Source organism: Rhincodon typus, chromosome 3 (assembly GCF_021869965.1).
Source record: "Rhincodon typus isolate 14 chromosome 3, sRhiTyp1.1, whole genome shotgun sequence".
Taxonomy (NCBI): domain Eukaryota; kingdom Metazoa; phylum Chordata; class Chondrichthyes; order Orectolobiformes; family Rhincodontidae; genus Rhincodon; species Rhincodon typus.
The window spans coordinates 51,325,851-51,397,939 of NC_063334.1; the positions used below are offsets into that span (position 1 = coordinate 51,325,851).

The 72,089-nt window shown below is 40.4% G+C and overlaps 1 protein-coding gene across 3 annotated transcripts; it reads left to right on the top strand.

The window, feature by feature from the left end:
- The first annotated feature begins 6,313 nt into the window (after positions 1–6,313).
- On the top strand, positions 6,314–36,517 carry tdgf1 (teratocarcinoma-derived growth factor 1). Of its 3 annotated transcripts, none has more exons than XM_048595084.1 (7): positions 6,314–6,403; positions 6,518–6,598; positions 6,666–6,715; positions 6,830–7,000; positions 7,799–7,913; positions 8,009–8,121; positions 12,647–13,338. In XM_048595084.1, exons 2-7 carry the CDS (start codon positions 6,567–6,569, stop codon positions 12,751–12,753), a joined length of 588 nt encoding a protein of 195 aa, XP_048451041.1. In that variant the 5' UTR covers positions 6,314–6,403; positions 6,518–6,566; the 3' UTR covers positions 12,754–13,338. The 3 variants fall into 3 exon arrangements, 2 of the variants coding, with proteins under 2 accessions (XP_048451041.1, XP_048451040.1); XR_007261767.1 differs by lacking the exons at positions 6,314–6,403; positions 12,647–13,338 and adding exons at positions 29,826–29,974; positions 36,343–36,517 and having other exon boundaries at positions 6,457–6,598; XM_048595083.1 differs by lacking the exon at positions 6,314–6,403 and having other exon boundaries at positions 6,457–6,598.
- The last annotated feature ends 35,572 nt before the right edge of the window (positions 36,518–72,089 follow it).

Genomic DNA, 72,089 nt, shown 5'->3' on the forward strand with positions numbered 1-72,089 from the left:
ACCTTGCATGGTCACCTCATATGCCAGGGGAAGGTGGGCAAGGTCAGATACATGTAGACGGGTTGGGTGGGGATCTGGATTGGTTGGAGAGATATGAAGCATATTGTGTTTATAGAAAGGATTACCAAGGAGACAATGTAGATGTTTCGGGATTCAGCAACACATTGAGGTGGAGGTTGCAGGCTGCTGACCGAAGAGTACTCGGTGTCGCCTTCTGCCATGATGCAAATTGAAAGTGCACAATGGGGAGAAAAAATGACTGCAATCACAGTCAGAATGGATTGGGCAATTATCACGACCTGTGAGGGAATAGACTGTAGCATCAACTGTTGATAGGGTTTCTAAAGAGAAAGAACATAAATGCAGATCAATGTGCTGTACAGGACACAGATCCGGGTGGACTCTATTTCCTGGACATCCAGATGCATTATCCCCTCCGTGCATTGCATGTCTCTACCACAGACATTGCTGAATAACACATTGGCAGGTGGAGCTTTGGACAAAAAGTCAGCAAAAGAACAGGAATGTTGTAGGAGGAGTGCCATAGGTGTCAGCATGACCCAATGGCATGTGTTCACCTTGTTTCCCCTTACTTGCAGGTGATATTTCAGGCTCTCAGCATAGACCTCCACCACAGAACTTCATCTGTGGCCATGATGCAATGCCTGATGCTGTCACTGATCCATTCAGGTCTAAACAGAGAGATGAACAACCAGATAGAAGCAGTGCCATTTATACAAATATACAAAGTCAATGTCACCAAGATGATTATACATATCACAGAATCGTAGAATCTCTACAGTGTGCGAACAGGCCCTTTGGCCCAACAAATCCACACTGACCCTCAGAGCATCCCACCCAGACTCATCACCCTATAACCCACCTAATCTACACACCCCTGAACAATATGGGCAATTTATCACGGCCAATCCACCTAGCCTGCACATTTTCGGACTGTGGGAGGAAACCGAAGCACCAGTGGAAATCCACGCAGACACTGGGAGAATGTGCAAACTCCACAGAGATAGTTGCCCCAAGGTGGAATCGAACCTGGGTCCCTGGCGCTGTGAGGCAGCAGTGCTAATCACTGAGCCACCATGCTGCCCTTATCTTCATCCTCTTCCTCCCACTACATATTAGTGTACTCCCTGGTTCAACAGCTGGGTGGAGGGAACCTACATGTGAGCAGAGACCATTGACTCTGGAGGTTTGGTTGAGTGACCCCAGGGCAGTTTTGACTGGACAGATTAGACATGCCAAGGGCCTTCTTGCCAGAGGCAAGCTGACCCTCCTTAGTGTGAACTTCCAGGTGCTGCAGGAGGGCAGGCATCGTGGGAGTGAAGGGCCTGGCCACTTCTGGAGTGCAGTAAGAGGAAATCTGAGGAGGCTGATTGTAGCTCCTCTGGTTGACTGTCTCGTATCACCACCCTGTCTCCTTCTGAGGAAGGGACATTCGCAGTATGTATCAGAATCCCCTCTCCCCCTGTTGCCATGCCTTCACTCCTAGGGACAAAAGGCTAATGTGATGTAGAGCAACCTGAGGATGGTAGACCTGGCTCTCTATGGCAACTGCCAACCTATCCATAGAAGCAACTAGACAATTGTGTGACTCGCTGCACCACTGCAGTTTCTGGACAATGAAGGTTACTGTGTTCCACATACCTGTCTGCTGCTCCTGCTCAGTGCATGTGGATGAGGTCCCTGATTGACAACAGCATAAGATCTTCTCCTACCTGGGACTGACGGGGTGCCTGGTCTGCAGCAATCCTCCAAGTGCCAGCAGCTCGGGACATTTCTTCCTTGGTCAGCTGTGGAGCTGTCACTTTGAAGTGCCTACCAGATTGTGTTTCCATACTTTCTAAGTCTGACATTTGCAATTAGGTGTCAGTATTGCGACTGGTGGGGAATGCAAGAGACAACCATAGAATCATAATATATACAGTGTGTAATCAGGCCATTTGGCCTTTCAACACCACACTGACCCTCCAAAGAGCATCCCGCCCAGATACACACTCCCCCCCTCCCCTACCCCTGTAACACTGCATTTCCCATGACTAATCCACCTAGATTGTACATCACTAGACACTTTGGACAATCTAGCACGGCCAATCCACCTGAACTGTATATCTTTGGATTGTGGGAGGAAACCAGACCACCCGGAGGAAACCCATACAGACACAGGGAGAATGCACAAACTCCACATAGACAGTCACCTGAAGCTGGAATTGATCCCTGGTGCTGTGAGGCAGCAGTACTAACTGCTGAGCCTTGCCAATGCTTTCTCTGAGGCCTTGTATTCTTGTCCTCAGAGGTCAACAAGGGGCCTTCTGGGGTAACTGGCTGTTTCATCATAGAGGTGGTGGACATGTTGGTAGTAGCTGCAAAACAAAAGAGAGAAAACGCCATAGGCAGCGGCTGGAAATGGTTTGCAATGGATGAAACTGTCAATGGGTCAAAGTGAGTAGCAGTGCAATGAAGAGTGTCACTTACTTGGTTGATGGGACATGGCTTTCCCTGCATTTCTGCAGCAGCAGTCCCTGCTGTTCCTCTGTGGCCAGGGTTCTTTTCTCCTATGTGGTGAGGATCATAATATCAGGCACCCTCCACTGGTATGGGCTCTCACAACCCTCTTACGGAAAAACAGAGGGATTGAATGAGATGAAAGTGAGTGGCTTGGCTGTCAATGCTGGTGGAGGTGGATGAAAGGTGGTGAAGTGTCCCAGGATAGTAAGTAGGCAGTGCAGAGATCATGCAGGATTAGTGGTATGGGATGTTGGGGTTAGGAAACCACAATGAATGAAAAATGTTGCAGACAACAGTGAAAGTAACACAGCACGAGGCTTGGTGGGAAGTAGATGCAGTAGCAGAGATAGAGTAAGTGTGAGATAGCAGAGAAGAGAGTCTGGTACTTACCCAGGCAGAGCAGGGAGGATCATTGACCTTTTGTACGGCAAAACTAGCCATTGCTCTGGACCATGCATATGGTACTGACCTGAGTAACTTTCAGACTGTTGGAAATTGGAATCCCCTTTAAAACTGTGTTCACTTACTATTCTATATTTAACATTTATTGTGTATCATGAGACCTCATTTAAATGTGTTCCAGTAGAAACTGGCCTTCCCCAAGCACAAATAAAATATTTATTGGGTACAACACTACCTATTGTGAGTTCAGTACTTCTAAAAACGAAAAGTTTTTGTTCTTAGAAATAAAAACAAACTTTCGAATGGACAATGGTGTCATCAGTAACTGCCTTATTATCATTGGCCAAAAGGATTCAGACAACTTATTGACATAATGTAAGCTAACAGGCCCCATAATAAGTTATATCAACAGGGATAGGTGGGGAGAGGGAGTGAGAGGGTCCAAGAGAGCAAGCCACCATCCAATTTGGGAGAAGACCAACAAGTCACCTACATCAACCCAAGGGAAAGACAAAGACAAAGATTCTACTTCAAAACCACAACCTCAGCTCCAGTGTTCTACAAAACAGCTTTGGGGTTGGTGAAGTGCTCTCATCTGTCATGGATGTATACTTTATCCTAACCTGTTGCATCAATTAAGCATCAGAAAATTGCTACAAATTGTCAACTGCCTAAAACTGATCACAAACTTCCCAAAATCGACAAGACCAAGTTGCCAAGGTCAGTGTCAAAGACTCATACAGCACAGAAACAGACCCTTTGGCCCAATCAGTCCATGCCAAACGTAAGTCCAAACTAAACTAGTCACACTTGCCTGCTCCTGGCCCATATCCCTTCAAACCTTTCCTATTATGTACTTATCCAGATATCTTTTAAATGTTGTAATTGTGCCCATATCCATCACTTGCTCAGGAAGTTCATTCTACACACGAACCATTCTCTGCCCCCATTGTCTTTTTTAAATCTCTCTCCTCTCACCTTAGAAATGTGCCCCCTTGTCTTGAAATCCCCAATTCTAGGAAAAGACACCTACCATTAACCCTACGATTTTATAAATTACTATGAGGTCACCTCTCAACATCCTAAGCTGCACTGAAAAAAGTATCAGCCTGTCCAGCCTTTCTCTATAACTCAAACCTTCCATACCTGGCAACATCCTGGTAAATCTCTTATGAACCCTCTCCAGCTTAATAATATCCTTCCGATAACTAGGCAACCAGAACTGGACAAAGTACTCCAGACGAGACCTCGCCAATATCCTGCATAACCTCAACATGACTTCCCAACTCCTGTACTCAAAAAACTGAGCAATGAACGCAAGCGTGCTAAACGCCTTTTTGATCACCCCATCAAATGTGACACATATGTCATGGCCTACTCCACCAGATCTCCAGGAAAAGGACAGCCCTCCTTCACGCCACTCCACAACCATAATGCCCAGGTACCTGTTGGAGAATCCTGATGTCACCCTCCCTTTTTCTAACATGATCACAATCTGTCCATGAGTGAGCAAGGCAGCTTTGAAATGCCTGTGATTGTTTGGGTACAAAGTGTGCTTTTAAAGATGGTGTGGTCACAAGTGAAGTAGTCTTTCTGCAGATATCCGCTGTGTGGAATGATGTTCAAAGAACAGCATGGTAAACTGGAACGGAATCGGACATGATTGAGGCCATTGGGCTGGGGTAGATGGTTAGAAGGCAAGTTTGACAAGATACAGCAAGAGAATTTGCTTGGCCCTATGAAGGGAATCCCTTCAAAAAACTCAGTGCAACTCAGAGTGAAAAAAATGTCAGATTCAGACCATAATGACAATCAGTTTGTCATATGGAAAACTGTGAAGTGAGATTTGCAAATAAGACAAAATAAAGTAAAAGTTGAGAAATTATTCACTGTTACTGCTGAAGAAATACATTTGAGAAATTTTATAAGATTTAGTTACAAAGATGAAATCCTAGAAGGGGGTTCTGAGGTTAATTATTTTTCCAGAAAAATAAATTGTGTACATAGGTGAATACAGAAGTGATTTGTTCATCTTAGTTAGCAATTATCACATTTTCCGAGTTTATGTCAGAGTTTGTTTGTACGTGTCTGTATCTATTAGCAATCATGTAAATTAGAGATAAAACTGGAAAGCCAGCTGCTTCCCAACCCTCTCTCCCAGGTTTTGATCACACCCCAGGTTCCCAGAAAAGTAACATACATCTTTAATGATGGGATTGGGGAATAGGATGTGTAATGCATAAAACAAAAATATTATTTAATTTATTGAGCTTTGCCTGGTTTTTCTTTTATTAATTAGTTACTCTCCAAGAAGTGTCCACTTTTGAAAGAGTTGTTTTAGTTGAGTTGATGACATTCAAACAACCCAGGGTCTCCTTGAAGATAGACATGAATGTGGAGGTGCCAGTATTGGACCAGGCAGACAAGGTCAAAAATCACCCGACACCACGTTAGTGTCCAACAGGTTTATTTGAAAATACAAGCTTTCACAGTCTCGCTCCTTCAGGTGCCAGGTTCCTAAAAAAGGAGTGAGACTTTGAATGCTTGTGTTTTTAAATAAACCTGTTAGACACTAACCTGGTATAACAAGGCGTAGAGCTGGATGAACACAGCAGGACAAGCAGCATCAGAGGAGCAGGAAAGCTGACTTTTCGGGTCTAGACCCTTCTTCAGAAAAGACACTAACCTGGTGTTGTGATTTTTTTTTACCATGAAGCTAGATAAATAAAAGAAGTGACAGAAAATCCACCACTTCCATAGAACAATAAATCTGAGCTTGTTATTGGTCAAATATTGGAAATCACTCAGTTTTAGCTGCACTTCCCCAACCCCCATTTTCAAGTTAATTTTGAACAGATGTCCAAATCCACTGAATTCTAATGATTGATAAAGGCTATTATTTTACATGTCAAGACAACAACATTAAACTAAAATTTAAAAGTTTTGTAAATAACTGATGAAATTATCCCCATGAGAAAGGGATTAAGAACATAAAAGACAAACTAAGTACAGACAATTAATAACACTTCCCAACACTTGATTTAACTTCGCACAGGAAAGTTGCAAACATTCAACTGGAAATGAACGTACCAATGCCTACGCTGTAGTGACATTTTGAAATACTTGAGCCAGTAAAAAAATGCAAACTTTGCTGTCTTCTTTATGTGCTGAACAAATATTTGCACGGATTGCTCTCTAAACAGAAAACTCTACGAACCTTTTGCATTTGTAAATGAACGAAACATATCATGATCATAAAGTGCCAAATTTAGGTTTCAATTAAAACTTGGGGTCTGTGAACATTTGGATAAGAAAGGGGAAACTATCTGGTAAATGAAAGCCTGAATTACTTTTTGCAACTAAAAAGGAAGGAATCTCACGCTGAGAGTATACATGATTATCAGTGAATTGGTTCTCATCTATTGTCCCTAAAATAGTCTACCAAATATGGGATTGTGCTCTTAATTTGATGCAGAAGGTTAGTATTCAAAATTCGCTGTTGTGAAGGTGGAGGTGAGAAGTACCTGATAATTGTTAATGGTTTCGTGTTAACGAATGTCTAGAGCTCACATTCTTCTTCTTCTCCCGCCAGATTTCACAATTGGAAATAGGAGCATTGTCATTATACGTTGTGATTTTTAATGGAAGTAATGCCATTTTCAACAGTTAATAGGTAAATCTAGGTATTTCTTCAAAACATTAAACAGTGTTGGATTTGTACTAATAATTTTTTTTTGTAGGTTTTTTCTTTTACTGCTTTTTCCTTTCCAGGCTGTCACGTTTGCGAATGGTAAGTTTGTGTACCTTTTGAAGTGAAGTTCTATTAAGTTAGCCCTGCATAATGGTTGGAAATAGATTCCTACTAAGTTTCAGACGAGTATCCTTTTGTACTGTCTGTTTTCAGATTGTGGAGGTGATTCGAACTGTTATCGACAGACTTCAGAGTCCAGTCTGGAGAGACGACTCAGCCAAAGTCCTAAGTCGTTAACTGAATTTAACAAACTCAACAGTAAGCGCCAAGAACCAAATTCCTCGGCCACTGTGAACATCGTTCAGTTCGTTGGACTGACAGATAGTAAGTTATATGCCACGGTCATAGAAGCGAATTTTAAGTCAGCTATGCCGTCCACCATTAAAACTCTGAACAGAACGCCATCCATAATAAAAACCGAAAGAACTGCGGATGCTGTAAATCGGGAACAAAAATAAAGTTGCTAGGAAAGGTCAGCAGGGCTGGCAGCATCTCTGAAGGAAAAAACAAGAGTTAACGTTTCGGGTCCGGTGACCCTTCCTCAGAACGTCATCCATTGCGAGTATGGTGTCCTAGTAAGACTCCTCGAAAAAGAACCTCCTTTTATCGTTTTTTTAAAAAAACAATTTTCTATCCAATTTTGTAACGTATTTTTAATGTCAACCATATAGTGAATCTATTTAACTTGCATTCATTAATGCAAAATGTAATATACAAGAAATCTAGATTCTGTACCGAGATCTTGAATTATTGTTAGACAAACCCGACCAGAATGTGTTTGGGACAGTTTACCATAAGGACTACTCCTCAAGTACTTAATTGCCCAGACAAAATGGCATTGTGCAAATTTACATGAGTTTAGCTTATTTGTGCGTGAATGCAATACGAATTCTTATGGTTGCGAGGAGCAGTGGACTGTTTAATGACTTATGTTAAGAGACTTTCAAAAGTGTCCTTCATAATTTTAAACTTATCTAGAAGATTTTCTCAAATGTCTGCTTGATTGTGTACTAGATGTTTTACAAATGACTTAAGTATTCAGTATATCATGTGTAAAACAAGTTTAATGACGCTTATTGCAATTGTTGACTTTTTTGCATTTAATTGGTGTTGCTTCCCCAGGCAAAACACTGAACAGGAGTTGTTGCAAGAACGGTGGAACATGCATCCTAGGCAGCTTCTGCGCTTGTCCAGTCCACTTTGTCGGTAGATACTGTGAGCTGGATGAACGCCTCAAGTAAAATCAAATTTTTTAACGTGTTTCTCTTTCAAATTTGTTGTAGTCTATTAATTGGATTTTAAATTGTTGGTCGTACTTCTGTTCCTCGGCAGGGGATGCGGCAAATTTCGCGATGGCCAATGGGTTTTAAAGCATTGTACCTGGTGTAGATGTAGCTATGGCAGTCTACGCTGTGTCGAAGTATTCGGGAAGGTTGAGAATTGTGGTAAGTATTTAATACTGTGGGGCGGATACTGCAAGTAGTATCTCTCCTTGAATCAAATACAAAGTACATCCTTAACTTTGCACAACCGTGCGTGAAGAACAAATGTTCGGAAATAATTTGCTAGCACCTATATTCACTTCCTTCATTTTCTCTCCCATCGTTCTGAAACTGTTCGTTTCGTTCCCCGTAACTCCAGTATTAGCTGCTCTCAGGTTCCCGTTCAAGTGGAAATTGTTCTTTTAAATGCTTGACAGCAGGCGTTTCTAGAATATTCATTAAATACTGTATAAATCCGTTGCTTAAACTTGCATTTTCAGCAGGGAACATTGAATGGCAATTTAAGAGTTAAAAATCATGACCAAACTTTTTTTTCCATCTGCCCGCAATCCATGGTCGCAGCAGAAACTATTGTAACCCTACCATTCCCAACCGAGGTCGGAAAAGTCAGTACAAAAGAAATCAAACCTTTATAGCCTTTGTGTATCTTGTCATGTGGCTCCTCATAGGCTAGAGTTACTACTCGTGAAGTTTCCTAAGTTTTTTTTGCATTGCTTCAGAAAGGGTTTAGTGTTCTAAATTATCTTTATAATCTTGAATTGAATTCGCTTTATTGCCATGTACTCATTTGAGTACAATGAAAAGTTTAACTCGCCACTTGGTACTTTTGAACCCAAAATGGCACTTGGGTACAATCCTTCCCTAAAGAATAGAGAAATGAAGAGAAAACTACGTTACAGCTATACAGTATAACCATAGGTTTAAAAAAAAGCCATTAAAAGACAAATAATCTCTCTCTGAAGCCTCTTTGCAGCATATCAGCACAGGGAGCCTCCATTGTCCTATGACTACCATTCGCCAGCATCCCTACTTCCACTTGCTGGTGTCTTCTGTGACCCCGACCCCGCTTCAGAGGCCAGGCCTATGAGGCTTAAAAAAAAATGGGCAGAGCAGATTCGCTCTGGCTAGAGTGTCCTACTCTGCCATCTTACTGGAAGGCCGGTTGAAGTGCAACTGTGTCTCTGAACTTCCATTTTTAAAACTACATTGGTCTGACATTAGTCAACCTATCAATACACATTTTAATCCCTTGTACATCTCCAACTGTCAGCATTTCGCTCAATACTGTTTACATATAAGTGGTTCTTCATAACAAAGGATGCCAACTACAAGCATCTCTATGCCCTACATAGAGATCAAACATAGCAATATTTTGAATTCCCTAATGGGAGTTCTAGGTAGCAGTGGGCTACTTTTGTAGCCACAGGGCCATAGTAATTGGGCTTAAGACATTATTGCCTTTTAATAACTGGAGTTTATGCATGAATGATGACATGTTTAGCCTTTGCAATATTGTCTTCTTCATAGTTGAAAAGCTTATTTGAAATGTGTATGAAGAAAATAGTTGGATGAGATAATGGCATCCTTTGAGTGCCTGTGGAGTCGTCATTCTGCAAAGCTTTCAAGCTGCATTTATATAACACCTTTTTTGGCCAATTTATAAATGGTGCTATGAACTAATGTGTAAATCTAACATTCAAGTGCTTCATGTCATTATTATGTAGCTGATGTTACTGGACAAATCAGACTCTAGATTGAATTTTCATTTTTCTGTTTTTAATGAGGCAGCATTTCACCAACAATACAGAGTTTGAACTTGTGTTAAAACCAATGAAAATCAAAATAGAATGCTGACTTAAAGCAATGAAAACCTGATTAAAATGCAATTCCATTAATCCCAAAAGTACTCTTGCAGTACACTCAGCTGTGAATTCCCTTTGCTATCTCACCAGGTTTGAGTTAACAGGAAATTTGTACAACTGAGCTTAGATTTTTTTTTTAAACTTACCTTGGCTTCAAATAACCCCTTCAGGTCTTTAACCAAGCACTTCTGGTCCTTCTGCTTTTTAAAGGTAAACTTCTTTATGCTGGAGTAATTGCTGTTTTGCTCTCTCACATAGTGATTCTATCCCTTTCTCTCAAGCAACTGTTTAAACATCTAACCTCTGCAAATTTCAACTGACCCCAAAGGGGTTTCTTAAAGCTATGGATGTTTCTCCTAATTAAAACAATTTCCAGAACATTGTAAACTGCTATTGCATTGCATTCAGTACTTAAGCTCATCCAGTGGAGAGAAAATATTTATACACCGAGAACACCCTCTTCTAACCAATTACATTGGCTGCAGAAATAATTAACTTGTTAGAGCCCTTCAGACACAAACCAAAACCCAAATGACACTAGCTCAAAATCCAAACTCTAACACACACGTTGCATCGTAATGTAATTTAATGCTGCATTCACATTTTATCGCACTTGTTCCTTGTTTCAGCAATAGTAGGTGAAAGATACTATGACTACTGTTGGAAGCCACAGAAGTTTTTTTTTAGGGGTTGCCAACCAGCAAATCTAAACCATGTAAAATAAGGAAATGCTATGGTAACTTCTGAATATTAAAGTATGATATAAATGCCAGTTGCTGTTTTTGGCCTTGTAATATTAAATCAGTTTGGAAATTTAAAAATTTAAAGAAGCAAATTATGATGGTCAAATTCACGATTGTTCTGTCATCTACTCTAGGATAAACATGATCATCTCTGGACTAGGAGGACAAAATAATTGAAACTTTGCAAAGCCATTCAGATCTATTAGCCCAGTTCAATGTTTAATAACACTATGATTGATCTATGTCCTAAACAAAACCTGTCTTAGCCCAATATCTTCACCTTAAAAAAAACCAACAATCTCCATACAACTCGACTGAGTTGGCATCCATTACTGTTTGCAAAAGATTTCCAAGTTCAATTGTTTTCTAAACTTCATGTTTTTAGACTTTACATTCATCTTGTATTCCCCCAATTAGATAATTGTCTTGCGTGTATTCATTCAGTATTTTGAAGAAAAAACTTGCATTATCCCTGCTATCCCACTTTTTTTCCTAATACTAATGCTTTTTAAAAATTGATGCACCTTGCTACTTTCTCTCCTCACTCCTGGAGCTGTTAATATTCCTCTTATTTGTTGAATTGTTCCTGCAAAGGGCAAACCTTAAATGACCACTTGAGTGACAAGAAAAAGCAAATAGACCATAAAGCTTGAACATTGGTTGTAATGGAAAATTGGATTCAGTTATATCCTGAGTTTAAATAACATACATTGTTAGAGTTCTCATTTACAAATAGCTTTATGTAACTCAGGCTTGCTGTTAATCACGTTCTCCAACCAAACTAGTCTCCTCCACCTCTCCCAAACTGAGAAGGGTTGGGAAGTAAGTAGTGAGGCAGCAAGCAACCAAGGGTGGCAGCAGGTTCAAGTTACAGGGTTGGAAGTATGCTGAATGGGAGAGGTCAAAGGCAATAGTGTTGATCAGATCATGTAACCAAACATCACCTCTAACACAATGAAATTGTTTTTGTGTTTAGTATGCACAATGCAATTTGAAGTAAGGACTGAGTAGGGAGGTAAAGTTGCAGTTTGTGTGGAGCCTAACTTCTCAAACATTGCTGAGACAGCATTTGTATGAAAAATCAGGGGGTAATGGATGGATTCTTTGAACTTGGTAATGATCTGTAAGAGTAGTTGCTGAAAGTGATTCTCTGGCTATAAATGGTTCCATTTGTATCTTTCTTTCAAATAAGTGCAGTCCCACACAGGTGGGTGATGGAGAAAGGTAATGTATTCCCTTGTTAAAAGGCTGGAAATACTTTCATGATATATAGTTTACAAACTCCTCTTTAAAGGAGCACTTACTATCCTAAGACAAAACCAACCAGGATTCAAAATTGGAATTGCTGAAAAGATGAGAAGTCCTTGTCCTTGTCCTCCTCCTTGAGGGAGGTTGAAGTTGGGGCAATTATTTGCAAGAACTCAGGTGGGGGGGTGGGGAATAGTGGTGAAGACTAAGTTTGTTTTGAATATGGGTGATTGTGTTGAAGGGGAGGCAGATAGCACCTGAACTAACCACTGACATTACTGGGTGATTATCGGTGGGGGGGTGGGGCAAGGAAAAGGCAACAAATGGATGTTTTCATAAATATCTCAGTATCTGCAAAGTTAATATCTTGGGTCAACATTGCACCATGCAGTAGTTAAATGAAGATTTCTGGCATCAGTATTTTTGCTTTTAAATTAGGAGAAAGACTTTGTGCAGTGATTTTTTTTGTTCTGATTTGTGTGTCATCTGTCAATACCAAACTGAAGCAATCATTAGATTTGGTAACTTTTGGACCCTCCCGCAATGAAATCTTTGGGATAGTTTCATAAGTACATCATACTGTTTTACAGGAAATATCCCTTCTGAGTCTTCTGTTGAGAGTTGCCTGATGGCTACTACTTGTTCCATGGTGACTTGACCTTTCTTAAAAAAAAAAAGAAAAATTCTAGTTAACATGGTTTACTTGGGCAAACTTTCTTTGCTGGTGTATGTCAGACACCACCACCTCTGCCCCCCACCCCTCTGGCCTATGTTGGGACTTCCTCTATCATGTGAGAACAAAATAAGTGACAACAACTTTTTTCCCCACTCTAGATCCAGAGCAGGATGATGGATTCCCTGCTGCTAGCTCCAGCCTGAAACTAGCAAGACCGTTGCTGTTGTCTGTGTGCCTTGCTGTAGTATTTGCATTGATTCCATAAATATTTTATTCTGTATAAATTTTAATGGACATAATGAAGGGGTCCTTGGAGAGAGATGCTGCTTTTATATAGTTTTTTTTTCTTTATGGGTATTAACCATCTCTGCCTGATGCAAATGATTTTCTTTTCATAGGAAAGCCAAGGTGGTGAGTTTGGCAAGTTAGTCAGCTACAGGGCAATCGCAGCCAAGTCACCACAGTCTGAATTTAATTCTTCCCTCCTTCCCTGGTCCTTGCATAGCTTACATGTTGTATGATCATCAATAAAATGTTAGTCACAGTCCAGATTCCTAATCTAAAGTATTTCAAGTCAAACAATGCCTGACTTCTGTATATAAAGCTGCTTTCATGTAGTATTCCTAACTGTTATTTTAAAAAATGGATTTTGGTCAAGATTTAACATGAACCAATGGCGATAGTATGTAACCATAAGATGCTTCAAATGTTTTGTACACTGGAAAATTATGTTTTTACTTTACTGCTGTAAAGACTACTAACTTGTAAATCTTTGAAAACTAGTTTTAATTATATCATGCTACACTTTGCTGTAATAAAATGCCTAATAATACACTGGGCAGTGAAATCAGATTGGCTGTCATTCTTTTTCATTTACTTAAAATGAAAGTGTTCTATTTTCTGGAAATGTTGAACTGTCCTATTTGAACCAGAAGAGGGGGTAGTACTATATTTGTGTTTCAATTCTGTGTACTGCTACTGCCATCTAGTGGAAGTTTTAATCTTCCTTTTAATTCAGTCAAATGATCCCACCCTAATAGCATTACACAGAACATGCAGCCCTCTGCTCCAGCTCCAACTCCAACCTCACTACAAAACCCGTGGACAAGGGTGGTGCAGTTGTAGTGTGGCGCACTGACCTCTACAGCGCTGAGGCCAGGCGCCAGCTCTCTGACACTACCTCCTACCTCCTGCTTGATCATGACCCCTGCTCCCGACCACCAAAACGTCATCTCCCAGACCATCCACAATCCCATCACTTCAGGTGACCTCCTACCCACAGCCTCCAACCTTCATCGTTCCCCAACCCTGCACCATCCGTTTCTATCTCCTTCCCAAAATCCACAAACCTGACTGCTCTGGTCAACCCATTTGTCTCCATCTGCTCCTGCCCCACCGAACTTATCTCCACTTATCTTGATCCCATTTTCTTCCTGCCTGGTCCAGGAATTCCCCACCTATGTCCATGACACCACCCGCCCCCTCCACCACCTCCAAACTTCCAATTCTCTGGTCCCCAACACCTCATCTTCACCATGGACATCTAGTTCCTATATACTTCCATTCTCTATGGAGATGGCCTAAAGGCCCTCCGCTTGTTGTCCCGCAGGCCTGACCATTTCCCCTCCACTGACACCCTTGTCAGCTTAGCTGAACTTGTCCTTCCCCCTTAACAACTTCTCCTTCACTTCCTCCCACTTCCTACAGACAAAGAGGGTGGCCATAGGTACCTGCATGGGGCCCAAGCTATGCCTGCCTCTTTTGTAGGATACATGGAACAATCCCTCTTCCGTAGCTACACTGGCCCTATCCCCCACCTCTTCCTCTGTTACGGCGATAACTGTATCGGCGCCACCTCGTGCTCCCATGAGGAGCTCGAACAGTTCATCCACTTCACTTACACCTTCCACCCCAACCTTAAGTTCACCTGGACCATCTCCAATACCCCTCTATCCTTTCTGGACCTCTGTTTCCAACTCTGGCAACCACCTGGAAACTTGTATCCATTTCAAGCCTACCAACTCCCACAGCTACCTAGAATACACCTCTCACCCACCTTCCTGCAAAAATGCTATCCCCTATTCCCAATTCCTTCGCCTCTGCCGCATCTGCTCCTGAGATGAGGCATTCCACTGGACATCCAAGATGTCCTCCATTTTTCAAGGACCACAACTTCCCCTCCACAGTGACCGAAAACGCCCTTGACTGCATCTTTCTCATTTCCCACAACTCATTCCTCACACCACCTCCCCGCAATAACAACAAAACAGAATTTTACCCTGCCCGCCGTTCCCCCCCCCCCCCCCCCCCCGCCCCCCCCCCACCCGCCAGTGCTACACCTCCCCCCTCACCCCCATCCCATGCCCCAAGAAAACCTTCCACATTTGCAGATTACAGGTGAACATCTGTTTAATGTGGTATACTGTATCTGCTGATCCTGATGTGGCCTCCTCTACATCGGGGAAACCAAGCGGAGGCTTGGAGACCGCTTTGTGGAATACCTACGCTCGGTTCATGACAAACGACTGCACCTTCCAGTTGCGAACCACTTCAACCTCCCCCCTCCCACTCCTTGGATGACATGTCCATCCTGGGCAGCCTCCAGTGCCACAACAATGCCACCCAAAGGTTGTAGGAACAGCACCTCATATTTTGCTTGGGAACCCTGCAGCCCAATGGTATCAATGGACTTCACAAGCATCAAAATCTCCCTGCCCCAGACCGTATCCTAAAACATGCCCAGCTCATCCCCGCCTCCCTTACTTATCCGTCCTTTCTCCCACCTCAACCCCCGCCCCCACCTCCTACCTACCAGTCTCATCCCTGCCTCCTTGACCTGTCTGTCTTCCCTTGACTGACCAACCCCCACCTACACTCACCTTTACTGGCTCCATCCCTGCCTCCTTGACCTGTCCGTCTCTTCACCTATCTGCTCCTTCATCTATCTTCCATTCGTGTCTCCCCCTCTATTTATTTCAGAATCCCCTTCCCCCTTCCCCATTTCTGAAGAAGGGTCCAGACCCGAAACGTCAGCTTTCCTGCTCCTCTGCTGCTTGGCCTGCTGTGTTCATCCAGCTCTACACCTTGTTATCTCAGATTCTCCAGCATCAGCAATTCCTACTATCTCAGCATTAATCATTTGTTGTTTTTCCTAAGTGCTGGCAGCATCTGTGCAGAGAAACAGTTAACGTTTTATGTCACAACTGTTTGATCATAATTCTCTCTCTTTTCTAGTATATGTGCAGTTTTGTATTTGAAACAAAGGCAGAATTCTTTGCCCCAGATGCTGATGCAGCGGAAGAGGCAATGGCCTGGTGGTATTATTGCTGGACTGCTAATCTGGGGACCCAAGTTCAAATCCCGCCATGGCAGATGGTGGAATTTGAATTGAATAAAATATCTGGAATTGAAAATCTAATGATGACCATGAGCCCCTTGTTGATTTTGTCAAGAAAAACCCATCTGGTTCACTAATGTCCTTTAGGGAAGGAAACTACCATCCTTGCCTGGTCTGGTCTACATGTGACTCTAGGCCCACAGCAATGTGGTTGACTCAAAACTGCCCTCTGGGCAATTAGGGATGTGCAATAAATGCTGCCTGGTCAGTGACATCTCATCCTGTGAATGAATAAAGAAGAAAAAATTTGCTAGACATGGATTCAGTAGGCAACGTGTGCATTGAGAGACTTTTTAATTTTAATATTAATGTTTTAAGTTTAATTTACTATTTCTTTCCGCAGTGTTTAGGTCAACTATAGCAAGATTTATGTAAGTTGAAGCCTCAGCATCCACTGAAAAACAGCAAATAGAGTAGGTTATTTGGGCCCCACTGAATATGCTCTCAATTGCCACTACATTGGCTGATTGTCTGTCTATTCCTGCTGTGTCCCCATAAGCCCTTGACACTGTGAAAAAATCTATTTCTTTCTGTAATACATTCAATGACTCCTCCTACCACAGAAGGCTGTGAAGGAAAAGATTCTACAGGTTCATGGCCTCAGGTGAAGAAATTTCACCAGCCCTCAGTCTGAAATGACTCTGTGCATCGTGAGATTACAATCCTTTTGTTTTCTCTCCCATACAGGCAAACATCATCCCTGTATTATTGGTGGTTCAATGGTTAGCACTGCTACCTCAGTGCCAAGGACCTAGATTCAATTCCAGCCTTAGGCGACTGTCCATGGAGTTTGCAAATTTTCACCATGTCAGCATAGGTTTCCTCCCCAGGTGGTCTAGTTTCATCTCGGTCTAAAGATGTGTGGGTTAGATGGATTGGCCATGCTAAATTGCCCCTTACTGTCCAGGGCAGTGCAGGTTGGGTGGATTAGCCATTGCAAATGCAGGGTTACAGGGATGGGGCCTGAGTCTGAGTGAATGCTCTTCAGAGTCGGTGGGGATTTGTTAGGCTGTATGGCCTGTTTCCACACTCAAGATTCTATGATTTGAATTTTATTTTTCAATGAGATCCTTTGTTGTACTGCTCCCAGTGATCTAATCTTTTGTATGACAAATCTACCATTCTAGAAATCAGTTTGGTAAGCACTTGCTGCTGTGCCTTGAGCAGAAAGATCTTGGGTAATGACAATTTGCATGTATTCCAGTATAATAAGTGGAGAAACTCAGCAGGTCTGGCAGCATCTGTAGAAATAGAGAGCTAATGTTTTAAGTCTGTTCTTCAGAACAATTCTCCAGGTGTGGTTTTTCCAAGTCCCTGGACTGCTGCAGTAAGCCATCCTTGCTGCTGTAGGCAAACCTTCTTGCCATGAAGGCCAACATAACCATTTACCTTTAACTTCTTGTTGCACCTGCTTACTCAAGTCCTCTTATGTCAGCATTTCCCAATCTATCACTATTTAAATGATCTGCCACTATTTTTACTTTAAGAGGACAATTTTCACAATTATTGTTTACACTGCAATTGCTACCTAATTTGTGTAAAGACTTCTTGGAAGTGTGTTATGATCCTACTTGCCACTTCATTTTAAAGTAAGGTAACACCACCATAGTGAACTTCTGGGACTCTCTTTAAAGAAAGATGACTGAGTTTAGCCTGAAAGTTGATTTGTGAGGTTGAGAAGGTGGAAGCTTCATTATGACCTCAACCAGTAAGAGAAACGAACCCCTGCTTTTGGCATCTCTTTACATTACAAACCATCTGTCTAGCTAGCTGAGCTAACAGACTACTCCATTTCTTGAGTGTTGTCAGTAAACTTGAATACTGCATTTTGTTCCTTCATCTGACTTGTATTATTGTGACTAGCTGGATCTTAAAACACCAATCTCCATAAGTTCACTCATCAAGCCATTATTTTCCTTGCTACTATAATTTAAAAATGGCAGTATTTATATTTGGAGGGTATCAATCTGCAGGGATTCTGAGTCTACAGAATTTTGGATAGTGACAACCAATGCATCCACTGTTTCCACGTAGGCCAAGAACAGGAATCGCAAGTCCCTGAATTTGGTTATTGGACCCTGCGTCCATGGCTATCTTTAGTGCCCTGAAATTTAGATTATTGGGCCCTGGGAACATATCAACTTTCAGAGCCTTTTGAATTTTTCCAGCTCTTTTTCACCAATATTAATTTCCTTGTATTCCTAATTCCTCCATCCCATTACACCATTGCTTCCCTAGCATTTGTGGGCTGTTTTTCCATCTTATCTGAAAATGAAACTGCAGGTTTAAACACTGCCAATTATTATGGTAAAGTTCTCCATTTTACTATCATCTGACAAATTTGGGGCAGTGTGGAGTAGGACTCGAGCACATGCTATATTCAGACAGTTTACTTCCATCAAATTTAAGTATGGGTAGAATTCTGCAACTGCAGAACCTGGCTATAAATGCATTTTGGTGGCTGAGATTTCTATGCTCTCAGGTCACATGCTATGATAGTAATAGCATGCGTGTCTTGCAGTCAATATACCTTTTAAGAGGCAAACTTGGGACACAACTAAAACAAACATTTATTAATGCCTGTTTTATAACGTTTTAACCTATAGAATTTTCAGGGGCACAGTTCCTTAACTTTATCTGAAGTTGGCTCATGGAAATAAAGTCAAAGTCCCACACGAACCTAACAGAATTGAGGCAAATTGCTGACACATATAGGAAATTGATTGAGTAGCAGGAAACCATTGGAATAATGGATAAGTGGTGTCTTGCAAGGATCTTTTGGGACCTCAATTATTGACAATATTCATCAATTGTTTAGAGGTATAAAAAGTCAAACCTCTACAACTATACAATTGTAGATTGTGTTGACAACAGGTTATTGAGAGATTAGGTAAATGGGCAAAGCTATGGCAGATGAATTTCAATATAAGTAAGTGTGAGGTTATCCATTTCGGACTGAGAAAAGATTGATCAGCTTTTTTTTAGGCACTAAATTAAATAAAGGATGCCTGATGAGATTTGGGGATTAAGGTACATAATTTTTAAAAATGCAACAAACAGGTGCAGAGAATAATCAAGCAGGCTGATGGAATACTGGCCTTCAAACCTAAAAGGTTAAAGTATAGGAATGCAGAAGTTACGCTGCAGTTATACAAAAGCCCTAATTAGATGCCAGGTAGTACTGTGAGCAAATTGGGGCACCACACCTTTTAGGAAGAGACAACAAGGTGCAGGGCTGGCTTTTAGGAAGGATGTTTTGGCCCAGGAAGGAGTTCAACACAAGCTTATAAGCGTGATATCTGGGTGTCAGGGATTAAGTTGAAGAGAGATCAGATAAATTGGGCTGTCACTTTCTAGAATTTAAAGGTTAAGGGGTAATCTAATTGCATTTTAAGGATATTGACAGGGCAGATAAACTGTTTCCGCTGGTTGGAAGTTTCTAGAACCATAGTTTAAGAACTGGGGCCAGGCCATTCGGGAGATGTTAGAAAGCACTACTTCTTGCAAGTAGTGGAGGTTTGGAACACCCCCTCAAATGACAGTTGATGCTAATTCAATTGTTCAATTTAAAATTTGATTAGACAAATTTTTGTTGAACAAGGGATATGAGCCCAAAGCAAGCCTATGGACTTAGGCCACAGATCAGCCATGATCTTATTGAATGGTGGAGCAGGCTTAAAGGGCTGAGTGATCTACTCATTCTTGTGTTCCTAGATTCAAATCACTAGTTGTTTTGTTGGGGCCTTTTGCACAGTTTAGGCATATGGAACATATTGTAGTCTCTCACAGGAGTTGATGCCTGAGGGTGAATGTGGTTGGCTATAAACTGCAATTGGGCAAGACTGCACAATGCTGAAATTTATTCATATAGTTAAATAAAATATTATAAATACTTATGTAGGCAGATCTGTGAATAGTTTAAAAGGTTAATGTTTCAGGTCAATGACCTTTTCAGATTAGGTGAAGGACTAGCCATATAAATAGTCATGAGCTAGTTTGAGGCCTGGTAGTAAGGGTTTGCCTCAGGGTCCACCATAGGTGGGGGAGTTGAGTTTGGGGACAGTGAATGTTTGGTGGTTAGGGATCATGGCAGGTAAAAGTGGAAGAGCGATTGGTTCTGGAAACTGTGGGGGCAGGACAGCAGTGGTCAGGGTTATAGCTGGGTCTAATAGTGGTGGCAGTGTGGGTTGCGGGTTCAAGTCTAGTGGAGGGGTGGAATCAGATGTCAGGTCCCAGTCTGGGATGTGTATAAGTTGTCTGGAAGGCAGTGTAGGTAGGTGTGAGACAAAACTATAGAACTGATCCCAAACTACTACATGGTATGAAAGAAACTTTTGGAGGAGTCCAGGTTTAGAGGAATTACATGTGGGGGGAAAATGCAACTTTCTGGCTAATTCTTTCAGTGTTTATTACGATGGGAATTTAAGTCTACCCCTATTACCTATAGGCCAGTCAGCATTAAATCTAGTGGGGAAACTATTGGAGACTATTATCAAGGACAAAACGGAGGGAGCATCTTTATCAAAGGATACAACAATTCAAGAAGCTGACTCACTATTGCTATCTCAAGAGAAATTATGAATGATTCTGATCCTATTAATATTTTAATCTAAATGCCCATTGTCAGACTGTGGAAATGTATCCCCTCTGTGAACACTTTTGGATTAGCATTATTGGTGGCTCAGGTAGATATTCACCACCCTGTGTAATCACTGTTAGATACTCAGCCTCTGAATAATCACTTGTCGAAATCGAGACAGCACATCACTGTTGGTCTATTATTTCCCGTAGTTATTCTGAGACAGACATATTTAGGTCATTGCATTCATCTTTTATAACCCTGGTGTGTTAGTTTCCCTATCTCCTCGGAATTTAAAAATGTGTGGCCCAGGTCTCCCCATTAAATATGGGAGCCTGATTTCTAGCGCTGATCAGACTATTAAAAACCCACTTGCCTTTTTTTTGAGAGATCTTCCCTCTAATTTATTGTAAGAATTCTCTTTGGGAGTGAAGAGTAGGGTAGAAAGTAAACATTTACACATCCAGAACTTCTCATTATCTTTGTGATTGGATGAATGTGCAGCTCTTACGTGGGCTGGATCATTTGGTTGTTTCTTTTAAAATAACAAATTGACCATTTAAGTAGATTTAAAATCTAAAAATACATTTAATTAAATGTAATAAAAGGTTCCTAATGTATGAATAGGAGCTCTGTTGGATTGAGATTATAATAAATTTAACTTATTTTCATTACCTCATGGCACTTGAGGTATACCCAGAGTGGATACGGGATGTGACTATGCAGGTAGAATAGGGATAGAGAAAGAAGGGAGGGGTATGGGGGATGGGGTAAAAGTTGAGGACTAGATGGCTAAGCAGTTCATGTAGTTTGGTTGAAGTTCTCAAACCATCTCACCAACTTTCCCTGGTACTTAGCCACCACCCTGCCTGCTACAATCTATCTCTTGAAACAGTTCAGCCATGCCTCTACCACCATGTTTTGGCGGGGGGTGGAATCATGTGGGAGGGGATTTCCAGACATGAGCTTCTAGCTTTCATTTCAAAACTTTGACTCATTACATGAACTTTATAAAACACTCAATTTAAATTCCCAATCCTTTAAAAGATGAGAAAACTAAACTGTGACTGTTAGTTATATAAAATAAACAGCTGCTGGCATGGTTATTACATGGTAACAAAGTAGTTTATTAGCCAGTTGATATCAAGCAAAAGACTTATCAACTGTATCACATTTCAGAAGAAACATTGGTTAACCTTGCATCTCTTAGAGATCTAAGTTACATGATCGTTAACAATAGAGATAAGACTAACAGACTCAAACCACTACAACATCCCATTAGAAGTGATGGTGTCTCAGAGGAGATAATTACTGTATAGCTCTACCTACTATAATATATAAAGGCTTCAGAGTTGACACTAACTGCCTTACGCAATGGGTATCTCCTGACCACAAGTGTCTGGGTTTCATGAAATCAAACTGAATAAGACTCGAGCCAGCCAAGCTGAAATTAATATTTTACTTAAAAGCAATGAAACCAGTCAACCTTACCCCCTCATGGCCCAGAGGTGCAAAAAGGCCTTCTGCTGGAGTTTAGTTATGTAGACAGGAAGCTCAACTCGAGAACTTTGCAACTTGGCAGACCCATCTCCTTGGTAGAAGTGACTTTTGCATCCTAGTTTTGCCTCCAATTTAGAAAGACCTCTGGACTCAGCAGACTTTGTGAAAAATGGCACTTAGCAAATTAATGTAAACTAATGACAGAGAAATTAGCACTGTACTTTTATATCTTGTTAACAGAAATCATTATCTGAAGAGGTTTAAAGAAAAAGGTAATTCATGCCAGTTTTACTCCGGTATAAAAGTTTAAATAACCTCGGTAAGTAAATGCAAATTGTATAATGTCAGAAGATATGGTCTAGGGAGGCCACAGGATTAACTTGGTTTAAGTTGTGCAAGCCGAAAAGGAGGCAGTGCCAAAGTGGGGTACTGTCACTTCTCTATCATCCAGAGTGCCAGGCCAATGCTCTGGAGACAGGGGCTTGAACCTTGACACAGTAGCTGGTGAAATTTGAATTTTAAAAAGGCCTGGATATTTTTTAAAAAGTAGTGTAATGATAACCATATAACCCCTTTTGATTGTCATAAAAATCTATCTGGCTCGCTAATGCTCTTAAGGAATAAAATCAATCCTTACCCGGTCTGGCCAACATGCAAGTCCAGATCCTCAGAATTATGGTTGACTCTTAATTGTCCTCTGAAATGACCTAGCAAGCCACTCAGTTGTGTCAAAGCTGCTGCAAAGTCCAAACCAAGGAATGAAATCAAACAGATCATCTGACATCCAAAATGACAACAGCAAACCCAGCCCTAGTGACACTGCAGAGTCGTACTTACTAACATAAAAGGGTTTGTGCCCAAATTGGGAGAATTTTCCCACAAGCCAGTCAAGCAACAGCCTGCCATTATGTAAAATATGATTCTGTGACCATAACTACATCAAGAAGCCACCATTGTTAGATAATGTTCTGTCCCTCCGGCGGGACAGAGGCATATCAATCAGAGCGAAATGGTCTGTAATATCAGCCATGCGGTTTAGCAGTCTCTAAAACAATCAGGAAGATAGCAGAAAAAAGGTCTTGACATCGTAGAAGTACAGAAGAGAAAAGCACAACAAACAGAAGGTTTTTAAGGTGTCAAAAGGTTGAATGCATGTTAAAGAGTAAGTGAACTAGTAATTGAGTGTGTTAGCAGTTTGATTAAGGATCTCATGAAGTTACATGAACAAAAGAAGGTAGCACTGAGTGCAGTCATTTTCCAGAAAGAAACCAAGTATAGCCGTGCCAACTGAAATGAAACTGGATGGACAAGCTGGCATCGGCCTAGGAACCAGAAATGCCAATCAACCCTACAAAGTGCTCTTTAGTAACATCCAGGCCTAGCACCAAAATTAGGAGAGTTGTCTCACAGACTAGTCGGGCAAGAGTCTGACGTAGTCATACTCTTGGAATCATGCCTTACAGACAATGTCCCAGATACCACCATCACCATCCCTGTAACAAACCTGTTCAACCACAGGACAGATCCAGCAAAGGTAGAGGCACAGTGGTTCAGGATGGTATTGCCCTGGGAGTCCTCAACACTGGACTGAGATCCCATCATGTCTCATGGCACTGGGTTAAACATAGGCAAGGAAACCTCCTGCTGATTACCCCTTATTGTCCTTCCTTCGCTGATGAATCAGTACTCCTTGATGCTGAACACCATTTGGAGGCAGCACTGAGGTTGCAAGGGTGCAAAATATAATTTAGGTGGGGGATTTCAGTGTCCACCACCACCAAGAGTGGCTTGGCAATAGCATTACTGTTTGAGCTGGTTGCATCCTAAAGGACATAGCTGTGATCCTGGGTCTGCAAAGGTGATGAGGGATCCAACAACAGAGAAAAACATACTTGATCTCATCCTCATCAATCATGCAGATGCATCTGTTCATGACAGTATTGGTAAGAATGACCATCACACAGCCCTTGTGGAGATGAAGTCCTGCCTTCATGTTGAGAATATCCCCCATCATGTGTGTGGCATTAACACCATGCTAAATGATACAGACTTCAAACAGATCTAGCAACTCAGGACTGGGCGTCATGAGGCACGGTGGGGCATCAACAGCAGCAGAATTCTACTTCAGCACAATCTGCAACCTCATGGCCTGGCATATCCCCCATTTAATCATTACTGTCAAGCCAGGGGATCAACCCTGGTTCAATGGAGAGAGCAGGAGGGCATGCCAGGAACAGTCCTGAGGATACCTAAAATGAAGTGTCAACTTGGTGAAGCTACCAAACAGGACTACTAGCATTCTAAACGGCAAACCCACAACCAGTGGATTAGATTGAAACTCTGCAGTGCTGCCACATGCAGTTGTGAATGATGGTGGACATTTAAACAACTCACGGGAGGAGGAGGCTCCACAAATATTCCCTTTGTCAATGATGGAAGGTCCCAACACATCAGTGAAAAAGAAAAGGCTGAAGCATTTGCAGAAATCTTCAGCCAAAAGTGCTGAGTCGATGATCCATGTCAGCTTCTTCCGATGGTCCCCAGCATCAAGGAGCTCCAACAAAACTGGAATCATTTGGTATCGGATGCAAATTCTGCTGATTGGAATCATGCGGTAGCAAGATGGTTATGGTAGTTGGAGGTCAGTCATCTTAGCTTGAGGATATCTTTTGCAGGAGAGCCTCAGGATAGTGTTCTAGGCCCAACCATCTTCAGATGCTTCATCAACAACCTTCTCTCTATCAGAAATGGGAATAGTTATTGATGATTGTACAATGTTCAGTACCATTTGCAACTCCACAAACACTGAAGCAGCATATGTTAATGTGTAGTAAGACCTGGACAATATTCAGGCTTCTGCTGATAAGTGACAAGCAAGTACTAGGCTATAGCCGTCTCAAATAGGAGAGAATCTAATCATCTCTGCTTGATCTTTAGTGGCACTACCAACACTGAATCCTCCATTGTCAACAACCTGAGGATTACCATTGACCAGAAACTGAACTAGTCCAGCCATATAAATACTGTGGCTATAAGACCAGGTCAGAGACTGAATGTTCTACAGAGGGTAATTCACCTCTTAACACCCCAATTCCTTTCCACCATCAAAGGGCACAAGTCAGGATGTGATGCAATACTCTCTACTTGCCTGGATGGGTGCAGCTCCAGCAACCTTCAAGAAGTTAGACAGAATCTAGGGCAAAGCAGCCCACTTGATTGACACACTATGCACCACCTTCCATACTTAGCTCCCTCACTACCGGATGTATTCCAGCAACTCACCAAGAATCCTCCAGCTGCACCTTCTAAACGCATGACCTACACTATCTTATAGGACAGGAGCAGCAGATACATGGGAACATAACCACCTGCAAGTTCTCCTCCAGTCACAAACAATCCTGACTTGGAATTATGTCGCTATTCCTTGATAGTCACTAGAAGAAAATTCTGGCACAATCCTGCCACATTGGTAGTTCATGCATCCACATCTGAAGGACTGTGGTACTTCAAGAAGGTAGCTTACCATCACTTTCTCACAGGTAATTTGGTATGGGCAATAAATGTTGGCCTAACCAACAATGTCCACAGCCCAGGAATAAGTTTTAGGAAGTAATGATCATGTAATTGAATGCCCCGGTGACCAAAACTAGGAAAGGGAAAACTCAGCAAGATTAATCACTCCAAATTGCTGAAAACTAACTATTCTAGAAGATACATTTTCTATGGATAATAAATCCTTACCAAGCTGTACAACTCGCTCATTGTCTCGGCAGTTACAAGAACTTTGCCCTCAGCCACTTACCACTTGATCCTCCAAACATATGTCCAGTGTGAGCCACTGTGCTTAAAATTGAAATACAAATTAATGCATGAATATTCATATTTTACACAAATAAAAATCATTTTTAAGTGCTTTAAAATCTAATTTTAGGTCTTTTCTTTATAAGATGTTAAAATTGAAAACTGGTTTTGAATCAGATTTCCTTGGTGTGTTTCATTTCACTTGCATGATGGTGACAGAAATATAAGATCTTAAGTGCTAGCTACAAATCAACTGGAGCATTTGAATCTACAACATTATTTGACACATACAAGGATGCTATTGCAATACTTTAATGAGTAACCCTATGACATTTAACAGTTAAATGCTGAAGTTTTATTTGAATTTGTAATGAGTCAAGAATCAAATTTATTTTCTCTGCCAGTTTCCAGCTAATATACTACATCATGAATTGTTGTACTGGCTATTTCACACTTACAGTTCCAGTTAGGCCAAAAGAAAGTTGAGCAAGTCCCATGAATGCTGCACGAAAGTGAATGATGTGCTTTTCAAAGAAATATCTATTTCATCTGTGCCAAGTTATGATTGGCTTGCAAGAGTCCCATGACACCTGCCAGCAACTATTCCTACACCATGGGCGATGTTTCTGGAACTTGCAGCCTATAATGTCATCACACATACTATGCTTCAAAATGCATGGAATGATGGAAGCCTTCTGATCCAAGATCTGCATTCAAAATAGACTTGTCACCAGCTCCCATATAAACAAGGCAGATACCCAACAGAAAGAAATGTTGCTTGTATAAGTTCCCCACTACTCACTCTGCTTACATCTCTTGGCAGATCGATATCACTAGTTTGAGGAATAACCATTTTGTTACAGGGAAAAGGAATTCACTTCTGGTAAGTGAATTGTGTTTGAAAATGTTATTGTATTTTCCAATGGTGTTAAAACAACCCCCCGATGGCTGAGTTGCTCTACAGATCTCTTTACTTTGCTTTGAAAACTTGCTTTTGTCCTTAAATATTTGGAGGGGTTCACAGTAAATTACAATTATTTCCAACAATTTAAATTGACTAAGCTTGTATGATGTGAGGAAATCTTTGAATAACGTGCTGAAATTAAGTGTGTGCTTTACATATGACTGCCAAATATTCTCAGCTGGAAGTCTATCCTGATTTAAACCAATCTTTCATTATATTGAATCCGTCAAAATTCTAGGAATGATGTACATTAAATCATGTAGCAATCCAAACTGAGAGTTGTAAATACATGAAATAATTCAGCAAAATGTGTTCCAAATGATATATTTGTATCAATCTTACAAAATGTGAAAAGTTTTGAAGCACTATAACTTCTAAATGTTTTAACTGAATGAAGTTTAAGTTATAGTATTTATTTTAATTTGTGTCATGATAAGTAGCAGTAATTATAATTACTGGATCTGTAAATGAATATAGTTTTTCGAATACAGAATTGTTCATAGTAACAAATAAAATCAATCTAACATTGGCACTATACTTGCAAAGAATGTATTAATTGAACTCAAATTGCAACTCATTTTTACATCATTTATAATTTATATATCAGTTAGCTAAGGCAGTGAGCCACATAAACTGCTAGGGAGTCAATTTTAGTCATTGATCTATGCTGTTTTAGTCAATGTTGGCTATGGTAGTAGCCAGTATGTTGGCGTTGTCCTCATTGTTTCTTCACTATCCACAGGCAAAGAAATCAATGTCCCTATTTCTGATTGGTATCCAGCTACTGTGGATACATGTGAAACACAAGGGTAAATTAAGATTGGGTTGACTGTGATGTACCTTCTGCTAATGGTGCTGCATTTTTAAAAAGGAGGGAACCTGAAGGATAGATGTAAAATAGTGGAGAAAGAATGACATTTCAAGTAAATCTTTGATATCTAGGGTAATTTTATTAATTTTCAAGAATGGATCATGCAAGAAGAAAGAATAGGTCAGATGGTTAAGAAGTTGGAAAAAGTATTAACTATTCGAAGTCTGGGAATCTTTCCATGGGCAACATAGAGATTTTCACAAATGCCAGCAACTCACCTGGAGGTTGGGATAAGGAGGTTACATAAAAGTAGTTAATGGAAAGTGGAATTAGATAGTGAATCTACAAATGAAGAATCAGAATGTTCATTTTGCAAATCTCATTAAAGTAAAAAAAAGTATTTTGTGGTCTTCTCTTTCTGCATTTTCTGCCATTTTATGACTAATCACTGTGTAAATTGATGATAAAAGGTTAAGCAACATAAACACTGAAAAATCCAAAAGGAAACTAGACCTGTCGGCTTGACATCAATAGTGAGAAAAGTGATGGAGACCATAGTGTGGGATCAGGTAAATATACAGAGAGAAAAATAAGTTAATACCAGACAGTCAACAAGGTTTGGTCAAGGGCAGTTCATGTCTGACAAATTTGAGTTTTTTGATGAGGTGACACAGGCAGTGAATGAGGATCGTGCTGTGGATGTTGAAGTTGTCCTCATTGATTTCTTTGCCTGTGGATAGTGAAGAAACAATGTCTTTTCTGAAAGCATTTGATACAGCGCCACATGGCAAGTTGGTTAGCAAATTAGAAATGTTTTGGATTGATGGGTCCTTGGCAGCATGGATTAGAAGTTGGCTAAAAGAAAGAAAACAGAGGGTAAGGATAGAGGGGCACTTCTCAGATTGTAGACAAGTTGAATGTGGTGTTCCCCACTTGGTGTTGGGGCCCTTGCTTTTTCTGATTTATATAAATGATTTGGAAATGGGTTTTGGGGGAATAATTTCTAAATTTTCAGATGATAGTGAGCTAAGGAGAAGAGTTAATTGTGAGAATGGTGCTGAGTGACTTCAGAGGGTCATTGATAAGTTGGCCAAATGGGCAAACACTTGGCAAATGAATTTCAATGCAAAGAAATGTGAGGTAAAGCATTTTGGCAGAAGAAACATGGAGAGACAATACAGGGTCAATGGCATAACTTTGAGGGAAGTACAGGAGCAGAGGGACTTCAGGGTTTACGTATGTGATTCTTTGAAGATGGCCAGGCAAGCTGAAACAGAGGTTAAGACTTATTGAATCCTTCGGTTTATAAGTAGAGGCATAGAGTATAAAAACAAAGAAGTGATGCTACACCCCTAAAATCATTGGTCAGACCACATGTGGAGCATTGTACTCAGTTCTGGACACCTAATTTAAAGAAGGATGTTGAAGCTCTGGAGAGAGTTCAAAGAAGCTTTAACAGAATTGGTACCAGGTATGAAGGATTTTAAATACAAGGAAAGATTCGATATTAGGCTTATTCTCCTTGCAGCTGAGAAGATTAAGAAGTGACATTATTGAGGTGTTCAAAATTATGAACTCATTTGATGACGTAAAGAAGGGATATTCTACTTCCACTAGTTGGTATGTCAGTAACTCGGGGTCACAATTTCAAGGTTGTTAGCAAGAGAACCAGGAGTGGGATGAGATGAAACTTCTTAACTCAGAGAGATGTTAGGATTTTGAAGAGAGTGGTGGAGGTGGATTCCATAGGAGGTTTCACAAGAGAGCTGGATATATAGAAATGAAATTGATGAAATTAGAGGGCTATGGAAATAGGCCTGGAGAGTGGTAGCTCTTTTGGGAACTGGTACCGACACAATGGGTTGAATGGCCTCCTTCTGTACTGTAAAATTCTATGATTCTATGAAAAGTACCATGTGAATACAGCAAAGGTAAACCAAAAAGCAAAACAAATATCAGTTTCATTATCGTTTGCAGAACCAGGGATCATACACATTAAAAAGACCAAGAAATTTTAAAAAGGCAAATATAAAAGAAAAGCTTTTGTTATAGTGAAAGATACTATTCTAATACTGGAATTTAAGAAAATTTTAAGTTGCTTCTGATTTCACTTAAAGTAATGTTGAGTCACTTGGTGTAAAAAGTGAATCATTTCCAGGACATAATTCCTTAAAGTGTTAAAAATTAGGATCAAAATGTTTGTTGAACTTGAGAAAATCCACTCGTACTGCTGTAAATTATGTTGTAACCATGAGCTCCTGTCATTGTGTCGTTATTTCTTCTAGGAAATGGACGGTTTGTCTCATTTATCTAATCGAGAGAGAGTAGCTGGCTCCAAATATGATCTGAAAGCTATCTGGGAGAAGAGAATTGAAAAGCAGACGGAGTGGATGGAGCAGGAAAAGATGAGGTTGAATAAGAGTGCTCTTAATAGGTGTGTTCTATGATTATTTTGCAACTAAATTGAAATTCAAGACAGCTTAGGGTCGAGGTCAAGAAGATGTGTCGCATCATATCAGTGAAAGGGTTTTTTGTTTCTCTGATTTACATGTTATTATTTAGAGGTTATATATTGACATGATATAATGAAAATAAACAACAAACAGGGTAACTGGATTTGAATAAAGTGCAATGGATGGATAATTTCTGCATTCTTCTACTCACACCCTAGTTGCAATTTTGGCAGAGGAGTTGCAGTAACCCTGAAAAATGATGAAAACAGCATTTCTAAAGCTGATTTATCTCTGATTTACTTCCTTGTTATACAGTTGTTTTTCCCTTAAATAATGATTGTTTAGTTACTAAATTGAACGATTACTGTTTGGACCGATTCTTTCTACTGCAAACAAGCAAGATTACAGTGCAGGAGAGGAAAGTCTGGCCATTATTAGAAATGCAGTAGTTGCATTGGGATAGGTTGGGGTGAAAATGGATCAAATCGGTTTATATGCCTATAAGCAAGCCTGTTTAATTACTTGTGCATCGGGAACAAAAATAGAAATCTTCAAGGCCTAATGAAATACATCCTTAATTCTAAATATGAAAGAGGTACAGAGATAGTGGATATGTTAGCTTTAATTTTCCAAAATTTGCTGGATTCTGGAATGATCCCATCAGAGTGGAAGTTAGAAAATGTAATACCACTATTCAGGAAAGGATAGGGAGAGAAAACACAGAACTACAGGCCATTCAGTCAGTGGGTAAGTACAGGAATCTACTATTCAGGAAATATTGGCAATACATGTTGAAAAGCACAGGTCAGCATTATTTTACAAAAGGGAGGCGCTATTTAACAAATTTATTGGTGTTTTTAAGAATGTAGCAAGTAGAGTACATAAGGGGAACATATGTAGTATACTTGAATTTCTATAGGGCATTCAATAAGCTGTTGCTGAAAGATTAACACGATATTTACAGACTATGTTAATGATTTAGAGAGTAATTTAACTAAATTTGCTGATGATACAAAGCTAGGTGACAATTCAAGTTGTAAGATGAACACAGAGTACAAAAAGATATGCACAAGTAGCAGATGCAATACAATGTGGAGAAGTATGAGAATTGATTGTAAAAAGGAATATTTTTTAAAAGACATGAAACCAGTAACTGTTGATGATCACAGAGACTTGGCTGTACTAGTAAAAGGAGGACAAAATATCTGCATGCAGATCCAAAAACAATTAGGAAAGCAAATGACATGTTGTCCTTTATTTCCAGGGGACTGGAGTACAAGAATAATGAGGACTTGCTATAATGTTATGGGATGTTACTAAGACCAGACCTGTAATACTGTGAGCTGTTTTGAACCTCGTATCTAAGGCAGGATGTATGTTCCTGAAAGGCAGTGAATTTTCACTAGATAGGACCATTCTTTGAGCCCAGGGACCTAAGATAAGAGGCTGAGTAAATTGTGTCTATATTCTGTGATGTTTAGAAGAATGAAAGATGATCTTATTGTAACATTCAAGATGATGAAGATTTGATAGGGTAGATGCTGAGACGTTGTCGCCCCTGGCTGAGGAATCTAGATCAAGAGGATAGAGTCTCAGTTAAAAGTCAATAATCATTTAGGACTGAGGTGAGGGAAATGTATTCACTCAAGGGATTGTGAACTTTTGGAATTTTCTGTTCCAGAGGATTGTAGACCCACTATCATTGAACATAGTTAATGTTGAGATAGATTGATTTTTGGTGTTTTCAGGCTTGAAGGGAGGTGGGGAATGGACAGGAAATTGAAATTGAAACCCAAGAGTAGGCTTAAAGAATGAAGTGGTCTACTCCTGCCTCTATTTCTTATGTTCTGATACTTTTTAGCGTAACCACAGGCCATCTTGTGGAGAGGCTCCCCTTCACCTCCACTCTGGGGGAGAAGCAAGATTTTCTATCTTAATTTTTAAAAGATTGCAGAGAGGGAGCTCCTTTTACAGCCTGCTGCTCCTTCTTGAAGGCTCCTGATTGATCCTCCAGCTTCAAAACCTCTTTATTTGTTCTTAATTGTATGGCAAGTGGCAATCAAGTCATTACTTGAATATTTTTCCTGTTAATCGGGGACGTGATTGAATCCACAGCCACCCCTGTGACACCAGCAGTATAATCTTCTAGGGGTCTGAGTGATGTGGGCTATGGCAAAATTTGTGGCAGAATCGGACAAGAAGTCCAGCAAGGCCTGTCTAGACATCAGCAGCATCTTGCTCTATCTATTATGCTTTTGACAAGCTGCATGGCAAACTTCTCGCTAGATGGTAGTAAGCTGCCAATAAAGGAGGATTATTGATTACTAAAGCATGTTAACAACACATTTCACTTTGTTAATATTCAACTTCCTAACTTTACAAACTCAGCAAACAAACTAGACATCAAGAAAACTCAAAGTGGAAGTCTGCGCTGGTACCTGGCCGATTCAATTTGTTGCTTGCTCCAAAAGACCTCCAAGTTGTGTATGATCAAACAGCACCTGAGGGCACAATCATCAGGTTCCTGCTGCACACATCCATAGATAGTGGCACAGGTGTCTGCCAATCCCTCACAACCATCATGGCACCTCTATGATACACTGACAGGTCGCTTAGGAAGCACAGACTCACACTGCAGGGAAATAGCTCACCATCAGATGGGATCTGCATACACAGTGGGCCAGTCAGTTATGTCTAGGAATTGCTCATTGATGTCAGAAGTCTGGGACGAGTACAGTTTAGGGGATCTGTCTGATGATCATTAATGTGGGTGGAAGTGGGGCCTGCACGGGTAATGAAGAGATTACTGCCAAATGGGATGGGAGTGTGGGGGTGAATACAGTGGCATCTGTAGAACGGGGGTCAAAGACAGTCACAGGTTATATTGATGCCGTGCAGAACATGGTAGGCTACAGGGAGGGATTGGGAATGTTTGGTGGCAGTGATTACCACTGTGGCCTCCATAGAGGAGGGCACAGAGGAACAGGGTTGACATCACAAAGATGTAATGCTGGGATTCAGGGTTACAGTTGGAGGCAAAGTTCAATGCAATGGTTCTTCACAGGAGTGTGAATAGGTGGACATTGGCTTTAAGGTAGTGCAGGGTAAAGGAGTTTGTGAAGGCTTTAGGGTATTGTTGGGATGGGGGGAGCAAACCTAATGACCAGGCATTCCCTGCCATCACTTTCTGGTCTTTAGATGGGAATTGCCATTAAAAATGCCTCGGTCAATGCCAAAGTGAGTGGAGTCAGTGTTAGTTTGATGGGTGAAAGTACAGGATCCATTTTGCTCGATGTGAGGACATTGAAGAAACAAATATATGAAGCAGCCATTTACAAAGTGTAGCCAGTTGCAATCATTTCATTGCCCGTTCGCTATGCATGCAGAGTGCAGGTGCTTAGGGGTCAGATGCTGGTAAAAGGCAATTTGCAACATACCATTGGCACTTGCAATTTGGACAGTGGCACCTCAGTAATGTCAAAAGTTAGCAGCAAAGACAGTACGAAAGACCAATGCTGGCTGAAGGCAAACCATTACTCTTATAACTTTCAAGTGCTCTGTAGGAGGCACATATCATCATTTCATGACCTGTCACGTAAATGTAATGATGTTCTGCATTGAATACGCTAACAAACATAGCAACATTAAAAATAGGAGAAGTAGGCCATTCGGCACTTCGAGCCTGCTCTGTCATTTGTTATGAATGGCCATCTTGCCTGATCATCCAACTCAGTAGCATGTTCCTGCTTTACCCATATCCTTGGTTGAGGAATTGTAGGTGAAAGTGAAGATGACAGATTCTTTGAGCTTCAGTGTGACTGGCTCCTTCCAGGAAGTGATGGGTGACCTGTGTGGGATCTTTCAGTTGTGCACACCCAACGCATCAGAACCGTGATTGATGTCATCTATGCAAGGCCACACTGGTTCAAGTTGTTCCCTCAGGATGGGATCATTGTTGTATCCCCAGCAATAAGATTCTGGGAAGGGTGTCATTGACTGCATACATATGGCAGTAAGAGGGCCATATCAGAACACTATGGAATTCATCAACATGAAAGGGATCCATTCCATTAATTTGCAGGTGTGATCACCATTACCATTTTGTGGAGATGCGTGCCCGCTACCCTGGCAGCTTCCACGACTTACTTGTTGGCACCTGGTCTGTCTGTGGGTCCAAGTGCTGTACGAGATTGGTCATTGAGGGACAAGACCAACCATGGCTAATGACACTGTTGCACAACTCCTGACTGATGCAGAGCACAGATACAATGCTGCTCATGCTTTGATCAGAGCTGTGGTGGAGCAGATGATAGGCCTGCTGAAGGTACAGTTCCACTGCTTGTATTTCCAGAATGTGTGTGCTACTTCATCCTGGTGTGCTGTGCTCTGCACAGTTGGAGCAGGCAACAAGGCTATGTGACAGATGCCAAAGAACTGAAGGAACAGGACCGTCTTCCAAGGAAGGGGATGAGGATATTGGGGAGGATGAGGAAGCTCCCCTTTTCCATGACGGAGCTCAGTTATATCAGATGCTACAAGCTAGAAAGGATCTGATTGACACCTGGTTCCAGAAGATAACAACTGGGTGAAGCAGGCAATAGCAGAATGTGAAATTGGTCATGTTGCTGAAATCTGGTTTGCACTGTCAGGGCAAACTTCAGCCTCCACTGGTTTCGTTTGCACTCATTGTTCCTGTCATATATAAAATGTCATGTTTGAATTTATTTGTGTTTCTGAAGCAGTGCCACTGGATCTGAAACATTAACTCTGCTTTCTCTCCACAGATGCTGCCAGACCTGCTGAGTTTCTGTTCATGTTTCAGATTTCCAGCATTTGCTCTCCCTCATTTTCTTTTCATACTTGTATTTGTTTGATTGCTTACCTATGTGTGATGTTCCCTTACTGGACAAAGACAAGCTGTAGATCTTCAGTGAGCACTGGGGACAGGCAGTGTTGACTAAAAGGGTGTTCAAAAGGGATGGAGTGATCACACAGTGGGGTGAAACAGTGAGGTTGTATGTGCCATGAGCAGCGTGGCTTTGGGGTTGCTGTACCATGTCTTTGTTGGTCTGTGGCAATTGCCAACACTTATCTGCATGCACAATGGCCTTTCAAAGAAGGCATGGGTGCAAAGGCTGCTGGTCTTTTAGCAGAAAACCGCTCAGTAGCAAGTTATTCTAGGAATTGTGCATGATAAGATGGGGCAAGATCAGATGTGACAGACACCACAGGAGCAGGGTAGGTTGTTAATGAGGAGAGTTTGGTAAGATACAATGAGAAAGCACACTAGGCTTTGTGGCAGAAATCCCTCCAGAAAACTCACTGCAACTCACACTTAATCAAAAAAAGTAAGGATCAGCGTCGAGTTTCTGACCTAGAAGTAGTTTGTTTTCTGCTCCTGGTGGGGTTGGAGGTGGAAGTAAATTGGGGAGTGGTTTATTGTGGGTGTAGAAAATGAACTCCAAATAATGTTTGTGCCCAATACCAAGGATTCTTCTGATTTTCAGTAATTAATATATACTATGTTAGGTTGTGTCTTGGTTTAATGACAGCCTTTTAAAACCATAAACTATATTTATATCCAACATTTTGTTTGCACTTAGATTAAAAGCACTATTTATGCCTGTTGATGATTAGATCTGCTGAACAGGCATGTGGCTCAAAGTGAAACCAAATGCTAATTGCTTTCAATCCAACAGTAACTGAAGTGGTATGAAATAAAATTTGATAAGAGTTATTGTGATTTGTATGGCTTTCTTGGATATTTGCTTCTGAATTAGCGTGGTTCGCTTATACAATGAGTATCTAAACAAATGAACCAGAAAGATTCCTGTTTGAAGTAATGCTGACTTAAGTGCTCTGGGCACCCCAGTTAATTTTGGTAGCCTGGGTTAGAAGCTGCAATTGCTCAGGAAGGTATCAGCAGCTGAAGGTGAAGGACTAAGAGCAAAGTAAGCAAGAGAAAAAACATTATCTAGAGAGCATCTAACTCTACAGACTTGAAACATTTTGGTAATATCTTTTAAACTATGATAAATACAGGAAACGTAAATGAAGAATAAATAATTCCAACTTTATTTGATATCATACAATGGATGGTGTCAGATCAGTTGCCTGTTATATGGCTTGGCTGATTCTTCTTTCTATCCAGTATAAATTAAAATTGGAGAGGTTTGTAATGATAACCTAACCATTACCGTATACTTAAGTCTGAACAAAAGCTAATTATTTTAATTGTTAGGTTTAACACTGATCAAGAGAAACAATAAGCCTCTTTAAACAACTGCAAAACAATCAAGAATATATACATAAAACATACTGAACAAGGTATAATGTGTTCCACTTGCAGACTCATCAAAGAATGGAACCAAAGACTTGAAAGCAAAAAAAAGCTGATGCAAACCTATCATGAAGATGACAAAAAGAAACCTGTGGTATCAATTGAAAGTCCTTTTCAGCAAGTACCGTCTAGTGCTTAACTACTGAAGATGTGTCTAGGCCAACTTTGGACAGTGAAAATGCTGATATTATTTAAAGGACACAGAAAATAAAATTAGTTAGACATGACTACCCACGGCTTCTTGAATTCATACTTATGCATGGTCTTACTACTTGAAAAAAATAACCTTATCAAACTCACTTGTTCTAATAATTTGTTCAATTTATGATGAAATATTAACAAGTATTTTTTGTTGCTTTATTTATTCAATGCATTCATATATCAAACACTTATTACTGTTGTTTCATAAATCTTAGTGACAGAACTCATGAACCATGTTAAACGGCTGGGGCTGCAACTGTGAAAAGATATTTATCAGAACAAAAATATGCTCCTTAAAATGTAATATAATACTAATATAAAATAATATAGTGAAACATATACATTTTTTTCCCATCCCTGGTATAGCATAAGCAATGGCATGAAAGGAAGGAAAATATGGTGAAATTCTAAAAAAAGGCAGAATATCAACTTCAAGAATATTTTTCTGATTTTCCCCTTAAGCCTTAAATGGCAACTTCAGAATCTTACCATTGAGTGGCAACTACGTTACTTCCATGAATTCACATCTTATCAAAGGTCCAAATCACTTTATTCATAAACCACTTCCAATTCCATTCTCCTTCCCTGAGAAGCTAGAGATGGAAATTCCCAATGTATAAATTGGAACTGTTACCTGCTGAATGCAGTTCATCAAATGCTTACTTGGCCAACATCCAACTGCTTCTTTACAACAAGGTTCATGTGCACTCCATAGCCACCATCCTCCTAGACCCTTTGTTCGTGCAAGTCATAATCAAAAATTCACCAGCCTAACCACATCATTGTGCCTGTTCTCACACTAACTCTTATACAACTTTAGCTGTGCAGCAGTTTGAAGCTCAGGAACACTAATGATCTGCACTCTTTTGACAAATTGCTTTGTGCACATGAACATATACACATCTCATGCAACTTAGTTTTCTTTCTTAGCACTAACTCACTTTCTTGAAGCCTAACAACCTCTGTCTACTTCACATTGCTTTCTTAGCGCACACTGAGTAACCTCAGTACTGATTTACAAGCTGTCAGCCTCTATTGGGGTCACATTGTTCACGTAATGCACATGGTTTTTAATGCTCAGTTACAGGCTGTCAGCCTCTGTTGCTTGGAGTGCAGAAAGAGAAAGGCAACTTGTCACAGTTGGGGGCACTGATTAATCAAGGGAGTAGACATATCGCTCTATACCACCATGTTACATCAATGCCGAACCTTCAGTTTATGCCAGCAGTTTGGGTAGCAAGCAGCCTGCCTGAGCTTTAAGAAAATGGCTATCTTTGAAAGACAAAGAGGAGCAATCCTTGATAACAAGGTGCAGAGCTGGATGAACACAGCAGGCCGAGCAGCATCAGAGGAGCAGGAAAGCTGACGTTTCGGGCCTAGACCCTTCTTCAGAAATGGGGAGCAATCGTTTGAGTGAAGGGGGACTATGGTCAGTCAAGAAATATTGCCACAGTCAGCCAAATATAAAGGTACAAAAGTGCACTAACATTCTTCCTGCAATGCCAGGCATCCCTTTTCACCTTGGACAGAGCACTGAGCCAAACTGCAATTTGTCTGCAATAGGGTTAGCCTGCTAGTCTGGCGTCCTGTGGTGCTCAGCTTGAAAAGTACTATCTTCCTGGCTGTCAAGATGCCTAGGTCCATGCCAGTGAAATGAGGATTGAGCTTTCCTCTCCTTTGGGCCATGTCCTGAATGTAGAGGCTTAAGCACCACATTATGAGGGTCATTCCTGACTAGCATCATCTGAAGTGGTGTGCAGCTCAATTTTAAATATTGCACAAGCAGAGTGAATGACATAAGGTCCCGGCCATGGTGAGCATTTATGCCTCTCTGGCTACATAAAGACCTCAGAGAGATGCCCAAGAGTATGACTGATAATTAATGAGGTGAGAAGAGGATGGATGCATGAACAATGAATCTCACTTGACAAAATAATTGAAGGTGGGAAAACACCTTCCGTAACATACAATGATTTTAACAGAAGTGCCTTTTAATCATCAAGTTGCATTTCAGTAATAGACTTATTTATTGGTGTGACATTAAATATAACTTGAAAACAGCAGATTTTCTAAATGATCACCTGACTGAGGAGAATTGACTGTAAGGTCACTGTATTGTATGCAGAGAACATGGATGTAGAAAGAATATGAAAGAGAATGTTGTCAGGTGTGGGTGGTAGAAAAAGAACGTTGAGGGTTTGAAAGTGTCCTGTGTATTACTAAGCATGACAATTCACATTAGATAACTAGGAATCAAAGCAGGAGGAGAGAAAAATTGGAAATGTAGATTTATTTTAATGCGCTTCACCTCTTCAAACTGAAATTTCAAGAATTATTGAAAGCTTTGCGGGGACACCAAGCATAATTGGCATAACCATTCATAAATAATTGCGCATTTTGTGATTTGGTTTCCATTTGTATTTGGATTGATTGAGCTCAGTGAAGGAAAATTGAATGTTTTAAGTACAAGTTACCCATTGCAACAAAAGTCAGTTTGATTCCTTGAGCGCTGACAGCCAGTTGTCAAACCTAAGCCTGGTTATTAAGTATTGCCAAGCTTTTTGACTTGGGCGTGCAGCCAAATTTAAATCTGTCCTCGTCCAACATCCCAACATATGCACTTTCCAAAACAGGCCACTGAAGTGTGATGAGGAATGGGAATCCTAGCAGAGTTTTCTCTTCCCTAGCCCAAGGACACTGAAGGCAGTTATAGAATTTCATACAGGAAATTGGATGTATTTCATTTTGTAGGGGGGTATCTGAGATTGATGGACAATTGTATTTTGTTCTTAATAAAGACAGGAGGTGCAATGTAAACCTGACTTGAAACAAATACTACTTTCGCTGATTTCAATCCATGTTGTCACAATCAAGTGCATATGGCAAAACAAAAACACTTCAGCAAATCATGGTTATTACATAGCTTGATAACAGCAAGAGCAGTAGGTTATGATAATTTGAAAGCATTTCTGAGCCATTGCCTGTTAGCTTTTTGCAATATTCCTCAGCTGAACAAATTTTTTTTAAACTTATGCTCTCATTGCTAATTTCTACCTGCTTTTACTAACATAAATCTCTTATAAAGCTGCCTATAACTTCTTCTAGCTTTTTGAATTAACCCTTTCAGAGACTATTAAAATATCAGACAGTAAATACTTAATCTTAGTAGTACCATACTCCGGACTAAGATTTGATTGGAAATGTGTCTTTCAAAAAAAAACAAAGTTTATATACCAACAACAATTTTTATATACCAACAACCTTGCCCAGATGTTATAGTGACCCAAATTTAATCCCTGGTCTCTTCTGGGTTGTGCCACAATTTGCATCAACTTTCTGAACTAAGGAGACAAAAAACTGTACAAGATTCAAGCAGATTGACATTATGTAATAACACCATTGAGCTTGGCCATTCTTCATCCACCATTCAATAACCAATTAAAATTAATTGCTCAAGCACACAAACACATGACCACTTGGGTAAGGATCTGGAATACAGTACCATTAGAACTATATGTGCACATTCAATGAAATGAATGTTAACAAAAACAAAAAAAAAAGAAATTAACTGCAGATGTTTGAATTGTGATGTAGAATCTGAATTCTGAAAATTATGGGATTACATATCTATGTGGTAATACAGTCTATTACAGGGCTGATGTCTGCCATCTTTCCAAATCTAAAATTACAAAAGTTCTGGTAAAAACAATAGTCTCAGACATAATCTTTCTGGCACAGAATCACAGAATTGTTACAGGGCAGAAGGAGGTCATTCAGTTCATCATGTTTGTGCCATTTCTCCAAATGAGCATCTCACTGTACTTACTTTTTTAATCTGGCAAAGCAAAAATAACTTGCATTGCATTTTAACATGTACATTAATATTGATATTTAAGTGTCATGTCTATGAAAACTGCCTTTTAAATGTCATGGAGTAAAATAAAAATGGTTCAATTCAACGAAATTTGTTGTTATTGCTTATTGGTAAACAATGATTATTTCGATATATCAGTAGAATAAGCAACCTATGATGGAGTGTTATTAATATATTGAAATACAAAACAAAGCTACAGCAACATGTTTCCAAAGGTAATGGCTTCCTTTGAAGAGAAAGGATAGAGTTCTCTCTTTAAAGATAAATAACATAGATCATGGCATATAAGTCAACACCATATAAGGTGTATAGAATGGCCCCATTTATTTAAAGGCAAATATCCTGTTTAGGCCTATGCTCACCCCATAAGTGTCCCCCTTTAAAATATACAGTACTGATAGTAGTAGTCAGCTTCAAATTTTCACCTCAGAAATCTATGTTTTGTTTACCTTTTATATCAACCCATGGAATCAAAGAGGTGGATATAGGGCATGTTGCAAAGAAGATATGCTTGCTCATAGCAAACCACACACGATGATCAATGAACAAAAGTGGATCATCAGGGAAAATGAATAAAGGTCAAAGCTGGTTTCAACTAAAAATCATAATTCTTGCTAATTCTTCAAATATTGTTATGAGGAAATTTGGTGTTAGTGAAAAATTGGTAAAAGAATGGAAGAAGAAATCCTCCCTAAACAGGATGCCCAAGTCAAAATGCACCATTAAAATTAGGACCAGCGACTGGTCTGATATTGAGAAACATATATCGAATGAGTCCTCAAATTTCATCAGGATGAATACATTGTTACCAGAATTGCAATACACACTTAAATGGACTAAATCAAATCTTCAGTCCAACAAACTTTTCTGAGCAAAAAACTAGCTGGTGTAACTGGTTTATGAAACAAACAATTTAGTGCTGCAGCAGAAAACCAAAATTACTCTGAAGACTACAACAAGATCTGCCACAGAAGGCTGTGGAGACCAAGTCATTGAAGGTATTTAGGACAGACATAGATAGATTCTTAAGTAGCCAAGGATCAAAGGTTACAGGGAGAAGGCAGGAGAATGGGAGTGGATCAAACTAGCCTGTATGAGCGATGGAACAAATTTGAATCTTACTGTCATTAATAAATGTAAAACCATGGAGCAAATCAAGTTTCCTTCAGGAATTTTGTACCTGTCCATGGCCGGGTTGGAAGGATGAGGCTAAAGTGAAATTATGGATGAATAATATGTGGACTACGCATCCTGTTGGTCTACTCGAAGAATGTAGTCTACTAATGTAGGACATGCTCAGATCCCATATCAAAGATGATTCCAAGAGGCAGCTATGAATAAATAACATGCAAATTGCTGTTACATTCAAGGTTCATATTCACTTCAAATGGCATTGATGGATGGATGACTGAGAATAGACCTTAACAAAGAGTGAAAATATGTCTGTGGCTTTGCTTGAGGTTTTGAGTAGTTTTGTCATCAAGTCATGGGATACTATTAATGCGGGAGCTGTCATCAGATTGGTCAAACACTCCAGAATATCCAATTAAAGGGATGAAGAGCAAGACGATTTGTTGTGCAGGGATGATTATGAAACCAGAATCACAATTGTTCTGATGATGTCATAGTCAGCGTGACTCAGAACTTGATGAGTTCTTTGGACTGGATACCAAAGATGATAAATTTGATGATTTTTAAAACATTTCAATTGTGGTTAGAAGTAGCCCTTTAGAATTAATTTGATGAATCACATAGATTTAATTGAATTATAGGTGGGTTTCTTTTGTATGTCAAAAGTGATGATCTCAATCAACATTGGCGGTTCACATGTTATATTCAGTGTATAAGTTTTCCCCTGTTTTTGGAAGGATATTTTGAAGTTTCAAAGGCCAAGTAGTACTTGTAATCTAAAGATTTATTTTCTGTCCCAGGCTATTAAGCTTGTACGAGGTGTTACTACAGATACTGGTATCTGTAGTGTGAGGAGGAAAAGGTAAACATGGAATTCTATTGTTGATCACCACAGTTTGATCTAGCTTGGAAAGTGAATTTATGTCGAGTGGAAACAATATATAATTTGCCTGCAATACCTCCAAGTATCAGTTTTGGTCTTTTAACACTAATTTTAATAATTTACATGGTTTCATTGAAAAGTCTCACATTTCATAAATACACACATATCTATACAAAGAATTCATTATTATTTAGATTTATGTTAATTGTAACTTTCTGATGAGACGTGTACATATTACTGTAGCTCCATTTAAATGTTACTGTATAATTAACTGCAATATTTTGCAGTACTGTGACATGCTATGAACCATGGAAAATTTTTTATTTCTAATAATAAGTTTTCTGTAATACATTTTAGAATGCTATACAGATGTAATATTCAAGTGAAACGGGAATATCGTTGCACGCTTGAATGAAGTGGCAAATCTCAGAAATGGAATTTAACCGACAGAATTGTGGATCTATTCACAGCACACGGACTGCAGAAGTTCAAGAAAGCAGCTCACCACCGCCTTCTCAAGGACATCCAGGATGGGTCACATTCCATTAATGAATAAAAACAAAAAGTATTTTCTGAACATCTGACCTTTTCTTGAGCCAAGTCTCTGTTGTAGAAACATATTCCAAAAGACAATCTGCATCTGTAGCATGCCAATCTTATTTACCACACAAGTACAGTAATCTTGATTTAGACTTCATTATTTTCTCCTTTACTCTGATGCCACTTAACAACTTACAACTCCCCCACTTCTTCCAAGCATTTGGTGTACCTTAGTTTTCCTTTCTGATTTCCACATCTTGCTTCCCACATCTCTGCAAAATTAGTTTAAAATCTCCCCAGTAGCACTGGCAAATCTTCTCAGAAAAACAGTTTTGACTCTATTTAGATGCAACAGGTCCAATCTGTTCAATGTCAAACACTGCCAGTGTCTGCCCATTGTACCAACCATCTAAAGCCCTCCCTCCTGCACCAGCTTTCCAGCCACATATTCAACTGCTTTATCCTCATATTTCTATACGCATTTGCACTTGGTTCTGGGGATAAAACCCAAACATCAATCAGGAACAGTCAGTGGGAGGGAGACTTCACTCGTGTGAGATGGTGGCTAAATGTGTTTACCTGGGAATTTGGTTCAAAGTGTGAATTCAGAAAACAGTAGAAATAAGTTCTTTAATCAAGGTTTACTTCAAGAGGTAAATGTGCTGATTGGTAGGAGGGGTGAGTGGAGGAGTATTGGGAAATGGTGATGAACCTTTTGCTAACGTTTCTTTTCTGCTCCTTGGTGTTTTCAACAACCAACATTTGATTTCCAATTGTCTGCAACAGAAGGGGCAAGTAAATCAGTAACTAGTCTTGTAAGTTTTCTAAGTATTGCATTGTTTCATCAGTATTGCAGACTTTACTGGTAATGTTATAGCATTTTGGGAGATGTGGGCTGTGTTAATGATGAATTAATTAATTTAAAGTGATTAACTAATTAACACATATTGGAGGTGAAAGGGCAGGCAACGTGCTGTGCTTGCAGGATGTGGGAGTTCCTGGATGCCAATATGATTGATGGCAAATATGTCTGGAGTAAGTGCTTGCAGCTACAGGAATTTTGGCTCAGAGTTATTAAGCTGCAGACACATTGGCAGATCAGGGAGGAAGAAAGTTACTTGAATATGTTATTCCAGAAGGCAACAGAGTTTCATGATTTTGTCAGTGGTCCAGGACTGCAGGTGAAGCAAGTAAAGGGACGCAGAGGGCAGGAATGTAGGAGCAATTTGCAACTGTCCAGCTGCTTTGAGTTTCTTTTACATTGTTTGGATGGGAATGAAGCATTTGAATGAATGAGCGAACTAGCAATGGCATTGTAAGACAAGACAAGGGCCATAAGAAGGAAAATACTGGTAGTTAGGGATGGCATAATCAGGGAGATTGACTCTGTAGCAAACAGAATGACTCCATATGGCTTCTTTGTCTGTATAGTGCAAGGGATCATGATATGTACTGTGGACTGAAGAAGAACGTGCAATGAGAAGGAGTAGATCTGGTGGTCCTGATCTACATTGAAAACAAGTGAAGAGAGGAGGGGAATGGAAGAATGAAATAGAAGTTTCACAGCAGATAAAGATTAAATGACAAAAAACATAAGAAATAAGATTAAAACTGCAGACACAAAAGAAACAGAAAGATTAGAATTCCTGCTCAAATAGAGACTATTCAGCCCATTGAATCTGCATCAACCATCCAAACAGCATTCTACCCAGACCCAGTCCCCCACCCTAACACCATAACTACCATGGCCAATCCACCTAACCAGCACATCTTTTGACTGTGGGAGGATACTGAAGCACCTGGCAGAAACCCATGCATTCCACACAGACAGTCACCCAAGGGAGGAATTGAACTTAGGCTATCTGGTGCTGTGAGACAGCAGTGTTAACCACTGTGTCACCATGCCACCCCAAAGTATGTTAAAGACCTCACCCATTTCCTCTGGTTCCATGCATAAATTTTCTCCTTTAGCCTTGAGTGGACCTACCTAAAATGTGAGTTACTAAATTTTCTGTTGAAAAGCAGCATGTTGATCAGTATGGGGATTGAACCAATGCATCACACTCTATCCACCTGAGCTATCCAGCCAGTTTAGGCAACAATTTATGACCTGAAATGATCAAACTTAAATTGAAGCCCAGAAAGCTGTAAAGTGGCTAATTGAAAGATTAGGTTCTGTTCCTCAGGGTCGTGTTGAGCTTTATTGTAATACCGCAGACTTAGGGCAGAAATGTGAGCGTGAGAGCAAGCTGTTGAATTAAAATTACAGGGAACTTGGGAACTGAACATATATTTGTGAACTGAGTTGAACACAGTCACCCAATCTGCATTTGGTCTCCCCATTGTACAGGAGACTACAACGTGAGGAGCAAATACAGTAAACCAAACTGAAACGCCTTGTGAACCACTGGTTCACCTGGATGGCTTTGTACACTGAGGAGAGAGGAAGAAAAAGGGCAGGTAATAGACCTGTACCATTTGTATGGGAAGAGAATATGGTGCTTGGGTGTAAACAGAAGAACGTACAATTTGCCATGGAGGGAATGCTGACAGACGAGAAAGAGGAAGTCTTGTTTGGTGGTGGTAGCAATCGTAGAGGATGACCGATTGGATTCAGAGACTGGTGAGTTAGAAGACAGGGGAAGGATGAACTGTGCTATGGTTCTTGGAGGGAGGGGAAGAGATGAAAGCAGAAGTTTATGAAATAAGTCAAACATGGTTAAGGGCCCTGTCAACTATGCTCATGAGAGTTCTTAGGTGAGCAGAACGATGACAGCATTAACAGAACAAGTCTGATGGTGAGAGAAACTGAGAGAATTAATCAGCATCTTTACAGGAATTGGGGTGTGATGATGTGTATCTGAGGTATCTATGGAAATCAGCGGGCTTGTAATGAATATGAGTTTGTAGTCTGTTCTCAAAAATGGAGATAAGGAAGCTGGGTCGGCACAGTGGCTAACACTGCTGCCTCACAGCGCCAGGGACCCAGGTTCGATTCCACCCTTGGGTAACTATGTGGAGTTTGCACATTCTCCCCGTGTCTGCATGGGTTTCCTCTGGGTGCTCCGGTTTCCTCCCACAATCCAAAGATGTGCAGGCTAGGTGGATTGGCCATGCTAAATTGCCCGTAGTGTACAGGGATGTGTAGATTAGGAGAATGGTCTGGGTGGGATGCTCTAAGGGTCGGTGTGGACTTGTTGGGCCGAAGAGGCTGTTTCCACACTGCAGGGATTCTATGATTGGAAAAAATGATGGAACAGGTGAAGGTGAGATAAGGATGGAAAGTAGAAACAAATTTGTTGAAATTTTTGAGTTCTGGTAAGAGCAGGAAACAACACTGACACAATCATCATTACTTTGGGAAAAACAAAATAAGAAACTGTCCTCAAGTTGAGAGTTAACTATATATAAGACAGGAATTGTAAAGCTTTGGCACTCACCTAAATCTGAAAATCAACAGGTAAATCGTTTGATTCAGACAGATTGAATGGATAATTTTATGTATGACTCTTTTTTGGGGCTGCAGTCAGAAGAAAGTGATTGACTAGTCATCTAAAACCTTCAATCAACAAGGACAGATTGTTCTGTGGTTGTATGTGTGGTTATTTCTTGTAGCATTATGGTGTACTATACAGAATCATAGACTAAAGCACGGGCACAGACCCTTCAGTCCAACTTGTCTATGCCTACCAGATATCCTAAATTAATCTAGTTGGCCCATATCCCTCTAAACCCTCCAGTTCATGTGCCCATCCAGATGTCTTTTAAATGTTGTAATTGTACCAGCCCCCACCACTTCCTCTGGCAGATCATTCCATACATGCACTGCGTGAAAAAGTTGCCCCTTGGGTCCCTTTTAAATCTTTCCTTCCCTCTCACCTAAACCTATGCTCTCTCGTTTTGGACCCCTCTACCCTGGGAAAAAGACCTTGGCTATTCACCCTACCACTATCCCTCATGATTCTGTAAACATCTATAAGATCATCCCTCAACCTCTGATGCTCCAGGGAAAGTTGCCCCAACCTATTCAGCCTCTCCCTATAGCTCAAAACATCCAATCCTGGCAAGACCCTTGTAAATCTTTTCTGTACCCTTTCAAGTTTAACAACATCTTTCCTATAGCAAGGAGACCAGAACCGAATGCAGTACTCCAAAAGTGGCCGAACCAATATATTGTACAGTCATAACATGACCTCTCAACTCCTACACTCAATACACTGACTAATAAAGGCAAGTGTACCAAATGCTTTCTTCACCACCCTGTCTACGTTTGATTCCACCTTCAAGGAACCGCGAACCTGCACCACAAGGTGTCTTTGTTTGGCAACACTCCTAGGACCCTACCATTAAGACCCTGATTTGCCTTACCAAAATGCAACACCTTATATTTATCTAAATTAAGCTCCATCTGCCACTCTTTAACCCATATTTTGTAGTTTTTTAAAAATAGCTTGCATCAGGTTCAGTGGTCGTGACCATTTTGAATCTGGCTTAAAGAAATGATAAAATCTGCTATGAAGAAAACCAGAAATGTGCGTCCAGCATGATTTGTAATTTCAGTTCCGCAGGTGAGAGAGTCTTATTGCCCAAAGGATTACATAATTTTGATCTAACATATCTCTTTGTGTTAAGACAGCTCTAAACTCATAGAGCTGGCAATTACTGCAACCCTGTTTTTCTTCCAAAATTCAAGGCTTTTTGCGCATGCATGTGTCCAACTCTGGGGCTCATTCTTCCTGGGCTGTTCTTTAAAGATGCTGAACAATAATTTAAAAGTCAGTGAGAAAGCCTGAGGTTTTAACTCATCTCAAAATACACCCACTGGCACAAAGTTAAAATTGGATCACAAATGTCTGAATTATTTGATGACGTATAATAGACTCTTGGGGTATAGTTTAACAAATGGGTAACTGATGGGTGGAGCATGCTGGGGGAAGCCCAGTTTATTTTGAGATAAAAATATCAAGCCAATCAACTGTGTTGGTTGCTCCTCTGTACTGTACACACATGTCAGGTGTTTCATCCATTAAGATCTCTATGCTTCTTTCAATATCTTCTTTAGGTATTTCATTAAGCTATGCATAGAATATGTGTGTCATCCATTTTTTCCCAATACTGCACTTTACACTAGATTTCACTAAATTTTATTTGCCATTTTTCTACCCATGTGCATATTATCAAAACCATTCCATAACTTATGGATGCCTTCTCTAATTTCCTTGCCCCTTTTAGTTTGATATCTCCGACAAATATCATCAGACCACACTGTCTTTGTCAATTCAAGTTGCGAATGTAAATTAGAAATACTATTGATCAGAAGACAAAGGCTTGGAGAGTCTTATTTAGTACATCCTTCCATCATAACGCAATTTCTCTGTAAAAACTTGCAGCTGTCCAAATCAACCTCTGTATTGTGCAGCTTGAAACTGGCAAGCTGGAGTGGGGCATCTCTAGCCTGTCCCTCTGGAAAAGACACAATGCATTACTTCTTACCTCTCTAAGCTCTTGTTGGCACAACAACCACAGCAAGCCACAGACATCTCCTTTGCCAAAGCAGGGAACAGTGCAGTTTGACTCTGTTTGTAATGTTTAGTTGGTGCAAACACCTAGTTACAATGCCTCAAAGCACAAGCAAGATGTACCTGTGATATGAGTTTTGGCTGTGAGCTGGGTAAGGATATGCTGGGTAAAGTGGCTTGTTTTGAGGGTCTACTAGCAGAGTGTGGTGGTGTAGAGGTAATGCCACTGTGTTAGTAATCTAGAAGGCTAGGAAGGGTCACTGGGCCTGAAGCATTAACTCTGCTTTCTCTCCACAGGTGCTGCCTGACCTGTTTTGTTCTTCCAGAATTTCTGTTTTTGGGCTAGCCAAATGGCCCAGGGAGCATGTTCCACTCCCACCTTGACATCTGGTAGAGTTTAAATACATTTAATGAATTTGGAACGGAAAGCTAGTTTCAGTAATGATGACCATAAAACTACTGTTGATGGTCATTTTAAAAAACTTCATCTGCTTCACAAATGTCCTTCAGCAAAGAAAGTCTACTATCCTTACCCAGTTGCGCCAGTATGTGACTTCAGACTCAAAGAAAAGTAGTTCACTCTCAACTGTCCCCTGAAATAGTCCAGCAAGCCTCTCAAATCAAGGATAATTTCCCTTGACAGTGATGCTCACATCCCAGGAAAAAAAAAAGGAAAAATACAGTTGGTAGTGGTCTCAAACTTAGCTGGCTTGCTGGTAAGCTGAAACTGTCAAATGGGACTGAAAGGTTTTTTTTGTAGTGGAAAGTTGCCATGGATGAAGGTGTCCCATATATCTCTTTTGCTGAAATCTCGATAAACTCAGCACCTACAGGCTATTTGTCATTTTCCTCTTCCAAGGCTGGCAGTATGATCATATGAATTAGGAGCAAAGGTAAGTCACTCACAACCACAAGACTGCTCCACCATTTAATAAGGTCATCATTGATTTGTTTATGTCTTGAATTCCACATGGTCTGCCAGCTTTAGGAAAGATGTTGTGAAACTTGTCAAAGGGTTCAAAAAACATTTACAAGGATGTTGCCAGGGTTGGAGGTCTTCAGCTACAGGGAGATGCTGAATAGGCTGGGGCTATTTTTCCTGGAGAATCAGAGGATGAGGGGTGACCTTATAGAAGTTTATAAAATCATGAGGGGTGAATGAAATCATAGGGTGAATAGTCAAGGTCTTTACCCTGGGGTGGGGGAGTCCAAAACTAGACAGCATAGGTTTAAGGTGAGAGGGGAAAGATTTAAAAATGACAAAAGGGGCAATTTTTTCACAGAGAGAGTGGTGCATGTATGGAATGAACTGCCAGAGGAAGTGGTAGAGACTGTACACTTACAACATTTAAAAGGCATCTGGATGGGTATATGAATAAGAAGGGTTTGGAGGGATATGAGCCAAATACAACTAGTTTAGGATATCTGGTCAGCATGGATGAGTTGGACTGAAGTCTCTGCTTCTATGCTGTATATCTCTATGACTCTATTCCAAGTTACCTCCAACATCCTTTAATTCCTTTGCCTAACAGAAATCTACCTTTGCCTTAAAAATATTTACTGACCATGAGGAACTGGTGGTATAGTTGTAATGTCCCTGTGCCAGTGATTCTGAGCCTTCCGCTAATGTTCTAGTCATTTAGGTTCAAATTCCACAGGGGTAGATGGTGGGATTAAAATTCAATTTAAAGAAGAAGCTTGTCTAATGATAAGACTGCCTTAGAATGAATGAGTGGTAGTCATACCTGGGAACCATGCATATATTTATGTGAAGGAGTTATAGTGGTTCCAAATACACTGTGCATTGAGGAAGACAAAGCCCTTACCAACCACTAATGCATCTGACTGGTCTGATGACAACCCAATGGGTAAAATCAACCACCCCTTGCAGCTGAGGCAATCTACCATTGAGGTAAATCCAACTCCCTTCTTGGCATGATTGGGCAGGTTTGGAAGACTTGATGTGGTCAAATGCTCTCACTTACAGTGTATTTGTCACCTACATTATACAGGCATGGGCAGCCAATTGAGAACTACTACAAATGTCCCCAGCAATTTCTGAAATACATTTCCACAATACAGCTGCTCAATCTGTAAAGTTGAAGAAATGCTTATAAATCCTTTGTTGAGAGTTGCACACTCTTCAACATCCTGCACCTCATCCAACCTGCCTGCTGTGATCTGCTGTGGTTTTCTGTGCTGGTTCCTTAACTCCTCCTCTTCCATGATCTAGTCAACTTCTGAGTGAGTGCCTACTGGCACACGTAACGGCTGTGGTGTACCCAGTTCCACTGTCTGGACAGATTATGTTGGCTCAAGTCAAACTACTTTATCATTCCAGCACTACAAGCCCCACTTTGCCCAGTGCTTATCACAAGAATTCAAACAAGTCATGTGGTTGGAGGCACTGCAGAGAAGAGTTATGAAGCTGCCCCCTAGTATCAAAAATTTGAGTTATAAAGAAATTTTGGATTATCAGCCTTCAAAAAATTATTTTCAATTTGTAATGTTCATCATCAAAAAAAATTACTGTGTAAACCGACAGCGGCTTCTAGCATTTGTTCCTGCACCTGCTGAGAGAATGAAAACAATACAGTGTCAGTGCTTTGATGTAAACTTCAACTTTTTATGCAGTATTTCATTGTAAACAGAATTGAAACATTCAAGCCTTGTTGACTGAATTGTGGCAAAGTAATATGTTTTACTTATGTAAATTAATTGTAGAAGCCTGGAATGTCATTTCATCCATTTCATGGTAAAAAAAACCATAGATTTTTAAAATTATAAACATCAATTGTAATTTTTTAAAGTTTATCATGTTTCAGCTTTAACCTTAATCCCATGTGCATATGTAAAATTATTAAAAAGGAAATGATAATTCATGGTTTTACTTCCTGGTTCATATCAGTAAGAATTCATCAATCAGATTGTCTGCTTAGTTTGCGTGATGACACTGTTCTTGGATATCACAGATTCCTTATGGATGGGGTCGAAATGATATCGACATCATAATATTTGGAAAAGATAAAGCTGGAAAATAACTTGAAGCTAAATTATAAAACTAAGACAAAGATACATAGGTTCAAAGCAGTAAGAGGTAAACTTAAGATTGACACAAGTACTCTCACTAGCCACCCCCACCCCCAAGTAAATGATCAACAGGTAGGATGTACTGCAGAATAGATACACGGAGGCAAACATCCTGAATTCTTTTAAGCATCCATTGAATATTACAATGTAAAATTTAGGGTCTTTCTGGATTGACAAATTAAGAAAGATTAAATACTCTCCCTCAACAATCTCCATTCTCCACAGGCACTATTTATTAATTAACTTGATCAATGCATTAAAATTGTGCAGTCTGCTCAGGAAGCTGTCATTGGCACTTTGTGCCTGTGTAAAGTGGCACTACGTCACTATAGCACTACAACAGCAGTGTAATAAAACCCTCATTTCCATGCCCTGCAATTTTATCAGTTGCAATCTTTTCTCGTCTCTGATCTATTTATTTTCACTTTCACATAACAGCTATCCATGCCTCAGCCAAGGTAGTTCCCTACACTCCTAAAGTGATATTACTGCATGACAATAAGCTCAATGCCAAAGGTAAAACAAATGGAGTACACTAAATTACTTAAAATCAAGCAAAAGCAGATATAAATACTTAAGTTTAAAATGTTTTGTTTGATCACTGCATTAAAATTATAGGTGAAATTTAACAAAAAAAGACTAACAATGATCTAACAGACCTGATTTGGATGTGAGGTCAGTTATTGCTACATTTACATCACAGTTTAGCCCTGGTAAGGGAGGCTTAACAGCTTGTATTTTTGATCCTGTTTTAGGCTTAAAGTCAACTGGGTGGTTTTTTTTAGATGGATCAGGTGATAAGCTTAGCAAAGCTGCAATTGGCCTTTGGGCATTTTGGATAACAAGTTTAAGAACAGGTGTTAACTACAAGGCACAGAGAGAACAAATTTCACTTGCACTTGTGCCCAACTGGATTAATTACAATCATCCAAAACTTTATTTTGCAGAAGATGACTTCACTCAGATTTTCCAAGCTCTCTGCCACAGTATCAATACACAGCATAAGAAAGATAAATCTAAAACGTTACTTGAAACTAAATTACAAGGGAATGGAGGTTCAAATGAACGGAAGGTAAATTTCAGACTGATACCTGAAAAATTCTTCTTCACAAAAGAGTGATCAATACCTGGAGTGCATTCTTCGATAACGTGGAGGCCTTTGTCAAGATAAATCTATGAGAAACCATATTGAATGTTAGAACAATTCGTGGTTATAAAAGTCCTTCAAGATTGATGGCACTCAGCTAAAGGTAATTGATATATTTATCCATTAACTGGGGAATGACTGATCTGCTCTGATTTCTAAATATGGCGCAGAGTGTTATAGATTCCTAATTGGTATTGCATGCTTAAATGATGAAATAAGGACTTGAATTTTGTCACTTGCCTAACATGTTACAAATGATCTGTTACCTCTGGTTTCCTCCATGAATCTATTATTGGCCCCCTCCTGTTCCTCATTCCAAGATGTCCCTCAGCGATATTATCTTAATACACTGCATCTGTTTTCACAAGTGTGCTGATGGCATCCACGTTTACCTCACCAAAATTTCTCTTGACCCTACCCCTTCTTCCACAGTCTCTGAAATGTTAGGCTGCTTGTCTGACATCTGGTACTGAATGATCAAAAATTTCATCTAACAAACAACTGGCAAAGCTGAAGCCATTACATTTGAACTTTGTAATGAACTTCATCCTTTAGTCATTGAGTCCATTCCTCTCTCTGACGACTATTAGTTGAACTAAACTGTTTGCAACTTTGGTGCTGTATTTGATCCTGAAATGAGCTTCGAAGCATGAATCTGTAACATCACAAAGACAGTATATTCCAACCTCTAAAAGCGCTTTCAACTTTGCTCCTTCCGAATTTCATTTGCTGTTGAGTGAAAATTTCATCTATGCCTTTATTTTCTCGATACTTTCTCATGCCAATGTGATCCTGGTTGGCCTCTCACTTTTCAGCCTTTGTAAAATTAAGCTCATACAAATATCTTCTATTTAATTGAGCATTTGATTTCTCACTATCTGTGAACCGTTATTTGTTCACAGAATTTCCTGTAAACAAGAAGTTTAGCTATTTTTATTCCATAATCACACCTTAAAGAAGCTATACATTGAATACATAAAGTGCATTCACTTTATACCTGGTAACATACTACAATTTATATCCGGGCTATGCAGAGATTACATTAGTTTCTAGATGTACAACAGGTTTTATCTATTTTAAAATGTCTGCTTCATACTTATAGCTATGACTTTCAGTAATTTCTACAATTTATTTTCTTTGAATCTGCAACTAGACTTAACCAATCTAGCACAGTGAGCATAAATACAAAACACACTCACATATTCTAATAAATAACAATTGAACAGTTCACTCTGCACTATAAACAACAGCTATATGTGCAGTAGAAGTCTGACAAGATTTGTTCACCACATTAACGCCTATAATTTTATGTGCTTGTTAGCTGTAACAATCATCTAGTATTTCATCATGGTTGCACCAAAATATTGTGATGACCAAAATTAAAATTGTCCATTAATTTCTGCATTCATCCTGTGACACTTTTAAAAGCCAAATTTTAAGATGATGCAACACTTTATATTATCTATTTAAACTTGTTATTCCCAGGTGAGGAATGATGATGATTTGTTGTCAACCATACTCTACAATGAACAACATAGTAAAATACAGTGAAGAGCTTCAACTCATACCACAATCTGGCACCATTTGAAGATAAAAATACAAAGCTGAAAGAGACCAGCTTTGTTCTGCTACTTCTATCATGAGTCCTGAGCAGGCTGATGAACGACACCTGCACCAGCCCCATCAACATCGCAGTCATCACCCTTCAGGCGCCAACTCTTTGTCTCTGGGCCCACATCGCTAATGGGCTGCCAATGCTGGATTCAGGAGGATTAATGGCTTCCCTCTTTTCTAAGTCCAACTGTCAGTCAGTTGGAACGTTTAATATAAAAATTCTTTGTTAGCTTATAGCTATCATACTACAATTAAATGTAGTTAATCAGATCAACTATGAAGGAAAGCTAGTTCCAAGTTTTTCAAGTGAAAGAAGGTAGAGTTTAAAATCTACGATTTTAGAATGCAGCAAAGGACTAAGAAATCGATCAAGAGAGAACTGAATATGAATGTAAAATAGTGAGAATCATAAAAACAGATTGTAAAAGCTTTTCTAAATATGTAAAAAGGAAAAGATTCACAAAGACAAATGTGGGTCCACTACATGCAAACACAGGAGAACTTACAGAAAGAAATAGAGAAATTGTAGAAAAGCAAAATAACTATCCTCCTAGAAATGTTAAGCTCTCAGGGTCTAATGACAGTGTGGAACTTAAAGAAATGACTATTTGTGGGAAAAAGTTATTCGAGCAATTAATGGGACTGAAAGTTGACAAATTTTCAGAACCTGATGACCTCCACCCTAGAATGCTGAAAGAGATGGTTTCAGAGATGATGTATTAGTGATCAGCTTTCAAAATTCTAATAATTCTGCAATGGTATCTGCATAATGCATCTCACTGTTTAAGAAAGGAGAGGGAAAGAAAACAAGGAATTTCAGACCTGTTAGCCTGGTGTCAGTAGTAGCGAAAATATTAGAATCTATTGTAAAGGATGACAAATACAGGATATTTAGAAAATAATTTTTGAGTTATGAAAGGGATATCATATTTGACAAACCTGAAAGTTTTTTGAGGATGCTACTGAACTGATGAGGAGGAACCAGTGGGTGTGTGTTTTTGGATTTTGAGAAGGTATTTGATAAAGTCCCACAGGAGATTGGTAATTAAAATTTAAATGCATGGGATTCTGGGTAATATAAGGTATGGCTCGAGGATTTGTGAACAGGCAGAAAGCAGAGAATAGGAATAAATGAAGTATTTTCAGGTTGGTAAGCTGTAACCAGTAGGGCACTGCAATAATCAATGTTTGGGCTCCAGTTGGTCACAACTTACATCAATGATTTGAATGTGGTGCCAGTTGTAATAGTTCCAAGTTTGGAGATGACACAGAACTTGATGTAATCGTGAATTATGAAGAGGATGCAAAGAGCCTTTTAATGGATTTAGACAGACTGAGTCAGAGAATGGAATATAACATAGATAAGTGTGAGGTAATCCACATGTGAAGGATGAGCAAATGTGCAAAGTATTTTTTAAATGGTGAAAGATTGAGAACTGTTGAGGTTTAAAAGGACCCAGGTGTCCTTCTTCACAAGTCACTGGAAGCTAGCACACAGGTATAGGATGAAATTTTAAACAGTACATTAGGAACACAGAAACAGGAGAAGGCCATTCGGCCTGTTCTCCCATTCAACGTGAATTTGACTAATCTAACCCTTCAATGTCTTTTACCCATACTAATCCCATACCCCCTTACACCATTGGTAATCAAAAATTTATCAACCCCTATTTTAAATATATTCAAAGACTGAGCTTCCATTGCCCTCTGGGTACAAAACTCCAAAGATTCACAATCTTCTGACTAAAACAATTTCTACACATCTTGGTTCTATATTGGAATCCCTCTTATTTTCAAATTGTGATCTTTGGTTCTAAGCTCCCCAACCAAGAAAATATCTCCATTTAACTATCCTTTTAGGTATTGTGTAGGTTCTGATCAACTCTTATTCCTCAATACTTCACATGGGTCCAATATGCCCAATATTCTTTATAGGACAGTTCTGCCACTTCAGGAACAAGTCTGGGGAACCTCTGATTCACGTTAGAGTCATAGAGACATACAGCACAGAAACAGACCCTTTGGTCCAATCCATCCATGCCGACCAGATATCCTAGACAAATCTAGTCCCATTTGCCAGCATTTGGCCCATATCCCTCTAAACCCTTCCTATACATATACCATCCAGACGCCTTTTAAATGTTGTAATTGTACCAGCCTTCACCACTTCATCTGGCAGCTCATTCCATACACAGACTACCCTCTGCATGAAAAAGTTACTCCTTAGGCCCCTTCTAAACCTTTCTCCTCTCACCTTAAACCAATGCCCTCTAGTTTCTGACTCCCCACACCCCAGGGAAAATACCTTGTCTATTTACCCTATCCATGCCCCTCATGATTTTATAAACCTCTATAAAATCACCCCTCAGCCTTCGATGCTCCAGGGAAAACAGCCCCCACCTATTCAGCCCTTCCCTATAGCTTAAACCCTCCAACCCTGGCAACATCATATTTTTCCACATTATGTTCCATCTGCCATGTTCTTGGCAGTCACTAAGATGGTTGAAATCTTCTTGAAAATGTTTTACATCTACATCACAACATACATTCCTGCTTAGCTTTGTATCGTTGGCAAATTTCAAAATATTACACTTCATCCCCATGACCAAATGATTGATATAAATGGCGAAGAGCTGGGGCCAAGTACTGATCCTACCGGTATCCCACTAGTCAGAGTCTGTCAACGTGAGAAATGACCCACTTGTTCCAACTCTCTATTTTCAACTTTTAGTCAATCATTAATGCATGACAGTACATTACCTCCTATACCATGGGCTTTTAATTTTTAACCAGCCTTCTGTGGGAACTTTATTAAAAGCCTTCTGAAAATCTAGGTACGTTACAACCTCTTTTCTCAATTTTGTGGTAATATTTTCAAAAATTCAAACAGGATCATTAAACATGATTTTCCACTCACAAATATATTTGACTATACCCAATCAGATCGTTATCATCCAAGTGTCCATTTTTCATATCTTTTATTATAGATTCTAGTATTTTCCCCAGTGTTGCTGTAAAGCTTACAGATCTGAATTTCTCTGTCAGTCTTAAATTGTGAGTGATATTTGCAAGATTTCATCATGCAGGAATCATTTCACAATCTATGGAATTTTGGAAGATAATTACCAATGCATTGATTATCTCCATAGCTGTCCCTTTCAACACTCTAGGATGTAGACTTTCAGGTCCCAGGAACCTATCAACTGTCGGTCGCATTAATTTCTCCAGTGCAACCTCCTTGATCATATTCATTTTCTTCAACCCTTTTATTCTTTCATTGTCACTTGATCTCTAATTCTGGGAGATTTCTGGTTTGTCAGTGCAAACAGACATGAAATAATCATAGAGCTTCTCCATTATGCATTATAAATTCTCACGACTCTGCTTTTAATGCAATAATAATTTCCCTGTAATGTACCTATTGAATCATTTACAGTGCATGTTTATGTTTTTTTGCTGGATTGTATTTGTATGTTATTCTTCTTTTCCTTATTAATTTCTTGGTCCTTCTTTGTTATTTTCTATAGACTTCATAATCTTCAGATTTATTACTATTTCTGGCCACTTAATAAGCTTTTATTGTAAGAGGGCAACAAAGGATATGGGGATAGCATTGGAATATGGTTTTGAGATAAATGATCAGCTCTGATCTAGAACAGCAGGCTTGAGGAGCTGAATGGCCTATTCCTATGTACTACCCCTAAAAAATATTACAACCTAACAACAACCACACGTAGAAATATAGGTAATGAACTTGTAAGGAATGTGAAGGTGACAGGTATCTAGTACAGAGAGAGAAAAAAGAAATTGCTGGAGAAACTCAGGTCTGGCAACATCTATGGAGAGAAAGCAGAGTTAATGTTTCAAGTCCAATGACTTCTTCAGAATTGAGTTCAGAAGCAATTTTATTCTTTGATTTATGTGTTCAGCAATTTTGTTTTTGTTTCAATTTCCAGGATCCACAGTTCTTTGTTTTACATAATACAGACAGGAAGGTAGAGGAAAGATCAGTTACAGATCTTAGAAGTCTGTGTGTGTTTGTCAGAGAAAGAGAGAGAGAGTGTGTGTGTGAGAAAGAGAGAGAGAGAGAAAACAGCAAACCATATTGCTTTCTCTTTCTTTTTGCTCAACAGCTATCTTTGATACACTTCTTCTTGGCAAATGCTATTGTCCATACCATTGCCTCATTTTAAGATGAATAGTCTTAAACAACCTTACATATCTCAATATGTGCAGTCATCACGTGTGAGTAAAACAAGAGACATGAATTTCTTGCCGAACTTACCAAGTTTCTCTTGATTAAAAATGATAATTATAAGACAATTGGTTTTGTTTATTCCACTTAGGTTACCTGAGCTTGTCAGGTAATCATAACAGGCATTCTATTATGTTAATGCTTCCTTTGGAACCAAGAATTATATATCAGATAGACAAATGGTAAATCTAAACAGGAACACTTTATTGTTAATACTCACCAATCTACAGCCAGCTCTAGACTGGAACCCCAAGCTCCGCTCCTCCAAGTCACCTGACCAGCTCTCTTAAAGAAGCAGCACCCCTACTACACACACAAAATCTCTCCACCTTTATTTTAAAACTCCCATTAATAAACAACAATTATCAAGATTATACAAGCATTGTAGCCAACAGATGTACATGTTCGGGAATATTTACAAAAGCATGCCAATCATGGAAGAATGCCCCTTATACCAGATGTTTTGTCTGCAGACTGCTCAACACGATCAGTCTGTCAAGGGGATGACAATTTTCAGAAGACATCTCCTCATCCCAGGAAATTTTTCTAATGTAGTCTCTTAGGCCTCTGGAAGCTTGTGTTGTTCCACACATCCCTCTGACTGGCTGCTGTGCTCCTGTGACACTGCTGTTGTCTCCTCTCTAGGTATGGCTAATCCTGGCTGCCTGATTTTCCAGGAACTCCTTGAACTTTTGCACCACAAACTATGGATCATTGTCATTCATGACTTGTTTGGGGTTTCTGAACCTGCCAAATATTTCATCCAGTCAGTCTATCATTACTTCCTCCAAAACTGACTTCATGACCACCACCTTGGGCTGCTTGGAGTGGGCGTCCATGATGACTAGTAACACCTGTCCTGCTACTACTCCCGCAAAATTGATGTGAATCTCCTGCCACAGGGATTGAGGCCATTCCCATGGATGTAGGGACGACAATGGTGGTACCTTCCTTACTAATGCGCAAGATTCGCATGATCCTGTTCTCTCTTCAATCCGGAAGTCCACATTCAGCCACCAAAAATAACTCCTCGCTATCTCCTTCTTTCACACCACACTAGAGTGCCCTTTGTCCACTTGTTCCGGTCCCTTTACTCTTAACAGGGAACAAATCACAATTCTCATTCCCCACATTAAACACACGTCTGATACAGGCAACTCCCACTTCCTGGATAGGTAAGGGCATAATTCTGGGCAGTTTCCATCACTGATCTTCCCTCCCAGAACTAAGTCCACCACTCGGATCAAACCAGGTCAGTTCCAAGTAGCATTCTGCACCTGATTCACTGACACCAGCACCTTATCATCCTGGGAAAAGTGCATAACTTTCAGGTTCCAATCAGGAATATCTTTATTCACCAGTAGTGACAGCCTTGGTAGGACATCTGCATTGCTATGCCTGTTGGTATTTGATGTCATATAAGTCGGCTGACAGAGCCAGTGCCCATTTCTACAGTCATGCTGCCGTCATTGACAGTATCCCCCATGTATGGACCAAAATGGAGGAAATGGATGAACTTCTTAACACAGAGCTTGAGGCCCAATCTTTTCTTTTTGACCTGAGCCTAATTCTCCTCTGTCTTTGTTACTGATCTCAATATGAATGTGATGGGCCTTTCCTCTCTATTCCGTAAGATAATGTAGAGCAGAGGGACCTAGAGGTTCAGGTGCATAATTATTTGCAGTTTGAGTCACATGTAGACAGGGTGGTTAAAAAGGCATTTGGTTTGCTTCTTTTCATTGCTCAGTCTTTTGAGCATAGAAGTTGGGTGTCGTGTTGATGTTGTACAGGACATTGATGAGGCCGCTTATGGAATACTGTGTCCAGTTCTGGTCATCAGTTATACATAGGATATTATTAAGCTGGAGAGGGTTCAGAAGAGATTTACCAGAATGTTACCAGATATGGATGGTTTGAGTTATAAAGAAAGGCTGGATAGGCTGGGACTTTTGTCACTGGGGTATAGGAAGTTGAGAGGTGACCTAATAGAAGTTTATAAAATAACAACGGTTATTGATAGAGTTAATGGTTGTTGTCATTTCACTAGGATGAGGGATTTCAAGACTAGGGGGCATATTTTTAAGGTAAGAGAAGGCAGATTTAAAAAAAGACATGAGGGGCAAATTTTTTACAGAGGATGGTTTGTGTGTGGAATGAACTTCCAGAAGAACTGGTGGATGTGAGTACAATTAGAACATTCAAAAGACATTTGGATAAGCACATGAATAGGCAAGGTTTGGAGGGATAGGGGCCAGGAGCAGGCAGGTAAGACTAGTTTAGTTTGGGATTATGGTTGACACGGACATTGGACTGAGGGGTCTGTTTCCATGCTGTATGACTCTATGACTCTCTGTGTGACTGCAATTTGCAATTGTGTATCTGCAATTTGAGATGGAGAAGACAGAATCAGAGGTAACGGTATTACAGCTGAATGAAGGCGACTAAAGAGGTATGAGGGAGGAGCTGAGCAGAATTGACTGGAAGAGGAGCCGAGCAGGAAAGACAGTGGAACAGTAATGGCAGGAGTTTCTGGGACTAATTCAGGAGACACAGCAAAAATTCATTCCTAGGAAAATGAAGCACGGTACTGGGAGGATGAGGCAACCATGGCTGACTAAGGAAGTCAGGGATAGCATAAAAGCAAAAGAGCAAACATATAATGTGGTGAAGGGCAGTGGGAAACCAGAGAATTGGGAAGCTTACAAAGACCAACAGAGGGCAACAAAAAAAGAAATAAGGAGGGAGAAGATTTAATATGAGGGTAAGCTAGCCAGTAATATAAATGAAGACTGTAAGAGTTTCTTTAGATATATAAGTGGCAAAAAAGAGGCAAAAGTGGACATTGGACCACTGGAAAATGACAGTGGAGAGATGGTAGTGGGGAACAAGGAAATGGCTGAGGAACTGAATAATTACTTTGCATCAGTCTTCACGGTGGAAGACATGAGTTATATCCCAAAAATCCATGACAGTCAAGGGGCAGAGCTGAGTATGGTGGCCATCACCAGGGAAAACATGCTAGTAAAACTGATTGGCCTGAAGGTGGATAAATCACCTGGACCAGATGGACTACCCCCCAGAGTTCTAAAGGAGATAGCTGAAGAGATAGTGGAAGCGTTAGTGGTAATCTTTCAGGAATCGTGAGAGAGTCCTGAGGACTGGAAAATCGCTAATGTGACACACTTGTTTAAAAAGGGAGTAAGGCAAAAGATGGAAAATTACAGGCCGACTAGCCTAACCTCGGTAGTGGGTAAGATTTTGGAGTCCATTGTGAAGGATGAGATTTCTGAATTTTGGAAGTGTATGGTAAAATAGGGCAAAGTCAGCATGGTTTCCTCAAGGGGAGGTCATACCTGGCAAATCTGCTAGAATTCTTTGAGGAAGTAACGAGCAGGGTAGACCAAGGAGAGCCAATGGATGTTATCTACCTGAACTTCAAGAAGGCCTTTGACAAGGTGCCGCACAGGAGTCTGCTGAGTAAGATAAGGGCCCATGGTGTTAGAGGCAAGGTGCTAGCATGGATAGAAGATTGGCTGTCTGGCAGAAAGCAGAGAGTGGGGATAAAAGGTTCTTTCTCAGGATGGCAGCCGGTGACAAGTGGTGTTTCGCAAGGGTCAGTGTTGGGACCACAACTTTTCACCTTATACATTAATGATCTAGATGAAGGAACTGTGGGCATTCTGGCTAAGTTTGCAGACGATATAAAGATAGGTGGAGGGACAGGTGGTATTGTGGAGGTGGGGAGGCTGCAGAAGGATTTGGACAGGTTAGGAGAGTGGGCAAAGAAGTGGCAGATGGAGTACAGCATGGGAAAGTATGAGGTCATGCACTTTGGTAAGAAGAATAGAAGCATGGACTATTTTCTAAATGGGGAGAAAATTCAGAAGTCTGAAGTGCACAGAGACTTGGGAGTTCTAGTCCAGGATTCTCTCAAGGTAAACTTGCAGGTTGAGTCAGTAGTCAGGAAGGCAAATGCAACATTGGCATTTATTTTTGAGAGGACTTGAATATAAAAGTAGGGATGTACTACTGAGGCTTTATAAGGCCCTGCTCAGGCCACATTTGGAGTACTGTGTGCAGTTTTGGGCCCCATATCTCAGGAAGGATGCACTGGCCCTGGAGCGCGTTCAGAGGAGGTTCACAAGAATGGTCCCAGGAATGAAAAGCTTAACATATAAGGAATGTTTGATGACTCTGGAACTATACTCATTGGAGTTTAGAAGGATGAGGGGGGATCTAATTGAAACTTACAGAATACTAAATGGCCTGGACAGAGTGGATGTTGGGAAGATGCTTCCGTTGGTAGGAGAGACTAGAACCCGAGGGCTCAGCCTTAGAGTAAAGGGAAGACCTTTTAGATCGGAGATAAGGAGAAACTTCTTCAGCCAGAGAGTGAATCTATGGAATTCACTGCCACAGAAGGCTGTGGAGGCCAGGTCATTGAGTACATTTAAGACTGAGATAGATAGGTTCTTGATTATCAAGGGGATCAAGGGTTACAGGGAGAAAGTGGGAGAATGGGATTGAGGATCATTACAATCAATCATTACAAACTTGACTTTGATTTTCCTGTTGTGAACCACTCATGTCTGCCAATTCATTAGGTATTGCTGCTTTTATAAAGATGTAGAGATGCATAGTACTCCATCTCTGCAGGAACACGACAAATGTTTCAAATCAGCTAGGATCAGCTGCATGTGGCAAATTCCTTTTCAAAACCACCCCATTGTTTGTACGTGGAATTATTTTAGACCGTGGTCCTCAATAATGCTGATTGGATGGCGTCAATGCCATGCTGGCTGAGATAGTTCTTGAGGTCTGCTTCTTCAACTTACCACTTTGTGATCTCATGGTATTATTGTGCCATGATTAATGACACTTGGACAATGAACTTGCTTCACGATAATATTCAAAAGACACAGGAATACTTTAATAAAACCTCCTATATTTATGTCCCATCTTCAAACATGCTCCATAATGTCCACATAAATGTAATTCAGGACTACAATATGCTAAACTGGGAGGTCGAGTGGTGCAGTTGGTAGTGGCCCTGACTTTGAGCCAGAAGATCCATCTCAGGACTTGATTGACAATAAAGGTGCATTCATAACATGAGCAAATGGGTTAATAAACAACATGCAAATCGTTCCACTACAGTAGTGATTGTAATGACGTCAGCCAGTTGGACTTCAATGAATACGAGTTTCCCGATTGGGTCTGTTAATTTTGTCCAATCAGGGAGATCTGGCTGACGTATAAAAAGGGCGCGTGTCAGAGATACTGACACCTTGGTATCTGCTCTGAATGGGGTAGTAATATTGAGGAAAGCGGTTGCAAAGGAACTCGTGGCTGTGGTCAACAGCAGGAGAGAAGGTGCTCACCCGGGAGTGGGACAGGAGAGGCAGTATGAGAACAGGTAGTGAATCCGGGAGCATTGGAACCAGTAACCATGAGTGAATAGGCCATTCCAATCATTCCGGTCTGAGCAATACTAAAGCCAAGGGCTGTTCATGTGTAAGTAACGGGTGACTTGATGATGGGATATTCCAAAGTATAACATGACTGCAGCAATTTGGCCTTCCTGACTGATTTGTAACACACTACCACTACCAACAGACACTAAGCTAAGATTGAAATAAGATTAAAGGACTTAATATAAGAATTCATTCCAAAATCCTAACGTAATTTATAATCCCCTTTTTTCTCCCTCTGGAAGCATTTACACTTTCATGTGCCTTTGTGAGTTTTCCGTTATTGTTCTAGAGCCAATGGGCAGCACAGTGGCATAGTGGTTAGCACTGCTGCCTAACAGCGCGAGGGACCTGGGATTGATTCCAGCCTTGGGCGACTTGTTTGTGTGGTTTGCATTTTCTCCCTGTGTTTGCATAAGTTTTCTCCAAGTGCTCCAGTTTCATCCCACAGTCCAAAGATGTGCAGGTTAAGTGGAGTGGCTATGCTAAATTGACCTGTAGTGTCCAGGGATGTGCAGGTTAGGTGGATTAGCCGTGGGAAATGCAGAGTTACAAGTCTAGGGCAGGGGGATGGGTCTGGGCGGGATGCTCTTCATGGGGTCAGTGTGTACTCATTGGGCTGAAAGGCTATTATTGCTTTATAATACAACCCTCTATCTGAAGAGCTTCAAACAGCAACAGAAAAAAAATGGATATTGGAATTCAGAAATCAAACAGAAAGTGCTCGAGAAATTCAGCAGATCCGGTAGCATCTGTGGAGAAGGAAAAAGTTTCAAGTCCGATATGGTTCTCCTTTGAAAGTGAAGGGGCCTGGAAAATGATGTTCGCTATGTTTTTGACAAAGTGGATGGAGAAGCTAAGGGACAGGTAGTGAGGGTAGGCAGAAAAAAAGACAAAAAGAGAGCTAATCATAGTAGAGATATAGATGCAGAGTACATCTTAATGGTACAGGTAAGTAGCAGAAAATAGGTTTGTCATGCTGAGAGCCAATCTATGCAAGCAAGACATCTGGGTGACGGTAGGGGTGAGGACGAGGACGGGAAGGGATTGTAATCGACTGTGTCCACTGTCTGAAGTTGTGGAACTCAATGTTGAGTCCTGAAGGCTGTAAAATACCTAGGTAGAAAATGAGGTGCTGTTCAACACTAAGTTCAACAACGCAGAGATATGCGTGTCACTCTGAAACTTTCCTATGTTACCCCTCAATCTGACACCATCCCCTCTCCTAACCCCACCTCCTATGTTATATTTACTATCCCTTCTGACCTTCCATTCTTTGATGCTGAAAGTTCTGTACTCAGCAAAGGTCTCAGTTTTATTCCTTTGTGTCCCCACCTTAATGAATTTTGGGCACCACATAACGGTGAACTCTTCTAATGTCGCCTTCGCCTCCATCCCCATTTTTTTGGACAAGAGTCCCCCCCACCGTCCCACAGACTCCTTCACCTACCTCCAACACTCTCTCTCCACCTGGGCCCCTCCCTCTGATGCTTTACCTGCACTCAAGAACAGTCGACGTGACATTGGTCACCTCAATTTCTCTTCCCTCCTCACCCATTCAAACGTATCTCCTCCGAATTGACTGTACTTCAGGCTCTCAGAACCAACCCTGACTTTGTAATTAAACCTATTGACAAGGGTAGTGCTATTGTTATCTGGCAGATGACCTCTACGTCGCAGAGACTGAGCCTGGCTCTCTGATACCTCCTCCTATCTCCCCTGGATGATGACCCCACCGTGGAACATCAGGCCATTGTGTCCACAACAGAGACAAACCTTACTTCATCTGGGGATCTCCCTTCCACTGCCTGCAAGCCTTCCAACTTGGCATAGCCCACTTCTGTCTTCTTCCCAAAATCTAAAAACAGGACTACCTGGCAGACTACTGTGTCTGCCATCTCCTGCCCCACACAACTCATCTCTTCCTATCTCGACTCAATCTTTTCTCCCATTGTCCAGTCCCTTCCCACTTACACCTGCGATTCCTCTGATGCCTTATTGAAGTTTCAGAATTTCCAGTTTGCGGGGTCCAGCTGCCTCCTCTTCACCATGGACGTACAATCCCTTTACATGTCCATGCCCCATCAGGATGGTCTCAGGCCTCTCCACTCCTTCCCGGAACCAAATCTTGAAGCGACACATCCACCATTAGCTGAGCTCATCCTCACCCTGAACAACTTCTCTTTTAACTCCTCTGACTTTCTTCACATCAAATGGGTGGCGATAAGTACCCACATGGGCCCAATTATGCCTGTTTCTTTGAGGGGTACATGGAAAATTCCTTGTTCCAGTCCTGCTCTGGCTCCCACCCACAACTCTTTCTCTCCCGTACATCGACGACATCATTGGTGCTGCTTCCTGCTCTCGTCCACAACTGGAAAAGTTTATCTATTTCGCTTCGAATTTTCATCCCGCTCTCACCTTCACCCAGTCCATTTCTTCCCTTCCTCGACATGTCTGTTTCCATTTCTGGGAATACACTGGCCAGCAATATCCACTACAAATCCACTGACTCCCACAGTTACCTTGACTATACATTCTCACACCCTGCTTCCTGTAAATACTTTGTTCGTTTCTCCCAGTTCCTTTGTCTCCGTCGTATCTGTTATGATGATACCAACTTTGAAAAGGGGGCCACCAAAATGCCCACTTTCTTCCTCAACCGAGGATTTGCTATGACCGTGGTTGACAGGGCCCTTGGTTCAGTCCAACCCATCTCTCACACTTTGGCCCTCATGCACTCTCTTCCATCCCAAAACAGCAATAGCGTCACCCTTGTTTTCACCTACTATCCTGCCAGCATTCACATCCAGAGGATCATTAAATGCCATTTCCACCACCTCCAGAGGGATACCACCACCAGACACATGTTCCTTGCCTCCCTTGTAGGCCTTTTGCAGAGACTGTTCCCTTTGGGACACCCTGGTCCACTCCTTCACTCACCAACACAGCCCGAAGGCACCATCCCCTGCAACCGCAGAAAGTGTAACACCTGCCGGTTAAATTCCTCTCTCCTCAGTATCCAAGGGCCAAAACACACCTTCAAAGTGAAGCAGTGCTCTACCTGCACTTCACTCAATTTAATCTACTGCATTAGCTGCTCATAATGTGGTCTCCTCTACATTGAGGAAATGAAGAGTAAATTGGGTGACCACTTCACACAACACTTAGGTTCTGTCTGCAAGGAAGACCCTGAGCTTCCAGTTGCATGCCACTTCAACACACCACCTTGTTCCCTGGCCAACGTCTCTGTCTCAGGTTTGCTGCTGTGCTCCAGCAAAGCTCAGCACAAGCTGGAAGAAGAGCACATCACTTTCCACTTCAGAGCTCTACAGCTTTTTGGACTCAATATCAAGTAAAACAAATTTAGGGCTTGAGGTACCTTCTCCCATGTCCTTACCCCAACCCCCACACACCAGGTCTTGTTATCACATGGTCTGCTATTACACTCAACCCATTGTTAGCCACCAATAATCCCCATTAGCAGTTATTCATTCTCCTAGGCTGACCGTTTAGGATCCACCCCTTTGTCCGTCCGACTGTCCTTTTCACTCTCTAGGCTCTGTTTTCAACTACCATTTATTCCTTAAGCCCTCCCACAAGCCATCCTTTGCATTACAAAACAATTTTTTCCTGGCTACCATCAGTTCACTGGCCCTAAAACATTAACTCTAATTTCTCTCCACAGATGCTGCCAGACCTGCCAAGATTTTCCAGCAATTTCTGTTTTTGTTTGCTCTTCCTTAAACTTGAATTAAGCTGCATTGGAATATTGCAACAAACTCGACAGAAAAGTTAGCATGAAAGCAAGATCATGGATTCAAATGACCAGCAACTGGAAGGTCAGAGTCATTCTTACAAACAGTGTGAAGGTGTTAAGACTATAAAATGCAGGAACAGAGGCAGGCCACTCCACACATTGAGTCTGCTCCACCATTCAATGAGATCATAGCTGATCAGATAATTCTCAACTCCACTATCCTGCCTTTTCTCCGTAACCCTTAATTCCCTTACCGATTAAAAATCTGTTCTATCTCAGCCTTGAATATACTTAATGATCCAACCTCAACAGCCCTCTGTGGTAAAGAATTCCAAAGATTCACAGCCCACTAAGAGAAGAAATTCGTCCTCATCCCTGTTAAATGTACAACACCCCTTATTGTGAAATTATACCCTCTGATCATAGATTCTCCCACATGATGAAATAACTTTTCTGCATCTACCCTGTCAAGTCCCCTAATGATCTTGTATGTTTCAATAAGGTGGCCTTTTATTCTTCTACATTCAAATGAGTATTTGCCCAATCTACTCAAACTCACCTCAAGACAGTCCTTCTATATCTGGTATCAACCAAGTAAATCTTCTCTGGAGTGCCTCCGTTGCCAGAATATCTTTCCTTAGATAAGGGCCCCAAAACCTTTTACAGAATTCCAGCTTTGGTCTGACTAGTCTTTTGTATAGTTTTAGGAAAATGTTCCTATTTTTACTCTCTATTCCCTTTGAAATAAAGGCCAACATTCCAGTTGCCTATAACCTGCTGAACTTGAATTTAAATTAATAGAAGAATCCCAGGTATAAGTATATTCATTGAATCTTACATAGAGATTAACTCACAAGTGATAGAATATGGAGGTGAATTTGATTGCACAAAAAATCTCAACAATCTGAAAATGTTAAATGCTTTGGAATAACATTAGGTGTTTTATAAATTAAACTTTGCTGTACAAGAGAGATTGCTATTCAACTGCACAATATAGATTTTTTGTTTCTGCAGCAGAATGAACAATTAGGTGACACCTGAATGTATGTACACATTGCTGCATAGCAGATTTCTGAAGAAAGGTCCTGACCCAAAACGTCAACTTTCCTACTCCTCTGATGCTGTCTGACCTGCTGTGTTCCTCCAGCTCCACACTGTGTTATCCCTGACTCCAGCATCAGCAGTTCTTACTATCTTTGGACGCAAATCTTTTGTGTTTCATGGACAAGGGCTCCAAAATCCCTTTGTTCTGTAGCTTTCTGCAGTCTTTCTCCACTGAAGTAGTATTCAGATTTTCTATTCGGCCTGCCAAAGTGCATAACCTAACATTTCCCAAATTATATTCCATCTGTAAAGTTTCTATCCATTTGCTTATTCAGTCTATATTCCTCTGCAAACTGTTTGTGTCATCCTCACCACTTGCCTTCCAATCTATTTTTGTGTCATTCGTGGGGTGTCATTGGGGTGGCACAGTGGCTCAGTGGTTAGCACTGCTGCCTCACAGCGCCAGGGACCCAGGTTTGATTCTACGCTTGGGCAACTGTCTGTGTGGAGTTTGCACATTCTCCCTGTGTCTGCGTGGGTTTCCTCCAGGTGCTCTGGTTTCCTCCCACAGTCCAAAGATGTGCAGGGTAGGTGGATTGGCCATGCTAAGTTGCCCGTAGTGTCCAAGGATGTTTAGGTTAGGTGGGTTAGACATGGGGAAATGCAGGCGTAAGGGGAATGAGTTGGGATGGAATGGTCTTCGGAGGGTGCGGTGTGGACTTGTTGGGCCAAATGACCTGTTTCCACACTGTAGGGATTCTATGAAACTTGGCTATGGTATATTTACTTTCCTTATCCATCCAAGTCATTAATACATGTTATAAATAATTCTGATCCCTTTGACAATCACTCAGTTTGCACGTAGTCTTGCCAAAGCAGAGGAGACTGACAACACTGTGACCAGTGAATCCAGTCAACTAGAATATAAAGGTAGAAGTAAATTGTTGCTTCACCAGAAAGCTGTATTTGCAGCCTTCCCCTTCTTATCAGCATTCCACGAAGACTGTTCCCTCCATGGCATTTTGTCCATTCCTATGTCATTTCCAACACCTCTTCACCCTTCAAAGGCATTTTCCTACGTAGTCACATGTCTTTTTACCTCTTTCCTCCTCAATGTCCAGGACCCCAAACACTCCTTCTAAACTAGATACTAAGTCAGAAGCTGAACAAGTAAATACACTTTTTTTTTTACACATTGGGAACTTAGCAAAAGATGTTATTGCTCACAAATGGATAAAATAAGCCACTGAGGGGAATTGGTGGTACAGTGTAATGTCATTGGGCTAATAGTGCAGAGACCCAAGCTAATGTTCTGAGCATGAGTTCAAATCCCATCATGGTAGATGATGAAGTTTGATGTCAATAAAAGAAGTCTGGAAATAAAAACCTAACCAAATGGTGACCATATAACCACCATTGACTGCTGTAAAAAAACTTATCTGGTTCAGTAATATCCTCCAGAAAAAGAAATCTGCCATCCTTATTATATCTGACTCCAGGCCCACAGCAATGTGGTTGACTCTTAACTACTCTCTGAGCAATGAAGGATGGTCAATAAATGCTGGCCTAGTCAGCAATGTCTAGATCCCATTACTGATTTCTTATAAACACAGATATATTTGAAGTGGCACTAAAAGCTTCTGACAATTATTTCAACCTCAGACCTAATAAGATTCTTAAAAGAGCAAGATTGGACAGAAGAATATAGTATTCAAGAGATTCCATGGGCAACTTCATGAGTAATCCCTATAAACTCTTGGAGAGAATGCAACTATTGTGACTTAAGGTCAGAATGCATCAGACACCAAATCATTATAGACATTGTTGATGAGTTTTTGTCAGATTTATTAGGTCCAAAGAAGATCTCAAAGCCAATTAGATGGTGAGTGAAGCAGAGGTATGGAAGCAATACAGATCAATTCTAAGGGGAGGTCTTTGGAATCCAGTCAATTCTTAAGATATAGAAGCACCAAAGAGACATCATGATATGTCAATCCTGTTCACTAGCACCCATCTGGTTCATTCAGTTGCCATTGGGCAGTAGGTCACAGTACAAATGAGCTACTGTTGTCAACGAAACTAACCCTATCGTGGAGCCAAAGATAGTAGGAACTGCAGATGCTGGAAAATCTGAGATAACAAGGTGTAGAGCTGGATGAACACAGCAGGCCAAGTAGCATCACCATTTCTGATGAAGGGTCTAGGTCCGAAACGTCAGCCTTCCTGCTCCTATGATGCTGCTTGGCCTGCTGTGTTCATCCAGCTCTACACCTTGTTATCCCCTATCATGGAGCCAGTGCTTTTGGAAGAGAAAATAAGGAAAACTACTCAGTCTCAGTAATGTACAGCAAAATTGCAGCTGTTTTTCGTCAAAGCATGTGTGAGTAATTTTTTAAAAATTACCAATTAGTCAAAAGTTTCATATTTGACCTTGCTTTATGATAGCATTTGTGTAAAGCCAATATTGCTAATAAGAACAACATGAAATGCCGCAAGTCCCTTGCTGCACAATTATCGCTGATCATAATGTACCCTGTGGATATTTTCACGATTTACATTGTCAAATTCAAAATTATCGATAAACACTTGAAAAGATTATTGTTTAAAGTTTTAAAAATTGTCCTTCCGAATTCTATCTATCATTTTTTTCCCTAACCTATATTACAAAAATGTGTAAAATCGACTGTAAGTAAATACAAGTCAAACTTAGTGATCAAAAGATGTCAGGGAGAAATGTGTTCAGAGCACAGCTCATTGTAGTGTTATGCAGACTTTCATCATTTTAGCAACTCAGATAATGCCAAGGACCAGAAACTTTACAACCCATACAGAATTCTTCAATGATATAAATAAATTATATTAATAATGAACGACGTTATGTCATAGAATGGGACAAATTCATCTTCAGGATTGTATTGGATTATCTCAGGAACATGTAGTTGGTCCAGCCTTCCACATTCCAATGAAGAAAAAGCTGCTGCGAGATGCTGCATACTTCAAGTTCAGTGAGTCGATCAAATTTCTGACAACCCAAGGTCATCAGCAAAGCTCACTGACTCACAAGGCATGATGCCAGGGTGACATAAGGAGAATTTTTAGAGCACCAATTTGTTGGCCAAGAATATTTCTTATTACAGGGCAGCAGAGACCTGCTCCTATACCTCAATCAAGGTTAGTGAGGTAGATGCCAAGTCTGGGAGATTGGTGAGGATGTGGCAAGATCATTT

What these genes read in the sequence shown, in the direction of transcription:
- tdgf1 (XM_048595084.1), top strand. Translation starts at nt 6,567, where the DNA reads ATGGAAGTAATGCCATTTTCAACAGTTAATAG. An exon ending in GGCTGTCACGTTTGCGAATG is followed by an intron (nt 6,716 to 6,829) that starts GTAAGTTTGTGT and finishes GTCTGTTTTCAG; the next exon opens with ATTGTGGAGGTGATTCGAAC. An exon ending in GTTCGTTGGACTGACAGATA is followed by an intron (nt 7,001 to 7,798) that starts GTAAGTTATATG and finishes TTGCTTCCCCAG; the next exon opens with GCAAAACACTGAACAGGAGT.